This window comes from Patella vulgata, chromosome 3 (assembly GCF_932274485.2).
Source record: "Patella vulgata chromosome 3, xgPatVulg1.2, whole genome shotgun sequence".
Lineage (NCBI taxonomy): Eukaryota > Metazoa > Mollusca > Gastropoda > Patellidae > Patella > Patella vulgata.
Genome location: NC_065881.2, coordinates 39,595,536 through 39,654,882, shown reverse-complemented (window position 1 = coordinate 39,654,882; position 59,347 = coordinate 39,595,536). Strand labels below are relative to the sequence as shown.

The 59,347-nt window shown below is 36.3% G+C and overlaps 1 protein-coding gene and 1 long non-coding RNA gene across 11 annotated transcripts; both read right to left on the bottom strand.

Annotated features, from left to right (window-relative positions):
* Positions 1–741: 741 nt before the first annotated feature.
* LOC126815331 (uncharacterized) lies at positions 742–23,064 on the bottom strand. 10 transcript variants are annotated; one of them, XR_008787451.1, is made up of 8 exons: positions 20,345–20,559; positions 17,930–18,073; positions 6,335–6,541; positions 5,769–5,913; positions 2,764–3,063; positions 2,243–2,299; positions 1,823–1,867; positions 742–1,149 (listed from the first exon to the last, which is right to left on the bottom strand). It is a non-coding gene; the product is annotated as an uncharacterized LOC126815331 (long non-coding RNA). The 10 variants fall into 10 exon arrangements; XR_007677859.2 differs by lacking the exon at positions 20,345–20,559 and adding an exon at positions 3,184–3,246 and having other exon boundaries at positions 17,930–18,925; XR_007677865.2 differs by lacking the exons at positions 17,930–18,073; positions 20,345–20,559 and adding an exon at positions 23,044–23,064.
* Positions 23,065–23,607: 543 nt separating this feature from the next.
* Positions 23,608–59,102, bottom strand: LOC126815322 (uncharacterized). Its single transcript, XM_050540898.2, has 7 exons — positions 59,004–59,102; positions 29,259–29,309; positions 28,392–28,572; positions 27,357–27,458; positions 26,063–26,104; positions 24,894–25,766; positions 23,608–24,181 (listed from the first exon to the last, which is right to left on the bottom strand). The coding sequence occupies exons 2-7, from the start codon at positions 29,305–29,307 to the stop codon at positions 24,049–24,051; spliced, it is 1,380 nt and encodes a 459-aa protein (XP_050396855.1). The 5' UTR covers positions 29,308–29,309; positions 59,004–59,102; the 3' UTR covers positions 23,608–24,048.
* Between the last annotated feature and the right edge of the window lie 245 nt (positions 59,103–59,347).

Genomic DNA, 59,347 nt, shown 5'->3' with positions numbered 1-59,347 from the left:
GGTTTAAACACCGTTTTTGTTGACATTGTCCAATATCATCAGTAACCTATATCTCTAGGATACAGCCTGTTAGGGGTCCCAATTGAAGCTGACCTTACTTTGGTGCGCGTTGGTTTTTTGTTTTGGTTTTTCTGGTGTCGCGTCCCAATCTTCTTTCTGTTCCAAATTCATACCACCTCTTCCATGGCTATCCCCCCCCCCACTTTTTCTTTTATATTTTATTGTCGTTTTTTTTTTAATTTTTATCACTTGTATACAATTAATCTGAATAAATACTGTTTAAATCAAATGAAATTTTGTTCAAAAACATAATCTGAAAATGACAACCGATCGCATAAGCTACAAAATATGCAAAATGCACGGCGCTATTTCTAGAGAAAAAAAACCGAACAAGAGCAAATGCACTCCGCCAAGAGAGACAGAAAAATCAGTCCACTAGACATGGTTACATTTTTTGAGGTTTTACACGGTGTCTCCAGACACTCTCAAACATTTTTTTATATGTCATTTCACGCGGACAGGATATTTCTCGAATTTAAAAGGGTTTAATTTAAATGTTGTCAAGATGGCGCTACTTCTAAAACTTAACGAAATCAAGTCAAATTTGCATATCGAAAATATTTGACAAAAGCGCGTTTTTGTAATTACCAGAATGGATATGTGCATGGCGTACGTGTATAAATATAGTTTATACACACCGCTAACATGTATAATATTTGATTAAGTGTTTATAACCACGTGTTTCAATCGATTGTTCTAATTTTATTAAAACTCTATAAAAACAAAGTGGCTAAATATCGAACTCTGTATTACACCACTGACATACCAATTACACATTGTGTCCCCATTTTATTTATCAACACAAGCCTTAAAACAACATGACTGCTAGTGCTATATGAGGTACAATAATTCTTGTTTTTAGATTGAACGACCTGTCGTCCCATCACAACCACCCCCGCATACAATTTTCTATCACCGTTTACGAACTTTATTATGATACTATGCATAAACTATTCAGTATAGTTACAAAATATTGTACAAATTATTTACTTCAATATATACGAAAGAAAATGTTCAGTCGTTTCATATACAGATTTGCTCATCCATTTTTATACCCGTTCGTTGTGTTCATATATCCATCTCGTAGATCTGAAACAAGTATAATACAATTAAAATTTAATTCACAGTAAAATTACATTAAAATACACAAATGAAAAATCTAAACGATCTCTGACCTGAAGAGCGTACCTAACTAGTCGATTACAGGAGCAACGACCCCAAACTTTGATCTACAAATATTTTCAATCGACATTGATATAATTTTTTCTCTTGTTAGTACGTGGTTTATCGTTCAAGTTTGCAACAAAATAAGGAAAAGTTCATATGGACCACCTGTAGCATAATTATTTAACAATTTTTGCTGGAGTTGATTATAGACAAAATGCCACATCACAAGACTGCCAAAAGGGGAAAACACTTAAAAAAAACCAAAATCTGTTGATTTTTTTTATCATTAGTTCTGCAATTAAATTCCATAACAATGACGTCAATAAATCAGCCGATAACGTATTGGTTATTAGAATCTGCCCGCCAAACATTATGAGGCTATATTTACTATACCCGAGTTACACGTATGTCCACTGTTCCTTCGGCATGACCAGTGTTTGGTGTTCTAATTGTACAGCCTAGCCAAAATTACAGTATTTTAATTTCTCCAGTCCAATTTCAAAAAGCACAACTTGATAAAATCCGGTGAATGTGGCCAGACTTTTCTGGGATAAACATATAATTCAAATATTTATCAAATTACTTTTGTGCTTACCCAGGTCTCCAAAGAAAGGGGTCATGGCCTTGAGCAAGAGCATGCCTGAAATTTAAACATTTACGAGTTATTTCCCTTATTTAACCCGAAAAAAAGACCTTTCTTCTGCCAAGTAATTCGTAACTCGCACATTGGCGATTTTGACTTTTTTGATTTTATGCGAGACGACATTACATACTAATAATTAAAAATTTAATTTATCTATCATGCATTCTTTACAATTTGTTGTTCGACTTGAAAACAAAATATGGCTTTTAATATTCCAGTAAATTACTATTAACCAAGATATCCATACAGCCTTTATTATTATATTTATATCAACCCCTTTATTTATTAAACCTGACATATATTTAATGCTTCATACGCAAAAATCTTCGTTTACCCGTACACATTTTGATATAATAATTATAAATTATTTACCCGTTAAAATAATCCATTCGTTTATAATCATCTCTGTCTTTCCATTCACCTGAATAACTGTAAAGTGTAAATTTAAACTCTGAGCCCTTTACTGTATAAAAGTTTGGTGTCATTTTGATTAAAAAATAATCACGGTCATGTTGTGCAATGTTCCAAAATATTGAAACTATCCTTGTTAGTGAAATATTCCGATTAAAACGGAGACTCCTCTTTGATTACGCGACTGCTCTTAAAGAAGATTGAAATTTAAACCATTCATGGCGTTTAAAGCAGAAACCTTAAACATAAGCGCAGACAGGGCATTGTTATTGAAATCAAGAGTAGTGCCCCTTTTGTAAGTAGAGTTTAGACGCGTTTTACGATGGCTTAACCCAGAAATATCAAACAATATCTGCGTATTGGAAATGAATCAGCGAATCAATGTAAACATATTTTTGTGTGGAATTGTTCTATTGGTCGTCTACTTCGACATGGTAAAGTGATAGTAGACTTAAAATTTAGAAAATTCGTAGATTACAAACCTTGAATTTTGTTTTTTGGCTTTATTGGGTAATGTAGTGGAATACAATCTTTCTAACTCCCTTGCATCAGTGGTGATAGGAACTGCCATGATGACTCCATCGACGGAGCGGGACCTACTTCTAAATTCTGGAAGGCTTTCGCTTATTGTAACTTTTGGACTAAGAGGGCGGGGACCTTGAGTTGTTCTCTGAGATGTACCATTTCGAATGGCGAGTGGTGCATGTGCAGTTTTAATTTTTTCCATTGGTTTGCCATCAGGGAAAAACTCTCGATCTTCATACGCAAATGGCGATATAATACTGAAAATGTGATAAAGCAATAATATGATTTAATGAATAATTTTCTATAAAAACAAACCAGTCACGTTTACAGTTCATTATTAAACATGATGAGTGAATGAAAATGAAAACATGACCTACCCAAATGGACGATAGCCGTCGAAATCTGAATATGCCAGTGTGACGGTAGATGGATGCCTAAAACTGAAAATCATATGAAAATATAAATCTATATGACATCAACATCCAATATAAAAGTGGTAAATTTTAAAAAAGTACGAGAGTAATTACCATGATGTCATCACAGCCATCTTGGTATTGTGGCGTATCAAAAATAGAAATCTGCCAATCGATGAGCAATTATTCAATGAACAAATGTGACATTATTCATGCAAGTCATTAAGGAGAGGAACAGCATTGTCAATAGGATGAGCAGCGCTTGGTGTCCAGTTCCTAGTCCAAAATGTAATATTTACTTTCCAGTAAATCAGCAAATGTGAACGTACTATACTAAAGGTAGGAAAAAAATTTCACGGGGCCTCGAGTCTAAGTCGAGTCCCATGTCGCCGCACATCGAGTCCCGAGTCCAGTTCCAAGTCATTGACTTTAGTACCGAGTCGAGTCCCAAGTTTTCACAAAGCCCGAGTCCCGTTCAAGTCGCCAGTTCATCAAACGAATCAGCAATTCATTTCGAATAAGGTAAGTTAGAGTTATGCCCCCTCATCGCGGCATAAGCGATTTCAAGTAGCAAGTCGTCAAGTCAAGTCGCAAGTTGGGTCATTGATGCAACTTATGTCGGACTCGAACCCGAGTTGCCGGACTCGAGTTCCCATCTCTAGCGGATACCTGTATCAGTACTGTTATACGACTTTGAGGACTCATGGAGTATTTTGATTGTAATGATACCTATATTGATATCTGTAATTAAATTAATGTTCCAGGATGTGGTGAAAGTGTTTTTGGTTTGGGAGGCGGGGGGGGGGGGGGGGGGGGTCACGGTGGCTAAGTGGGTAAGATGCTGGGTCGCTAGCCTGGAGGTCGGGTGTTCGGTCCCTACATTGGCCGAGAAAGTTCATCCAGATTTTCCGACGTGGTTACCCCCCTTGTCAGTGATGCAGTACAGAGGGCCTGACAAAGACAGCTGTCTAGTCATTCGGATGGGACGAAAAAACGAGGGCCCGTGTATACATTGGCGTGCACGGAAAAGATCCCTTGACAGTTGGAATTCGATATAAGAGTAGGCCGAAGTGCCGCTGTCCGGACAAAGCACACTGTATGGCGTATGCCCGTCTTCATTAGCCCAGCTCGGAGCAGAACAGTAGGACGTTAAACCCCATTTCATTTCATTTCGTTTTCGTTTGGTGTGATATACAGGTCATCTTGACTGTACTAGACTAAATTCTAATGTTTAATCAAACCAGCGGTTGCCAGGCAAGATACACCCACAAGCGAAGGATACAGTACAAGCTAAAAAAAAACTCCCGCGATTTTCGTACAATCAGGGGCCATAATCCAAGAAGTTATGATCTGAAATGCGCGAATATCGAAAGGGACTGCGATCTTTGGGATATAAAGATATATCTTAAGTTTGCTCAAAATCGGACAAGAATTGTGACCTAGACTAGAGGGTCCACAATCTTCGTATTACAAATTGCGTACACAGAGCAGCCATTTTGTAGGGCAGTTTCGTTTCAATTTTCCCGAAATTCGAACTCAACCTTCATTATGGTGGAAAGGTGATATATTTAAACATTATGTTCTCTTAGAGGATCCACGAGCTAAAAATGGGATTTTGCGTAAAATCAGGGTCATAATCCAGGGAAGTTATGGTCTGATATGTGCAAATATCTAAAGGAACCGAGATCAAAATCTGACAACTTTTGTATTACATACTTTTACACAATTTGTGTTCAAGGTGCGGCCATTTTGTCGGGCATTTTACGAATTTCGAACTCTATTATCATCTGGGTGTAACGATGATATATTTAAACGATTTTTAAAATCGGATAAAAATTGTGACCTCTAGAGGGACAACAAGCTAAAATCGCGGTTTTTTCCGTACAATCAGGGGATATAATCCAGGAAGTTATGGTCCGTTATACGCGAATATCTACGGGAACCGGGATCTGTGGGATATAAACAAATGTTTTAAGTTTCATCAAAATTGGATAAAAATTGTGACCTCTAACAGGTCCACAACGTTGGTATTACATACTTTTACACAATTTGCGTATAAGGAACGGCCATTTTTTACGAATTCCGAACTCAATTATCATCAGTGTGTACCGGTGATATATTTAAACGGCTTTTTAAAATCAGATACAAATTGTGACCTCTAGAGGGACCACACGCTAAAAACGTAATTTTTCGTTCAATTAGGGGCCATAATTAGGAAGTTATAGTCCGATATCGAAGGGAATTATGATCGTTGGGTTATAAATATATATTATTGCAAGTTTCATCAAAATCGGATAAACATTATGACCTCTAGAGTGCCCACAAGCCAAAAACGTGATTTTTCAGGGGTCATAGTCCATAAAGTTACGATCCGCAATCCGATACATGCCAATATCGAAAGGAACCGGAATCTTTGGGAGATAAACATAAATTTTAAGTTTTGTCAAAATCGGATAAAAAATGTGACCTGTAGAGTGTCCACAAACCAGGGGCGACGACAATATACGTCCACATAAAAATGTGGGCGTATAGAAATATTAATGATATACCTTCTAGCGCGCTGTTTTCGTTTCTTTGATCTGTAGAGTAAAGCACCAATAATGGCCATTAAAACTATTACACACAAGATGGCAGTACCTACTCCAACTCCTAATAATAATTTATGTAAATCTGATAGTTGACCGGTGTGTATTACTGAAATATAATAAACAACTTAGTCATAATTATCACCAGTTTTACAATCTGAAAATTGCAAATATTGCAATGTCATCCTGATAAATGGAACTTCTGTTTGAAACAACTGTTTAAAGTTGGTATTTTAAGAGAAATAGTTAATCGGATCTGATTTATAATATCAGCCATATTGCAATGCAGTGTTAAAATCAGAAACACATAAACGAAACCAAATAGTAACGTGATTTTAATTGGATTGACCACCATTGATCCTAACCTAGCGTGCAGTGACGAAATCGCCAATATCGTGTATAATCAATTTCTACCAATTGTACCGATATGGGTAAGCATACACTGCCCTATCGCTCAACGCCTAACACCTTTTTTCAGACTCTTCAAGCCCGTGGAACATTCAAAAGATGAAATCAGAAATAAAACTTACAATTACAGTAGGGTTTGGTATAGTAATTCCACTCTCCATCCTGGGAACAAACTATCTGATCAGTTCCTATTAGAGTATAATTACCATAACAACTTAATTTGACGACTGTTCCAGGAAGCCTTTTGTAGGTTGATAGCCGAAGTTCTTTGATTGTATCGGCAGTTAATATGGTGGGCTGAACATTGGACGAGGTTAACATGGGACACTCTGAGGAAAAACAATTAAAACGTCCGTTAAAAGCAGTCAGTAAAAGATAACTAAGGAAAACTATCATATAACAAACCGTGTAGCACCTACATTGTTATGCATTCTAAACACATTCCGAACGGGTTCCTAATAATTGTAAACTTGGTCATTGTTCGGACATTTAATAACGCGCGAAGACTGGATAAAGAGACTTTATCGGCCGGTTTCTCGAACTGCACTTTCCTGCATAAATTCCCCAGAAAACTGCTTTGGCACAGTTGCATGATTACTGTAAGGAAAATCACCTTTAAGGGCAATGCAGGCTGCCTATCGAGAGGACACAGTGCCGAAACCGCCCGCTTTAGAATGGTGAATGACAGACACAATGCAAGCTCTTAGAACAGAAATAGTGTGGTTTGGGGATTACTGCAGCATACACTGTCGGGAATCACGGTGTAATGATGGACTCGGACACACATTATTGTTAATGTGAGCAATGCAGCCCCATGAATCAATCCAGAACTGACAAACTGATACACGTGTTTGTGTCATCAAGACTGGACTATTTGTAATGGTCTGTTCTGTGACAGTGATGCATACCAGATCAAAAAGCTTCAACACATTCAGAATGCGACTATTTGTTTCGTAGTATGAAGACAGCTTCCATGCAATCATACAGGAGCTCCAGTAAGATTTGTGTATATTTTTCAAACTAGAAGTACTATTCCCACGCTCTCTATTCGTAGCAAATCCCTCAATCCAAATTGGTACTGAGGTGAAAGCATATAATAGTATTCATTCATCATTTATCCGTCTACGCTGCAAGATACATCGTTTGAAGCCAACCAGCTTTACTTTCTTTTTGAACGTTCATACACATATATAAATTATTAGTTCATTCTCTTAATTGAAACAGCGTAGAAATAGTCAGGTGTAATAACTGGCCGCACCTGTACGTGATATTATGCTATAAGCAAGAAGTTAGGTTAATATAGTAATTAGCACTCTGATGATATCTGACACTGACACATACTGTCATTATCTTCACTAATGTGATTGACACATAATATAACACACAAGCTATCACCTTTAGTCAGATTTACATTACAATGAGTAGCCTATGTTAATTATAATATAAAGCAATATCAATTAATTGGCGTGTAATTCTTAAAAACTAATGTTTTAAATCACAAAATTTAGAGTAGAAACTATTAATATCCAACCAAGCCATCTCCCATTTTCGCCGCAAAGGATATTATACTCTTCAAAAAAAGGGGATATTAAGAAACAATACAAAACTGCGGAAATGCACTGCTTTTTTTTATTACGGGTAACCAGTGTATGTTAATAACAGGCCAATTGCCTACACATGAACATAAACAGTTCATATGGGCGGCTTATCTGACGGCCCCATTTCACTCGCAAAGAGATACATCGTCAAAAGTGAAAATGGACGTTTTTGATTTTTGTCTTAATAATGAGTAATTGCTCCACCAATCCTCAGACATTCAGCAATTCGTCGTGGCATGCTCCTAATCAACCGCCCAATCATGATTTGGGACAATCTGACCCACTCCTCTTGCAGTGCCACGACGTTGAAGTCGACGAACACGTCTCCTGATCAAATTAAACGCAACACACTAAAGCAAAGATACGCTAAACAGTAAACCTTATGCAAGAACCGATTGGAAAGCAAACATGGATAAATAAACAAGCACGCGGCAGTTTTCATCAACTCTTCCTTGAAGTGCCAGATTTGACACTGTGCGTGTCGCATGTGCAGCTCAGTGGTTCTGTTGGGGTGATACGTTCTTCATCTGTGAACATACTCTCAAAGCATGTCAAATGTCCATGACTATTTATCATATCGCAACCTGCATAGGTATTTGCATTTCAATATCCCCTACTTTTTTTGAAGAGTATATATACGAATTTAGAAAATATTTTTCTGGGGTTGGATAAACACCTCCATAAGTAATCGTACATGTACCCACACGTGTTCTAACAAAGGGCTACTTTTAAGAAAGACATATTTAGGTTAAGGCAAAATTTGGAAAATTTTCTGACCTAACAAGGGGAAGGAGTTTGATACTCGCATATTAATTGATTACCGATGACCCACTGAACGAGTCCCAATTAAACAATATAACCAAAGAAATTAATGCTAAACCAACGTTTTGTATAGTTCTATTGTATATATATATTTTAGTTTGCACTTTACCTACAATCGGTGTATGTACAATTACCCTTGTTTTCGCCGCTAAACCCATGTTAGATTAATACGTTTTATTTACCAAACCGTGGCGCTGATAAAATATTCGCACCTCGTCTGTCAATATTTAGCCTCAACTTGATTTGAATGTTTGTTGTACTCGGCTAAATATTGAATTTGTTGGTTATATTAACTTGCCGAACCCTGGACAGTTCTATTGTTTTTTGTTAAAATAAATCCAAGATTAAATTGGTCATTCCGATGTGTATAAATGTCACACCAATAGAATAACCAGAAAATACCATTTCAATGTCAATGGTTTTTATTTAAAATGACATCGGGACTAGGCCAAAAAAAAGGAACAAAAACCCCCCCAAAAACCTGCCCTTGCGGTTAAGATATTACCAAACCCCGAACGCAAATGCACCCGTTGACGTCTCTGTCAAATAGACACTATGACATCACAATTATTTCAGAGAGCTGCTTCAGAATTATTTCCCAAGTTAAATTTTTCAAAAAAGAACATTTGTTTTGGTATGAAATAGCATTGCAAGTTTCATATGTCCATAAAAATTATGCGACAACCACGGTAAACAGAATGTCTTACATGTAAATATACAAATAAGACATTTATCTGAATCACTTACCATATAAATTAGTGTTTGTAAAACTACTGACTGCCATTTCAAACTCTGTTTTAATTAAAAAAAACCAACCTGTCCTCTTTCGTGAAAAATATCTCTCAAACATCAAATAAACGTTTTACATAAAATATTGCAAACCTGCAGGAGCCAAGACTTGAACAACACCTGCCTCCATCATATTCCACAACTATTTCAAGTTGATCAAATATATAAAGACATAAACTATACATAAAGTACGTTGGCTGAACGACAAAAATTAATTTTAAAAAAAGAAAGTCTATGAAAAGAATATGAACATGAATGGCGAATGTACCTTAATGATGTATGAGAGATAATAGGGTGCCTCCATTTGTTATAAGAAGGAAATACACGAGAAGGTTAACTGAAAAGTTCCAGCAATTTCATTCAGATGCAATTCTATATTTAAGTCACGTATATTTGTTATTGTTTAAGATTAAAGAATTCAGAGTTTTTAAGATGTTTTCACAAGTAAACACTATGTAAAATAATTTTTTAAAGGCAAGCGTGTGATGTTAATAGTCTCATGGTAGTCTATATCTAGTACTCTATGTTTGGGGGTACAATTGTTGAAATCGTAATACGTGCTACATACTAATACTTCTTCAAATGCCCTAAACACTAGTATGCAGTCTACAAAAAGGTTATGTTTGGCTATTTATTTTTTAAAAAAAACAAAACAACCCCCCCCCCCCCAAAAACAAACATATTATTAAATGTTATGTTTTGTTGTGAAATATTTGTAGAACTATAGGTTACTAGCTAAGAAATAAACAACTTCTATAAACCACGATTTAGTTACTACTGATACCAGCATCGATATCATCATTTATACGAGGGGGGTTGGATGGCCGAATGGTTAGCACGTGCGTGCTGTATCATAAGGACTGTCATTGAGTCAACTGGTGTGGTTTCGAATCCCCGGTTGTACGTGACAAGGAGTAGGGTCGCCTGTCCAACCTCGTGGGTTTTCTCCGGGTCCCCCGGTTTCCTCCCACTGCTAAAGACCCCTATGCGCAAGCGAATTATTGAAATAAAATTAAACCATATGTTAGTCCCGAAATGACCTAGTTTGTGTCGAGTGGACGTTAAACCCCATTTCTCTCTCTTTCTCTCATTTATACTATAATGCTACTTGAGGATCAGCATTATTGATGAACACCATAGATCCACACACCATCACTGGTTATACCATCATTTTATAACATAGTACTGCCGATTCAAAATCAACGTTAATGTTCATTAACTCATCTGATATCAATACCATCGGTAGTATATCAATAGCCACTTCTGTTGTATCTATGACAGATTAGGTAATTAACAAAAAACGACGGGTTATAGTTTTTCTCAAACTCTTTCCTTGTGCCCCTTATCTATCAAATAATTCACTGTTACCGGTTATGTCCAGTTAAAACAAGCGGTTGCCATGCATAATAACCCCACAAAAATGTATGGAAGAGGTAAAATTCAACAGGGCTCGTCCTCTCATTCAAGATCTTTTGATCCTCAACCTATAAGTTATCAGAATGGGACAACAAATGTAGCCCCTCTGGGGAGCTAAAAATTCATACACATTTCAAAGCTTGCGTAAAAGGCAGGGGCTATAGCCTTACAATGTGAGGTCTGCTGCGTAGCAGAGCTCATCCAAGAACTTTTGATCCTCAACACATGGTTAACATGCATTATGCAAGAGCTAAATCTGCCTATTGCAGGTCTTTCTTTAGGCCTAAAATGTTTTCTAAAGTATTAATTAGACATTAATTAACTGATCCAGGCCTTAATCAACTCTCGATGGCATCAGATTTCTCCGATATTAAATAGATAAGTGATAATTTGATTTAATCAAATATGGAGGACCGAGACTTAGCTTCGATCAACCAATACGGTGGTTGAAATTGTTGCACACGTCTGTCAAACCTTCAAAGGCTAATATCTTCGCTTGCAATAGAGTAATTTGAATGAAATTTTCAAATTATTCATTTTACATCATCTACTTCCGAACTATTATAGGAAGAATGGCTAGTTCTTTATCAAAATCTTACATAATGTATCTTTAAGTTTCATCTCATGAATCGGACAAAAATTATAGCCTCAGGAAGGTCCACAAAATTCAGTCATATTTCACATTTTGCGTAAAAGGCAGGGGGCCAATGCGAACCAAACTTGAACTCACCCAAGAGCTGATACTCGTTTTAAGTTCATCTTAATCAAATAAAACTTCTGACTTCTAGATTGTCCACAACCTTGGTATTACATGCTTTCATACTATTTGCGTAAATAGGAGTGGCCGAAGGTTTCAGTTGGATTTAAATTCGGACACAACCATAATTATGATGTAAAGGTGATATATTTGAACGGTTTTGAAAATAAGATAAAAATGGTGACTAGAGGGTCCACACGCTAAATAAAAACGTGATATTTCGTACAATCAGGGGTCATAATCGAGAAAGCTACGGTCCAATACGTGCCAATATCGACAGGAACCCAGACCTTTGAGATATATCAAAACTGGATGAAAATTCGAACCTCCGGCCCACAACCTGGGTATTACATGCTTTTAAGGGTAGCGGCCATATTGTCGGACAGTTTCGGTCCAATTTTCACGAAATTTGAAAGGTTTTGACAAACTATGAGGTCTAGAGGGTCAACAGGGTAAAGATGTCGAGGTCTTTTGGTTATAAACATACATTGTCATTTTGCATGGTAAGGGATTTAGAAAAGAAATAAAATTTCACTTCATTGCTGAATAGTTTCATTAGCCAGTCTCTCACGATCTAGATTCCCAGGAGTTTCCTGGACCCTCGCCTAAAGTCCTAGACCCTGATAGCTAATGCATATTTCATGCATATATCAATTCTAACAACTGTTAATATAATCATGCCATTCGTTTCACAAAATTTATTCTTCTAATACAACCAACGTTATTGTTAATAATATTGAAGTTTGACAAAGTTTTGTGAAGACACCTTCCAAAATACAATGGCCCTGACATAGGATTAAACATTTTTATTTGTTTTATAAAACAGGCTTAAATCTATCCAACGGGGAGTAGACAAGATAAACGAAATTATAGGCTAACAGTCATAGTTTGTATGTTTGTCTATGTAACAAAGTAACTTGCTTTGTTGCCTGTCAATATGTGTTTTTTAAACATTTAACTGGGGCAAGATTATGATCAATATAGAACAATAGATAGGTATGCTGGCCTTACATTCACACCCCTATAGATATCGTGTGTAACAATCCCTGTACGTGCAGCCAGTACTTGGTTTATGGTGATATGAAGGTGAGGTGTCAAAGATTAGTTCTATGGCTTAGTCAGGTACTAAACTACTAACACTGGCTTTTGGCCTTCGACTTAAACAGTGTCACGTTCTCGGTAAGCGATATCTTCTAAAATATAAGTGATGTTTTGGTGTCATAGACATATACCTGCTTTTCCCCTAGAAAAGATGTAGATGTGTATTGTTCTTATGAAATGTCAAGATTGCCATTGAGGAAAACATATACAAATGAAATGTTTAGGGTTTTATTTACCAACACATATGAACGTTACGCTGTCTGTCTACAATTAGCTCCGCTTGAGAACAAACATAATTTTACTGCATTTTGCACTGCTGTACATGTTCACCCTAGATAATAAATAAGGCATTAACCTTTCAAAATTGGCTAGTTAATAAGTTTATACATTAACCTTTCAAAATTCGGAACCAAGCCCAATGTAGTTCAGTACATAACCTTGGTGTTGACACACATGGACTTGAATAAGTTTACCTCGCATGGATTAAAGTCGATCATTTCTTTGTACTATATATTAAAAAAAAGCAATGTCAAAGTAAAATAATTGCTTTAAATTCTCTATAAATTTAACGGTGGTGGACAATCGTGACTTTAAAAGCCAACATGGATATTAATTAAAGTAGTAGATTTAAGTTTTGTGTGTGGTGTGTCCTTTGTGTTCGAATACATGACATCAGAATGTCGTTTCTGTTATCTTTTAATGCTAGTTAAGTTTAAAAGGTATATTAATATAAAAAAGAGTAAAATTAAATAACTAATAAAATGGAACTCCATTAGTGACCCGAGATTCCTAACACATTGGTCTGGAATTCTTGGTCTTAATACAATCCTGTAGCGATATACCCGCCCCCCCCCCTCCCCCATCCACCACATTGTTATCTACCACTTGGAGCGAGTAAGTCGATTGCACACATTTGAAAGATCACCAAAATAAGGTTTTAAGAGAAGGACCAAACTAACTATGTAGTACCATTATAAGTAATACAAAGCTATATTAAAAAAATGACGTTCTTCCGGTAAAATAAAATTTAAAATATAAAAACCTTCCCTAATAAAGAAACATAACAGATTAAGGACTATTAGTATAACTAAAACACCATACTTGACAATAAATGGATACATTTAGAGACCAAGGGAAAATATCCTGGGCGGTGGAAATGTTTAGCGACAAGAGAAGGGAGTCTGTGTCCAATAGCATTTTTATCTGTATTCTAGGTGGGTAGTTAGAAATCGATTTTCACATTCCAAATGAAAGAGCTGCTATAATCACAGCGCTTGTGGGTCTTCACGTCTCCAATTGTGTGCGATATGTCACGATTGGCTAAGATAGGCAGAATGTCGTATCGCAACCAAAACTGGAGTGTGTGAGGCCAGTTTTAATATATGTGCATAAGGAAATCATCCTAAGAAAATGTAGCATTTGCGGGAAAATGAACAAAAGTAGTAGTTTCAGAAGGATGGTTTTGATTAAATATGGATCCCCACACTACTCCTCGCAACATTTGTTAAAAACAAAGAAATAACAAGCCCAGGATCTTAATCCATAAATGTAGGTGTGTATGTTGCAAACACGTGTCATAGTTTGAATATGCCACAAAACAACACTGGTCTTCTTAACAGTTGGTAGAGCAAATATTATATGTAGATTTAGTCGTAACAATACTATTTACATGACCAACTGTTGGAGGATCTTCATACAACTAGAGACGTAATATCACATTTCCCTTGAAATTTGTATACTTCGAGATAACTAACGACATTATGGACAATTGTCATAAATGGTCACCGTCATCTACTTCCTAAGCCTACCAAATATTTTTCTTTATCTAACCTATCCCTACTGCAATCATAACAGATTTTCAAGAGAATGTAATCCGTAGTGTAAAAATATGAATTTAAACAGCTTATATAGTTTAACCAAGTTTTATATATAACAAGGTAAAATCAAATTCCAACATATACAAAAATACCGAGTGACAAGAGATAAAACCAGCGGCTGCCAGGCAGGATACGCCCACATTTTGCAAGAGATGGATAGAGAATAAGCTAAAAACAAAAACGATTTTTTGTACAATCAGGGGCCATAATGCAGAAAGTTATGGTCTGAAATGCGCAAATATCAAAAGGGGCTGAGATTTTTGGAATATAAAGATATGTTTTAAGTTTCATCAAAATTTGATAAAAAATAATGTGACTCTAGAGGGACCATAACCTTTGTATTACACACTTATACACAATTTGCGTACAAAGAGCGGCCATTTCGTCAGGTAGTTTCATTTTGATATTCCCGAAATTCTAATTCAACCTTCATTATGGTGGAATGGTGATATATCTAAACGTTTTTTTTTAAAATCGGATAAAAATTGTGACCTTTAGAGGGACCATAAGCTCAAAACATATATTTAAAGTGTCATCCAAATCGGATAAAAACTGTGGCCTCTAAAGGGTCCACAACCTTGATATACCATATTTTTACACTATTTGCGTTCAAGGGGCGGCCATTATGTCCGTCAGTTTTTATCCGATTTTCACGAAATTCGAATTCAATCATCAATATTGTATAACTGTATTATATTGTATTATATTCACACGTTTTGTTTTTTTAAATCGGATAAAAATTGTGAACTCTAGAGGGGCCACAAGCTCAAAACGCGATTTTTCGTACAATTAATGGCCATAATTCAGGAAGTTACGATCCGATATGCGCGAATATCGAAAAGAACCAAGATCTTGGGTTATAAACATACATTTCGAGTTTCATCAAAATCGGATCAAAATTGTGATCTCTTGGAGGTCCACAACCTTGATATACCAGACGTTCACACTATTTGCGTGCAAGGGGCGGCCATTTTGTTCAACAGATTTGGTCCAATTTTCACGAAATTCGAACTCCAGCATCATTAGGGTGCAACGGTGATATACTAAAACATTTTTTTTTTAAATCGGATAAAAATTGTGACCTCTAGAGGGACTACAAACTAAAAGCGCGATTTTTCGTACAATTAGGGGCCATAATTCAGGAAGTTACGACCCGATAAGTGCGAATATTGCTAGAAGCCACGATATAAATATGCATTCCACGTTTCATCAAAATCGGATGAAAATTATCACCTCTAGAGGGTCCACAACCTTGATATACCATATTTTACACTATTTGCGTACAACGGCCGGCCATTTTTTTCGGCAGTTTTGGTCCGATTTTCGCGAAATTCGAACTCAACCATCATTAGGGTGTAACGGTGATCTACTTAAACGGTTTTTTAAATTGGATAAAAAGCGTGACCTCTGGAGGGAACACAAGCTACAAACGCGATTTTTCGTACAATCGGGGGTCATAATTCAGGAAGTTACGATCCGATATGCGCGAATATCGAAAGAACCAAGATCTTTGGGTTATAAACATGCATTTCAAGCTTCATCAAAATCGGATCAAAATTGTGACCTCTAGAGTGTGCACAAGCTAAAAACGTGATTTTATCCATGAAGTTATGGTCCGATACATGCCAATATCGAAAGGAACCGAGATATTTGGGAGATAGGCCTATATTTTAAGTTTCGTCAAAATCGGATAATTGTGACCTGTAGAGTGTCCACGAACAAATTGTGGACGGATGGACAGGGGCGACGACAATATACGTCCACATGAATGTGGACGTATAAAAAATCTGAAGACAATGCTCTTTATTGTTTATTCACCATATGTGTAGGCCTAACTGTGAAAAGTCAAAATACTTATTCATTAAAGAGGCAGAAACAGCAGACGAACAATCAAAGCCAGTTTGAATAATAAAATCTCAAAAACACTGATCGGTAGAGTGTTTACAAGTTTTCAGTGGCAGTGGCAATAATTCAACAGCATTAAAGTAGGACTGCAAATTTCGATAAAGTTCCTCGTGATGACTTGCCAAACAGTCCGAGCAAGTAAAAAATCATTCATTTTCAAAACCCTGACCTATAGGGTATTTAACAATCTCTCACAGTTTGGAAACAAAATAGTCCCACTTGTAGACCATTTACAATGTTTCGGTCTCCGACAGGGCATTTATTAGTACAGTTAAGTAGTGGGGCAAATGGCTTGGTCGCCGAAGCAATAAATCTGCAAAAAAACATAATGTGCAACTCTGAATTTCGAAAGGGTCCCTCATAGTGAATAAATTTAATACCCTGTATAATTTTTCAATTTGACATATAACAGCAACCGTTAAAATGGTAAATGAACCATCGTTTTTTCTATATATCCTGTGCAAACGTAACACATACGTTAACTCTGATAATTATTTGTATTCTGCACACTGAAAACGAATGTAAGGATGGAAAATTCCGTATAATTTCACCAATTATCTGTTAATAATAATTGTTTTAATATTTTAGGTGAAGAATAAGCAATAAAAACAGTTGAGTGCGGGGCGAGTCTCTGCTATTCATTTTACACACACACTAAAAATTGCATGCTTTTGATTTGTAAGTACAATTTCCAATTCAGCTGCTACCCGAACGACCACCGTCTCAAAGAGTAAAACTCTATAAATTGTTCTCTGCCATGTACACAATATCCGACAATTCTGTGGTATATAAGTAATATGAATCCACGGAAACATAAGGTGGGGGTGGGGTGGCCTAGTGGTCTAGAGTATCATGCTTTGATCCCTGATGGGAGCGTATGTGGCTTGGTGACAGGGCGCCTTCTCAACCTCGTGAGTTTACTTCGGGTATTCCGGTTTCCTCCCACAGGAAAGACCCCTGCGCTACGATAATAAAATAAGACGTGTCCGCGATATCAGCCTCGGTGGTAGCGGACGTTAAGCATTAATAGAAGAAGAAAGGAAACATAAAAAGGTAAAAGCAGTTATATCATGCCACCAATAGATCTCCGAATAGAATAAACAACCTTTTCTGGAAATATAGGTTTCAGACAATGTGCTGGCTTAAATTGGGAATCAACAAAAGGAAAATCAATTCAACCATCGACAAATTTAGCAATTCACTTTTTTGTCAAGATGAACATTTTCGATTCAATTTTAGCGGAATCTAAAATTATACATTAATAATGGCCCAGGCCTACTTTAAAATAAATAATTATAGTTAAAAAATAAGGATTGGCTAAAACTAGCTCTCTTTCTAGAACCTACGATACAACAAATTAATTCATGAGATTGTTACTGCAATAGTATATAAATGGATATAAAATAAATAAGGTTTCTCACAGATAAAACAATAAATAACTTTAATACTTACGCAGTGAGGCCATCGCATTGGTGTTTCTGATGACGAGTGGTGGATATAACTATGTTTGGTATGTTAAATAATCAAACATTATTTATTTAAAACAAGATGTCCTTGGAATGTCCAAATAAACAATCCAGTTTAGTAATTCCAATGCTATTAAGAAAACATAGACGAATATCTCATTCTCTGATCTTCATTACACTGATATGGGAGAAAACATTAAAAAAAATATTCCATCCAAATAATTTCAAGTTATCAGCCTTTCTTTCAGTTATCGATATTATTTTCTATATTCATACATTTAAATTACAGATGAACTTTTATCCAATTTATTATCCAATCTTTTTGTCAATTTATGACTATAACACTGGGCTAACACAAGGAAGGGTACTTTCTCCCGTTCGATTAATTCTAATTATTAATGTTTTAACGAATTTGATGAATCATGTGACATAATTAATGAAAACTGGTAATTTGTAACCATAATCAGTAATACACTTTTCACCAAGTTTCTCGGTTTTGTAACTTTTCCGGCAGGGCAACTTTTGTATTTTCTCAATTAAACTATTAGTTACAATATCCGTCTTTCAATAGATCTTTGTATAACCTTTAAAAGTCCTTTCAAATCCTAGTCCTTCTTCAAAGACATATTTTCTTTCTTATTATTGTAAAACACATATCACTATATCAACATATCCTTTATAAACTACAGCCAAATTATGTTAATGAACCCCATATACTTTCTTCTTAAAGCTTACACCTAAGAAAATATTTTGTTTTGATACAAAACAAATGTTGAAACAATCATTTCTTTAAGAAATATTTGCAGAATGTTACATAGAACAAAACATCCCTTATATGATCAAAATTGCATGTTTAAGAATTAAATTTTGCACATGGCTTAAACGAAAGTGATGTTGCCACTAAGTAGGTGTTTTGTTAGAAAAATTTAAAATCCCAAGACGGCAAACCATTTGCACGTCTCAGCAGACGCTACTATCACTATACTTAATGAAGAAGACAAAACTAAACTTGTAGCAGTGTGAACAAAAAAAGTCACCAGTCTTTATACTGTGTTGACATTACACCTGAATGAGGGCGGAAACTGAACAACATAAATTAGACCAAAGTTATGTTGATCATGTATCGGATCAGACCACCGCTGCTCGGACCAGATTAGTAACAGCGATAGTTTATTTGCGATATTCACATCTCGTGCGGCCTCGTTTTATTATTAATCCTATTATAACTGAGATCTAAAACGTTTGAATCATTAATAATTATATAAATTTTGATAGTCTTATGGTTTTTATTCAAATCGCCCAATTCTAAATTATGTTATGGCCATTTAAAGTTTAAGTTTATATCTATTCATCTAACATCGCCATCTTTATGTGTTTTAGATAAATAAAGTAATAATAATTATATTTATTTCGTGCAAGCCAATCCATTCATTGTGAATGGAAGCTTATTTTACACTCAGATGTGCTTTAAAATCACTCGCCTGTACAACCTCGTGGGTCCTCCGGTTTCCTCCCACTGCTAAAGACCCCTACGCGCAAGCGAATAATAGAAATAAAAAATTGAACCATGTGTTAGTCCCGAAATAACCTAGTTTGTGTCGAGTGGACGTTAAACCCCATTTCGTTTTAAAATTACAGGATGTGGGGAGGGGTGTGCGAGTGTGGATGGCCGAATGGTTAGCATGTGCGCGCTGTATCATAAGGTCTGTCATTAAGTCAACAGTTGGTTTGCTAAAGACCCCTACGCGCAAGCGAATTATTTAAATAAAATTGAACCATGTGTAGGGGTGTGTGTGTGTGTGTGTGTGGGTGTGTGTGTGTGTGGGTGGGGGGGTATGTGTGTGTGTGTGTGCGTGTGTGTGTGTCTCTCTCTCTCTCTCTAAAATTACTAATTTCTTTACATTAAAATGTTACTATTATATTTTACATTTGGAATATAATATGTGAACGGAACAGGCTTCTGCGTTTAACATAGTATTTCAGTCCATATTTTCTTCTGGAATAGTAAAATTTCTATGAAGGCATGTGTTCAATACCAGTGTCATTTAGCAAATAAGTTAAAGGTGGTGGATTTGTCGAATTCTGAATACAGTAGCCCACACAATGGGTCTTACCTGCAGGGACCCCGAGAACATTTTGGTATCCCTTGGAAAGCCTTCTAAGGGTCCAAATATTTATCATTCTATGGCCGATTTAGGCACTCCAATAGCATTTAGTCGCCTTTGGTGCCCCTGCGGAAACGGATATTTCTATTGATAGCTGGGAACAGAAATGTACATAATGTTAACAGAAAAACTTGTCTGTAAACTATGAATTGCCTATTGGAAATATAATACAAGCAATAGAACATAAGCTATTTATAGAGTAAAATGTGCTAAATTTTAGGCGCTAGCTCACTAACCTGGAGGTCTGGTATACAATTCCGACTTTGGCCCAGAAGGGTCCTTGGTATTTTCTAACCTGGTTTCTCATTGACGAAGGGTATAGGCAAGCAAAAAAACTCTAGACATTCGGGTGGGACAAAACAGCGAGGTCTCATATACCTTTGAACGTAGGAATCTAATAGTAGGCAATTTTAACGTTACCCTTACGTTTAATACGCCATCAAGTTTGCTTGATATAACAAAACGCTTTAACTTAAACCAACTGGTTACAGAGACCCAGCATGAATCACGTGTTACTCTTCAACATTATTAGATGTCGTTTAAGTTAGCTGTCCCGATTTTCTCATTCAACAAATGTTCTTGAAGCAAGTTTGAGTGACCACTTCCCGGTTAGAGTCATTTTTACATTTAATAACCCCCAACCGAAAAGCTACAGCAGAACTATATGGTCATATTTCGAAATTGAAGCATTGAATTGGCAAAGTAATTTGGAGATAGAAACAAAAAAACTTTTCTGATGTCTTAATTAAAGCCATTGGGGATTACACCCCACATAAAAACGTGATTATACGCCCCCAAGACGCGCCATGATGAACGGTCACTTAAGGAAAATCATTCGCAAAAGAATCCGTATACACCCCCACTCCAAACGCCAGAACACCTCCGAATCGCAACTTTGTTATTTTTAAAATCCGCATATCGAGACAATTATACTTTGACAACCTCGACCAAAGAATTTCAGAGAACAGTTTTAATGAGAGTAATTAGTTGGCGACTCGTTAAATCAATTGTCACTAAACAAGGTAACTCAATTATAGAAATACCCCCTTTCAACTTTAATAACACGATATTTTACGATACGAACGAAAATGCAAATATTTTAAATACATAGTGTGCACATCTACCGAAATGCATGATACTTAAACCCCTTTTTGCGTCAAAAAGCCCGTTGGCCTGACAACATCAATATGGATACCCATAACAAAACGTTTCAATTTCCTAATGGACAACGTCACTTTTCTCAAATTAAAAATCAATATCTCTATTATCGACGCTAGAAAATTTTTGAGACATGTATTTTTAAACACATTTTTAAACATAAACATATTTTGACCCCACATTCGACTGTGTTTGGCACAAGGGTCACATAAACTCTATTTGAATCCGGAGAAAATTGGCAAGATTACTTGAAAATTACTTACAAAACCGCCAACAGTCTGTTATAATCCGTAGTCGAAGCTCAAGATACATTCTGGAGTACCACAAGGCCCGGTTCTGGGACCTCTCCTATTTATGATTTATGTAAAATGATATTACACGTGGGATAAATGCAAATATCTGTCTTTTTGCGGACGATACGTCGCTATAAATGGTAACCGAGGATCAAATAGGATGCTAATCCCTTCTAAATGAAGACTTAAAAAAACCTTAGTAACTGGTCAAAAATTTGGAAGATTAACTTTAATCAATACAAAACAAAGACTATTATCTTCTCAAGAAAACAACGCCCTACTCTTGTTAATCTTTACTTTGATGGAACAGCACTAACTGATAGCAAAGATCATAAGCAGCTAAGAGTTTATTTAAGTAGTAATTGTAATTGGGCTGCTCATATTAATTATACCGTTATTAAAGTTAGTAAACTTAGTTACTTGTCTATTCTAGTTCCTCTCAAATCCTTGGATATAAATCATTAACAGACGCGGAATTCAAAGTACAGAAATATTCCCACAACTACTACTTTTATAAAGATAGGTTGCCAGGCAACGAAACATACGCCCACAGCAGCTAAATCGTCCGGGCAGTCATCAAGTGTAGTGTTGTCGCATATTTTTACTTTTTTTGGTAATGAAACATTTATAATACACTAAAATCTGATTAAGAGTAACAACCCATGAAGTAATTAACAATCTGAAGTCAATCGGATGATAACTTTAGCCTCTAGAGCATCACAGGATTTTTCAAAGTGATCAAGGGCCATAACTTTGGCAGTATTTACCAGATATCGTTAAAAATGAATAAGCTTCTTCGTCTCATGACCTTAAACACTGTGTATAAATTTAAAGTCAATCGGATATTAACTTTAGCCTCTAGAGCGTCCACAAGATTTTTCAAAGTGATCAAGGGCCATAACTCTGGCAGTATTTATTGGAAATCGCTGAAAATCAATAGGCTTCTTCGTCTCATGACCTTAAACACTGTATAAATTTAAAGTCAATCGGATATTTACTTTGACCTCTAGAGCGTCCACACGATTTTTTGAAGTGATCAAGGGCCATAACTCTGGTAGTTATCGAAAATCGTTGAAAATCAATAGGCTTCTTCGTCTTATGACCGTAAACACTGTGTATAAATTAAAGTCAATCGAATATTGACTTTGACCTCTAGAGCGTCCACAAGATTTTTTGAAGTGATCAAGGGCCATAACTTTGGCAGTAATTATCAGAAATCGGTGAAAATCAATAGGCTTCTTCGTCTCATGACCTTAAACACTGTGCATAAATTTAAAGTCAATCGGATATTAACTTTAGCCTCTAGAGCGTCCACAAGCAATTGTGGACACCGGACCGACGGACGGACGGACGGGGGCGACAACAATATAAGAACACATTTCAATGTGGGCGTATAAAACTCCTTTTCATCGTTCGTAATAAACGATTGGAATAATTTACCTGAAAATATAAAATCGTCTTCTACTACAAAAATCTGTTACTACCTAAATATTTTAACACCAGAAAGCAGACTAGACTGCATGGCGTATGCTCGTCTTCATTAGCCCGGTTAACCCCCATTTCATTTCATTTCATTGCGTTTTCTAGATCCATAAAGGGTGCTTCTACTGATAGCTATAGCAAAACTTGTTCACACTCGAACCCGCTTAGGGGCTTGCATCGTTTCTCGGAACCTGGCTGGCTTACTCGCTATTTTCCTGCGACATCTACTAAATATCTTGTCCTTTGTGGCGAACGTCCGAAAATGCCAATGTGATAAAAGGTAATCAAGGACATAGAGTTCATAAATAGAAAGTTTATACCATAAAGTAAATGGTAATCTGGTCTGGTCAATACGACAAAAGGAACCGAACAAGGAATGGAATAGTTTCTAACAATCCACGATGCTGGATATTAATGGCATCTATTTGTGTGGGATACAATCCGTCATAAGATCAATTTAGACAACCCAACAATGAGAGACGAACGCATGTGACAACAATATACGTTTATAACAGTGACAAATCAAAACAGAAACAGTGGCTTATTTCTATTTGTGTTGCTGCTTTTATTCCAAATAACAATATGCATACAATTGGCCCAATGTGCAGATTATGAACGGTTATGCAATTTTGCATTTATAAACACACGGGGTTCCACTTTTTTAAATTATAAAAGTCTTATAAGATTGCTATAAACAAAATCTTACAGAAAAGCTAATTGTTCATTTTAAAGTAATTTTTATTTAACTAAACTGTTATCCTGACTGAGCTTTTCAAATGTCTTTCGGGCACAAAAGGTAGGATTTCTTTAATCTCTTTGAAATGCAAAGTATTTTCATAGGTGCCTTTTCATAAACGTACACGAACATATCCGTCTTTATTTGAACTTATAAGAATAGTTTGACAAAAGCAATGTTGGAGCACTAAGGGTCTAATTATTTATATAACCCATATTGAAAGCTAAGAAAGGGTAAATATTTGTAACCGTTGTTTTCATTGGTCAACACCTTATAAAGAAACGTTGTCTTTGTCTTGGATGTTTTGACTGGCTGTTACTGACGTTGTACCGTTATTAGATCTAGCTCTCTGGTAGGAATGATACAGTTTCATTACGTTGTCTCTTGTCAAACACTTCACGTCCCTGTATAATAGAATAGATATGTTTTCAAAAATAAGACGAAAATAAAAGAAAATGTTGAAAGAATGAAAAAGGAAGACAAGAAGCTTAGCTTGTTTTTCACGTCACACCCAAATGTAATGAAGCACCTGGTTATAAAGAGTATAATGCGTAGAGGTTGAAATGTTAACTTAAACTGATCGTTATGTTTGTCTTTTAATCATGGTTAACATTTAATTGTAGAAGTAATCTATCATAATATGCCGATCTTCACATATTTATATTGCAATGTGAAGTGGTGCACAGTCTACTGTCAGGGATGGTGTCAACATGATTAAACTGCCAAAGAAAAGGAAAATGTTAAGTGGTATCACATGATCCGAAAATAGAGAGAGATCGTTTATCACTTGCAGATTTCACAATAGGAAATTAGAAGGTTAATATGAAGTTAACGATAAAGATTTATACCGGTCCTGTACTATTAAAGATGACTAGGAGGTTTATACGAAGATCACTTGATAGGTTTATACCGGCACAGTACCAATAAAGTTAAATAGGGGGTTTATACGAAGATCACTTGAAAGGTTTATACCGGCACAGTGTCACTAAATACCAAAAGAATACTTGTTAGTCGACAAGGCAAAAAAATTCCTGTTCCAGACATTTGTACAATAAATATGACTCGACGGACACCAAAAGAGGGTGATTAATGGCGGTATTATGTTAAAATACTTACTTTGAAATGTCATCTTGGGTCACAAATTCAACATCACCGTTCTTAACTCGTCTAAATGTACCATTCTTAGATATAACTCCCAGAACTTTAGCACCATCACCATTTTTGGTTTCTGAATGTGTTTTCGATACGTTACCGCTTTCGTCCGTGACTGTTCGAGTTTCTCTGGTAGCCTCGTATATAACCTTAGATGACATAGGCCCACTCCTGGAAATGGTGCCATCTTTGGTTAGTGTATTATAACCAGATGACATACTCATTTCGGATATAGCATTCATACCAGAGTTGTTAGTGGCTGTTACTTCTGACTGTTGTTGTACATTCTGCTGGTGTTGCTGTTGTTGCTGTTGTTGTGGTTCTGATGTAGTGGTTGTGGTACTTGTACGGATTTCTTCATCTCTTGTGTAACCATAGTTATAGACGCCACCACTGGTATTATTGGTAGCAGGTCGAGGCTCTTGAGCATTCTTCACTAAAGTGGTTGTAGATCGGTCTAATTCAGCCTCGCTCTCTCCTCTCAGATCACTTCCGTACTTAGCACTGATAACCGAGCCGTATTCGTATTCACGCTTTTTCTCAGCCCGATCTCCAGCAGACGCCGTTCCCACGTTGTGTCTGGTGCCGAAGACCTCTTCTGAGGTCAAGTAAGCGCTGCCCATTCGAGTGTGTCCCTTTTTGTGACCGGTGTGAGAGGCGTCCACTTCATCAACGCCATAATTATCCCTATACCCCGTGCCATATCCGCCTCCCTTCAACAGAGTAGACATACTGTTAGCATCATCACCAAACCAACTACCATATCCATCGTTAAGCCCATACCAACCGGATGCTTCTAGTGATTTTAATTTGGCATCAAAATCTTCGATTGGTACACTGAAAAATTAAATTTTGTAGGAAAATACAAGAAGCGGTTACTGGTGTAAATACCCTTATACCTAAGAATCGACATGATATAAAGAGATGAATCCAAGCATATGACAGATTAATATACCTCTAATTGAAACACCCGTGACATTTTTGTAAAATGAACTAATTATCATCTCTTCTAATATATTACAGACAATAATTACAGTAATTACACTGACCTACTGAAATAATAGAAAATGTTATCCATGTACAAATGACGTTATTAGCCTAGTTTAATGACAGATGATTTTAATTGTACATACCCACGAAAGCTTTCAACCCAGGCTCGCGGCAATTTGATGTCACTGAAATACGAAATCAAACAGAGTTATATTGGTTGAACCGGTTTCACAACTTCTAACTGAACCAGTTTCAGTAGGATCAAAACGATTACTAAGACGAGGATAAGTCATATCCTTAACTGAATACTTTGGTTATATAATGCTTTTTATGGTAATGCATACTCACTCCTATCTAAAAAAGTAATTAATCGTGTCCGTCTTTACTAATATCATTGTCCTTGCGAAATCGAGGACAAACGGCCAATCAGCTTTCTGTAAACTTGTACCAAGTTACAGGAATTCGAGTTACACCCACAAACGATTAGAAATCAAGTACATGCAGCCCATTTGCATGCGCGACGAGCGCGTGTTGTGCCTCCATTAACTCGCCAGAACATGAGAAACAGGCGTCAATGGTGTAGGCAGCGTAGAAATTGGGTAATCGTCGATGGGCGCGTGTAATGTTCTCAGATGAGTCCAGATTTACTCTGGATTTCACCGATAGGCGTGCTCGCGTTTGGAGGCGTGTAAATGAGCGTCATGCTACCGTTAACGTCAGACAGCATGGCAGATTTGGGCGTGAGTCTGTTGTGGTATGGGGAGGAATCACCATGACTATCAGAACGAACTTGCATATTGTTCAAGGAAGTGTCACTGGAGTGTATTACCGTGATCACATCCTGCCACCGATAGTTCTGCCCTTTGCTCAACGTGCAGGTCGACGTTTCATCTTTCAAGATGATAATGCCCGTGCCCACCGCGCTCGTGTCGTTAATGACTACCTCCAGCGTCACCATATTGTCCATTATGCCTTGGTCAGCCATGAGTCCAGACTTTTCCCCTATAGAGCATGTCTGGGAAATGAACGGGAGACGTGTTGGTCGACTTCAACGTCAACCGACAACACTGCAAGAATTGGCCGTGGCACTGCAAGAGGAGTGGGTCAGATTGCCCCAAATCGTGATTGGACGGTTGATTAGGAGCATGCCACCACGAATTGCTGGATGTCTGAGGATTGGTGGAGCAATTACCCATTATTAAGACAAAAATCAAAAACGTCCATTTTCACTTTTGACAGTGTATCTCTTTGCGAGTAAAATGGGGCCGTCAGATAAGCCACCCATATGAACTGTTTATGTTTATGTGTAGGCAATTGGCCTGTTATTAACATACACTGGTTACCTCTAATAAAAACAGCGGTGCATTTCCGCAGTTTTGTATTGTTTCTGAATATATAATAATTACTATACGTAAAAACTACTAAATCTGAGCTTACACTTCATGAAGTCTTCCAGCACTATCACCACCGGCCCCGGCAGCTGCCGCACTACTAGCACCACCTGCTGCAGCAGCTGTTTTGGACGAGGCAGCAGCTCCTCTGTAATAAATGTAATTTTAAACATACATTATGGAAGAGCTAAATCTGCCTATTGCAGGTCTGATATGTTATCTAAATTATTAATTAGACATTACTTAACTTATCCAGACAATAATCAACTCTCGATGTCATCGCTAGCCTGCAATATTTATTGGATTAGGATTGGATTTGCTACTCGACTTTCATTCATGATTTAATCATGAAATAGATAATCGAGACTATTTTTTTATCCTACCTACTTTAGTAATGATGATCGAGGCTAGGCGGAAAATTCAATCGCTAAAATCTCGGTTCAGAGTGGATCAATTTGACTGAAATTTTCAGCAAATTGCCTTTACATCATCTAGTTTTTAACTATTATAGTGAGAACTGTCAGCTTTTTATCTAATCTCCCATAACGTATCTTTAATTATTTATATGATTAAACGGGTTATTTATAGGACATAAGGCTAATATCCATCACCTACTGTTAAGCCATTCTTATAGGGTTCAATGATCTCAGATCTGGTTTAATTTACCCAATTTTCTAAAAGGGTACGTGGAATGAAATGGGTTTAACGTCTTACTTTTCTGCATTAACCGGGAAAGTAAAGACGGGCATACGCCATTCACTGGGCAATGAATTTCAACTGTCATGGTTTTTGTACGTGTACATCTACGAGAAGATCTTTCTCTGCCAAAACTGGGATAGAATCCAGGATTTCCTGGGTTGTAAGCAACCATGGCCCCAATTAGTTTTGTATCATGTGTTGTTCACCATATTGGTGATCCTTTTGAATATCACTACAAATGCCATGCGAGTCGTACATTTTAACTAAAACTGCCTCGATCGACGTATGCATCTCAAACGCCCATAGTCTACTTAACTGCTAAATAAAATCGAAAATTATGTTTTTGTCAGACAAAGTTAGAAGAGCCCTTTACATGACTTACCCACAACATGGCCAACAAAATCCTGGTGGACAAAGACAACACAGAATACACAGCAACAAACTAAGTAAGGTAGCTAAACCAATGAGTGCCCCAGCTAAAATAGCTGTATCTTCATTAGATAAACCAGGTATTACAGCTACTCCTGTTCCTACTGGAACGCTTCGAATACCATCTACAGTTCCTTTCAATATAAAAAACGGTTGTAGAATCAAATTTATAATTATGTAATGATAATTTTAAAGTGAGGGTCTTTTGTGGTTTTGACTTACAAGTTAATTCCATGCGTCCTTTGTAATCCTCAAGTATTTAAGTGTTCACAGTAATATAATAAATTTAAAAATAAAATGAAATGAAGTGGGGTTTTATGGCCTACTTTAAAATTAAAAATGGAGGAGGGTGTGTCTTTATGGTGTGTTTTTATTTTTGTTTTAGAGCTTAACAATTTGCTTTTTATGTGGAACTTTGTGGTTCCTAGTATCTAACGATTAACATTAATAACAATTTGATTTTAAATTTTGTTTTAATGTTTTATTCTTTGCACACATTCCTTTTTGTGTTGAAAAAACAAAAATATTTTATGGAACATTATTCACAGTCTAGCCGGCTACATTCATTCAGATTTTGTAAAAATTCATATTCTGAGTTCTTTAAAGCTCAAAAATTCATTTTTGTCCTCACGGCAAATCGCCGACATTTATTGTAGACAGCTGACTTGTCTGGTAATAACCCTTTTAAAGACCAAGTGATATCACTTGGACGCTGCATGGATGTCAATAGTACAGCAAAGATAAACAATAAGGGTCTACAATTTAGCAAGTCAGTGTCTTATTTGCTTTCTAAAATAAAATAAAAATCTATAAGACTTACCCCATTCCAGATCTCTACAGTAACAATAAGGTTCGGTGTTCCAATACATTCCTGTAAAAATTCATTAATTCAATAAATAAAACGTTATGTATATATGCCTACACCTAGCAGCTGTATTTTGGAAACATAAAAAAGTTGAATTGGATTTGTGAGCTTAACATAATATTCCTAAAAACTGACAGCAGTGTCTACGTGACAAGAGCGATGCATCAGTAAAATGGAATTTCAGTTTCTGTCTTCTTTGTGACTTCCCGAATTATAATATCGGGTACAATTGACGCGCAGTTCTGGATTTGGATATGATCCTTTGTTATGGCTAGTCTAAAATCTCAGCAATTTTGAAATGATTTTTCAACGCCTTTACCGCGTTTTCAATGCAAAAGGATAGCGACGCTATCAGTGAGCACTGATCTTAGACTAGCCGAACGCTCCAAGCAAATTTCAAACCAAATCTCAAAAACTTTTAGAGAGGTTTACTTGAATTAGGGACGGATGGATGAACGTACAAGGATCAGAAACACAAAATAAAACGCGGGTATGTAATAAATAAACGTATTAAAGAAAAATAACCATAATAGAAAGGTGAACTTAAATTTCTAATTTTTGAAAACAATACAAAATATTCATATTTATTTTTCAATTTATTTCATCGTGAATATCTTTATAACTGGTTCAAGTAAATTTCATATGTTATAATAAAATAAAAACTGTAAGTTGTTTACCTTTCATGATGGCTTTTATGGTGGTATAATCACTAGACAATCAAAATTCGAAAAAGTAAGTCCTTCGGGGTTCGAAAGAGTAGCACAGTGTTGTTAGTACGCGTATAAAAGACTTGCCAATAACTAAATCTTAGCGAGAATTTCCTTTGCTAATATACATCTTGTTAAACATGCCTCACCCTTACTAATATCCCAACAAATTAATCAAATCTACTAATTACTTATTTTAATTCGACTAAAAGGTACAAGATAAACGAGTTTTACGTTTGTTGTTGATATCCCCTTCATTGGGAACAGACGTGGACCCTTGTATCTGTCAATCAAAAACTAACTCTAAAGACGTCTGATGCCCAGGGGCACGTCATGTTAGTTTCGTATCTACAAGCAGAAACTGGTAAGTACACAATTACATGACTAATTCTTGTAAAACAACATGGTAATTAATGTATTTCTGTCATTAGCTATATATTAATTGGATATATCCATATGCGAGTTGGTATCAGGTGTCACCGTTTAGGATATGCATGGGCATAATTGTTAACATCGTCCGAGTTTGGCCGTGCTGAAAACGCTAACCGTTAATCTATAAGATATAGATTTTACCTTTGAACGGCTGTCAACAAAATTGGTAACTAGTAAGTATCGACAAACGGTGAATCAAAGGGAAAGGAAACAACAGAACCATGCAATGCTTATTTAGTAGGTAATATATTGTATATAATATAAGGAAGGGTACCCCGTGCAGCGAAATTTTCCCTACAGAAAGTTGATCTCGACACGGCGAATGTGCACGCTTCAGTTCCTTGTCTCGAAGTTATTTCTGGCTAATCACGCAGTGCGATAACATAGTCTACGAGTCTATAAATAGCCATCGCACGTGAAATTCTCTACATATCTATCAACTATTACAGCCGTAAAAAATTTATTGTTGACTATTTAGCTTTTTGGTTATTACAGCAGCTTTAGAAATTACGTTCGTTTTATTTTTTTAAATTGCTTTATCATTAACTATGCCGTTAGGAGCGGCATCTTTTGGTTTAGTACAGAAAATATCTCTGAAACACCCGGGTTAGGCAAGAAGATGATACTTGCATTAGTTTCATTTTACTTTTACAAGGTTCTTAAAACAATTGTTGAGTTGCCTAACGTGCGTGTTTCTAAATTCCATTTCTTGTTCCAGTAGTCTTGATTATCCCGACCTGTCAATCATAGATATAATGGTCGGTAGACTGGTTAAGCGAGATAGGTTCAAAACAAGGGCACGTAACCTATTTTTTACTCAAAACTGCCCGGATGTTATGGCCGACACTCGTAACCATTTTTCAGTCTATTATTTATGGATGGTTAAACATACATTATGCAAGAGCTACATCTGATTATTGCAAGTCTTTATTTAGGCTTCTGATGTCATAGAAATTATAAATTAGATCTTTATTTACACAACAAGCACAAAATCAACTCTTGCATAAGATTTACTGTTTAGCGTATCTTTGCTTTAGTGTGTTACGTTTAATTTGATCGGGAGACGTGTTCGTGGACATGGCACTGCAAGAGGGGTGTGTCAGATTGCCCAAATCGTGATTGGCCGGTTGATTAGGAGCATGCCACGACGAATTGCTGAATGTCTGAGGATTGGTGGAGCAATTACTCATTATTAAGACAAAAATCAAAAACGCCCATTTTCACTTTTGACGGTTTATCTCTTTGCGAGTGAAATGGGGCCGTCAGATAAGCCGCCCATATGAACTGTTTATGTTCATGTGTAGGCAATTGGCCTGTTATTAACATACACTGGTTACCTCTAATAAAAACAGCAGTGCATTTCCGCAGTTTTGTATTGTTTCTGAATATCCCTTATTTTTTATTTTTTGAAGAGTATAAATGTTGTGGTGTAATTGTCGAGATATTTGGAGATATTTATTTATGGTGGAGCGCCCTATATCGTATTCACACGAATCGCACAGACCCCCGCTCATATTTTATTTTCTATCTTTTGTTATTTTATATGATTTTTCAAATAATTCTAAGTAAAGGCTACGACTTTTTTTTCATTAATTTTTTCATTTTAGGTATTTTGTTGAGTGGGTGTATGTAAATTTACAAGTCAAATAATGTCATGGGCTTAACACAATTTTTGCAAATATGTAATATATTAGCTTACATATAATACGATCCATGAGAGAATTTACAATTTTCGCAGTATTTTAAACTTTGTTATCTCTGTCACGAAATTATTATTGGCGTTTAAGCAATCTTCGAAATTATTACAATATTCTTTGATGGAGCGTCGACAATTATAATATTATGTAGACTTAAAAGGGTAAAATCATCTTGGAACATGACAGTATAGGCAGTAACTTGCATAATACGTCACATCCGGCGTGCTATTCTGTTACTTAAAGATAGGCTATGTAAGATTTAGATAAAGAGCTTGCTATAATAATTCAAAAATAGATGATGCAAAAAGAATATATTGAAAATTTCATTCAAATTACTTTATTCTTGTACTGTTTGTAGTTCTGACAAGATGTGTGCATCTTTTGTTTAATATCGTAATCACGGTACTGGTATATATTCGAGTCTTGGCCTCGCTTCTCCATTTTTAAATTAAATCATTAATGTAATCTAACATTAACCGTTCTAATCTAGTTAAACTATCGAGCATCCGATAGCATCGAGAGTTAATTATCTTCTTGTCATGTTAATAAATGTGTAATTAATAAGGCCTTAAGGAGGGCTGCAATGGGTAAACTTAGCTCTTGAATAATTTATCTTTAAACAATTGACACTTTTGGTCATTCATAGTTGAAACTATTCAAACACAATGTAAACAACTGCAAAGACATCGGCGTGAGACAAAAATAAATTGTCATGGGTGAATGTGAGCTGTGTCTCAACATTTAACACAACATTATTGTGTGTTTTCTCAATATGTAAAACTAATTTTTCAACCGATGACATATACAATAAACATGTTAAACCCCATTTCATTTCATTTCATTTATCTTTAGTGATGATAAAACGGCGGACACATTTAGTACATAGCGATCCTAGTCGATTTTATTTGAAACCAAGGTTTGCTCGGTATTTGCTACTCTATTTTCTCTCACAATTTATATTATCTGTCTGCAGTACTTGATCTCACTTTTACTTTTTAGGTATAATAAAATCAATATAACCGTTAAAAGAGTTATACCTATTTGTTAGTGATGCAGCAATACTTTTCGAATACCAATTTTAGCTTTGGCTTATTTTGTCGACGGCGAAACATATTTCAACACTGACATTATATTGTCATTCCACTAAACTAATCAACTTAAACGAAATGAAATGGCTTTTAACCTAATAAATATGGTTTTTATTTCTGTATCAACCAGGCTGGTGAAGACGGCAAATCAACAAATTTAAAGGACAATATTGGTGTCAGCCATTATTAAACACGTTCCAAATATAATTTTAACACAGAGATCACTGCTACGATAGATGCGTAACGAAGATTTGAAGAAACGGAAGTGACGCAAAAAGTGGAAAACGAGTAGAAAAGGTCCATGCAGTATCATATAACAACTTTTCGTCTTCGAAGGAATTATCAATGAGCAGATATTCGACCGTGTATCTGTTATCGATCGTTACTTTAGTCGGTTATCTAGAAGGATAACTCTTGTTTTCCATTTTTTGCGTCACTTCATTTCCTTCAAATCTTCGTTAGGCATCTACCGTAGTAATAATCTGTGTGTTAAAATTATATTTGGAATGTGTTTAACCATTTTTATCATGTGAGAATGTACTTTAAACATACATTATGCAAGAGCTAAATCTGCCTATTGCAAGTCTTTATTTAGGCTTCAGTCAGATGTTATAGAAATTATTAATTAGACCTTTATTTACACGACAAGCTCAAAATCAACCCCGTAGACTCTCGGATGGCTTGGATACAGCTTGGATTTAAACAGTCGTCCATTTAAAATTAAATCAAGAAATGGCCGACCAAGCTGGCGTTTACTGGTAGTCACTGACGTCAATACCGAAACTGGTGATGAAAGGCCTACCAAGCGAGGGTACAGTATTCATTGAGAATGTTACTTGATAATCGATAATATGTGGGTGGGGTTATCGTCTGCCAATCAAACGATTGGCAATTCTCGTAGACGGTGCGGACACAGTTGACACTCCAAACTTCCAACAATGACAACTCCGTTCAGAATAAAGTAATTTAACTGAAATTTTCAATATTTTCTTTTTTATCATCTATTTGTTAATTATTATAGCAAGAATGGCCAACTCTTTATTAAACTCTTAACTAATGTATCTTTAAATAAGTAATAGAAACGATTTTTGTCTCATTGATAAGAATGTGAGGATCCTGTATTATAAACAGAATAAAATCTTAGTTTTGGTAAATACATGTATTGATCACTTTAAACATACATTACCCCGTCATGTGCAGTTAGTCAATATATAAAGGGAAATAACTCCCTTAATCATCTTAGCAAAAATAGTTAAATATTTCGTTTTAAATGAATGATGAAAATCTCATTTATTAATGCAACGGTGGTTTAAACAATATTGGTGCCAGTCATTATCACATATGTGATAGAGCTGGTTAAACACATTTCAAATATAATTTTAACACAGAGATCATTGCTACGATAGCTGAGTAATACAGGTTTCCTGAATCGGAAGTGACGAACGCCAAAGGAAAACACGAGTCATCTCTCTATATAACTGACTGATGTGACGAGTGATAACAGATACACGGCCGAATTTCTGCTCACTGATAATTCCTTCGAAGACCAAAAGTTGTTATATGGGACTGTAAAAGGATACCTGACAATTCAATAAAGTAATTGAATGTCATTAGATAAGAGAACACGAGAAAAATAGAAATAGTCCGTACATTCCCTTGTTGATATTCATTCTATACCTTATAAAAACATGGTAATGCACGGACTTTTTCTGTTTTTCTTTCGTGTTCACTTATCTAGTGGCAGTCAATTCTTTTTATGAACTGTCAGATATTCTCTCACAGTCACACACACCAACTTTTGTTCTTCGAAGGAATTATTAGTGAGCAGAAATTCCCCCGTATATCCGTTATCACTCGTCACATCAGACAGTTATATAGAGAGATGACTCGTGTTTTCCTTTGGCGTTCGTCACTTCCGATTCAGAAAACCTGTATTACTCAGCTATCGTAGCAATGATCTCTGTGTTAAAATTATATTTGGAATGTGTTTAACCAGCTCTATTACATATGTGATAATGACTGGCACCAATATTGTCCTTTAACGTCTTACGTTTCTGAATCAACCAGGCTAATCAATACGCCATGCATTGTGCACCTACCTACAAGACCCTCTGTCCTGCACCATTGACGCGGGTAAACCACGCTGGAAAATCCGGAGGACTTTTCTCGTCTATCATCGGGATCTATCGTTAACAAAGCAAGCTTTTAACCTTTAATTAAAATGGTATTTTAAAGGCAAGGTGTTATTTTATTTTATTGAAAAAGGGAAAAAAATGTCCACGCAAAAACTCGAACCATATCGAAATCGTTGAAAATGATATGAATTGGTGGGTTTAACGTCCAACTATTCTACACCAGCCAAGCTAATGAAGAAGGTATACGCCCTACAGTGTGCTATGACGACGTTTGGCCGGGACAGTGGCGTTTACAACACTGTCAAGGGGAACCACGCTTTCTCGGCCAACACCGATATCGAGCCCGGGTCCTCCGATAGGTATAGATAATATGAGTCGGCCATATTTTATTTCAAGCATAAAAGAGTCATATCCTATTCATTCAACAACAACGGATATACAGAGATATGTGGCCATTTTTGAAAAGGTGACCCGGCCAAATCTTCCCCAGGGCTACGCAATGTTCCGTCTCTGGATGTTCTATTAATACAAGGAGGAGTTCGAGTTGAAAATATACCTCATCCTATTTCAAGAAATTCGAATTTGCTTCACTTTTGATGGTAGATTGTTTCCCCATTAATAAATCTGTATATTCTGCTATTAATATACTGACGATGTACATGTGTCTAGATTTACAGACAAGTAATAAAGTAAGCAGGAAGGATGTGTTTATAGAAATGCGAGTCGATTGTTGTTTATTGGGTCAGTTTCCAGGTGTTATAATAGAAACCATCTATCTATATATACCTACCAAATGTAAACAACTATATTTATTTACCCTTTGACCTCTCTTGTAAAAAGGTTTATAGTCGACCTGTGTACGTTTCTTGGTGTCGACGGTTTGCACGTTATGCTGCATGGGAGTATTAAAATAAGTACAATGTCACCGGGATGGGTTATTTACAATTTGTCGGGTTTCTTTACATTCCTATACATAGGTTATAGGTATATAGATTAAAGCAGATCAAAAACAAGTACTTCTATGTTTACGGTAGATAAATGCATAAAAAAACCCTACAAATACGTCCAGTTAAAAACTTGAACCACTTTTACTCATTCTGATATATATTAAATTATAAGCTTGCTGTCTGGCCTTACTAGATATATATAAACGTATATACTAGACAACGCTGCATCAAATCTTTGGGGTTTTATTCAATATTCTAACATCAAATTACGGAAAAGAAAGAAAGGAATATACATGTACTAAAAATGGCAAATCAACACAAATGATTTTATGCTATATCACCCGATCCAATATTATTACGGGCTAGAAGGGGATAATGATGACGAATAAATCGGCCCATAAGGAGGTAAATGGCAACCCGTTTTTACCGCCACGCGCACGGAAGCTTTAAATCCAGGGGCAGTCAAGATAACTGCACAAAAAGAAAACATTCTTTCAAGATGTTATGTATAACCGAGCCTAAAACATACGCATCATACACATATTCTGGAAAGATGGAGGTCATAAATTTATCGAACGGTAAAAGCGGGTTACTGTTTACCTACTTAAAGACCGATTTATTTCGTTATTATTATCCACTTCTAGACGGTAATAATATTGGAACGGGTGGCTAAATCTCCCAAGATATGGGCAACCAGTAGTCGAGGCGCTCTGTTCCGTTTCTTTTATTTTACCCCCTTCTCGTTGTACACTGTTAGATCCCTCCGCTGTTTAGTTTTTTTTTACGATCCAAACGTACGACGAATGCAGCCAAGGTGGACGTACAATTTTTATTTTAATTATGTAAGGAAATGATTCTGAAAATAACCAAAGAGATGCGTTCATTTCGCCCTGTCCACGACACTTATGATCTTCAGAACTGAGTATATAGTCAGTTTGCTATATAAATTAATACTAAGTGGTTTTCTTGTTTGTTTTCTTTTGGTTTTACAGTGTCAGTAACTATTTCAAAAGTATTAGAAAAGTCAAATTAATACTTTTATACCCTTTCACCCTTTCTGCACCGCCACCACCAATACGCCACCACTTTTTTTTTATTGACCATGTGAATAATCAAAATAGAAAATAATCAAATGCACCATCAAGTGAAATATAATATATCATAAAAAAAATAACATCATCAAATTCTACGTATCTGTTCTTTATGCTATCAATTTAAGTCGCTTAAAATCTTAAGACGGTTATATTTTCGTCAATAAATGACAGTGTATGTGTGGAAACACAGAGTTAACTGGTACCAATGATTTGTCCATTATATTAGTTACTCATTTGATTGATTTTACTTCATTATTAAACTACTTTACTTGGTCTACTTAAGCTTGTGTTATCAATATGAATAAACAACAAGGTTCCTAAAACGAGTCCTTGGTGAACTCCAGATCGAAGTTGGCGGAATAGAATTACGGTTATCTTTTACAAGTGAAGTAGATTCTTGAAGATTTAAACAACCTGGTCTAATTCCATAATTCTACAAATCTAATATGAAAATGTAAAGTAAGATCTTTCAAATTAAATAACCCACGCTTAAAGGACGGTTATCTGATATAACAACGGCTACATGTCATCAAATTTATAATGTTGATGCTGTTAATATATATTTCTCTGGGTTATAAGATGAATTTACATAGGTAAGCAATAATAATAAGATAAACACATAACTATCTGTCATATTTCAAAATTATCACCCTCTTCAATGTCTGGGCTATGATTAAAACCGCGCTTTGGTGAGTTTCTCAACTTCGAAATGTATTTAATGTGAGTCTGGCAATGTAATTAATCTACATCGGTAGAGATCCTTGAAATAAAAGAGAAAATATCTTTAACTGACAACCCCTCAAATAATAAGCTACTCACAAGTCCATCTATTGTAGATTCAATTCTCATATATTGATGTATTTAACAACTTTATAACACAAATAAATCTAACGTGTTCAATTAAAATAATATTGAAGTTATCTTATATATCTTTTAAATGGTTTCTTTTTTAAACGTTATCATCGACAATTGAAGAAACATATACCACACGAATAACTATTTCTTTCAACAACCAATGATTTCATTCTCGACATTTTTGTGAAAAGAAATGAAACGTCCTACTGTTCTGTTCCGACTGGGCTAATGATAAGACGGCGACATTTTTGTACTTGAATTATTCTTAGCATGGGCTGTTTAATTAGTTAAAAAAAATATATAGTGTTACCTTTTCAAGTGATATGGTTTCTTTTTTTAAAAATGTATCCATAATTGAAGAAACATATACCACAAGAAAAGCTCTAAATTTCTTTCGTGTAACAACCAATGATTTAAATCCGCATGGGCTGTTGTATTACTTAATATAATGGTATAGTTTTAGTATTTTTATTTATAGATTGTAGTTTTTGTGTGGTCTGGATTATCAAAAGAAGTAGGTGTGTATGATTAAGACGGGTATATGTTAAAAGAAAACTTTATCTGGGTACTTTTACTATCATGACATAAGGATATTTGGATTGCCAAGTGTCTTGACCTCGGAATCTTACTTATGTGTATTGTAAAAACTTAACCTATTAGACGTTTTACCGTAACCTTTTCCAACAGCAGCTTTAACATTTACCGCTGATATGTATTAAGACATAAATCTTCTATATTCTATGGAATCCTATACTCTGTAGGGAGTATTGGCTATGGAATATTTTCAACATTCATATCGCTTAACTCTATGATTGATGTCAAGGTATTATCTATTTCCGTATTTTTATATGAGCATTGAGAATTGCATTTCTCAAAGCTGAAAAATGCAGTAAACAGGATAAGAGAAGTGTTTAAAATATTTATATTTTTTGACAAACATTAGTGGACTAAAAAAGTACTCGGACGACATTTTAATCGGCAATCTATTATCAGAAATAATACAGTGTAGTGTGACTATAATTAAGGGCGGATGTCCGGTTTAGGGGTTCGTTATAAATGAATCGTAGGCTTAAATAATTACCTTCCCAGTTATTTATACCAAATAGTTTTACAATTCAAATATTGGGTTTGTGTTCAAAACAATATCACTTCTCGACATCGCATTTAAGTGGTGGGACCATTGTTCTGTTGTTGTGTGCACAACTTTGGATAGGCAAGTCTTAAGCACTGTTTAGACGATCTTAAATTTGTTAAAACCATGACCATCATGCAAATGCCTATCAAAGTGTATGGACTTTCTCAGAGGTTATTCATCTAATAGCTTTACATGAGACAAACCACAGCATCACACAATGAGTCTTGTCATCAACATTTTCCCTCGAATCTTTGTTTGTTTTGCTTCAAACTTCATCATGCAAATGTGGACGGAAATCTACAATGAATCTGGGCATCATTAAACAAATAAAGTATGATGGTATTTTGGAAAAATGTATGATGGTTCGAATAGTGTAAAAATACATGGTTTGGCAGTGTCAGATTCGTTGTATACAATCTCAAAAGAACACTCCCTTATCGTTATGACTTTCTTGGAGTCAATTTTCACAACATCCATAAAAAAAATCTAGGGAAAGGGTCAGACACTTTCGACTACATATAGTGTAAATTAGACTTAAATTTGAAAAATAAATGACCATTGGATTATTTAGTACGTGGTTGTTGCAAATACACAATATCAACAATAATTGTACTGTTTTCTTTTTAAATTGTTAACTTAACCGGGTAATGTATTTAACAGTAAAGCTTGATTTATTATAATCTCAATTTAATTTGTTTTTAAGTAAATTTACAGACAACTTTACACCACATACATTATCTGTTGGTTTTTTTTCTAGTGTTGAAGTTAATTGAGACTGATAATTTTCTTCTTCGCTCCACTTCAAATACCTTCTACGTAAACAGATAAGTTTGTTTAAATGTTTTAAGTAGAGTAATATAAACATATTTTATTGGCGATCCTCGAACGATAAACATCAGAAATATTTAAAATAAGTATTTAACAACAAATGTAAATTTAATTTATCATTTTTATATTTCATTTACAAAACCACAAACCTGCATTTTATAGTCCCTTTGAGAGAAGGGTATTGACGGGTTGGGTGTCGTGCACGATGTGGAGTAGTCACCCTGTTATAATTTATCATGTTTATGTTTCATCTACGAACTCTCAGCCCAGTATTTTATAGCCCCGTTGTGATGAGTATGGACACAGATCACTAAAGATTTCCCCATTGACTCCAATGTTAATTCTCGTATCTTAGACCGGCTCTAACTTTTTCCCAAATTTTCGTTGGGTAGAACGCTTTCTACCACAGATGGAGCAACATGTGGCAACCACTTGCCCAAAAGCACGTATGAGGTTCTTCATGAAAAACTTGAGATACACAAGCTGGAAGTAGAGACAAGTAAACATGCAATTGCAGGCCCTACATTTCAACGTAACTAACCTCTCAACTCTTGTATCCTTCCGCATCAAAATTATGAATATTCACCAAAACCTGGCAGAAAATGTATTTTCAAACCCTTTTCCTCAATTCTACACCAAAAAGTCAACAAAAATCGCCACGCAAAAGGGGGAAAAAGGAAAAGGGAGAGGAAGACTAAAAATAGCTTTGGCCCTTGTTTGGTGATCTGTGTCCGTATGGAAGGCTTGGATGTGGAGTAGTCGCCCTTTTTTTTCTTTCCATAGAATTTATATAATAAAATACAATCTCACAGAGATGGATACAGGTCCGTCCGTCGATCCGCTATAACCATTGCTCTTGGACAATCTATTTATACATAAGGGATATGCTGACAATTTATAACACTTTAATTGTTATCAACTAAGTTATACTGACAATTTATAACACTTTAATTGTTATCAACTAAGTAGTAAGAAAATTGCATATTTATTGTGTCCAAACAGATCGAGCAAAGGTATTTCTATTTTGTTTGCCATTTCTGATCACGTGGCAGTAATTTTTTATACGCCCACATTTTCATGTGGACGTATTATGCCGTCGCCCCTGTCCGTCCGGACGTCTGGACGTCCGTCCGTCCGTCCACAATTTGTTTTTGGACACTCTAGAGGTCACAATTCTTATCCGATTTTGACGAAACTTGAAATATAGGTTTATCTCCAAAAGATCTCGGCTGCTTTCGATATTGGCATGTATCGGATCGAAACTTCATTGATTATGGCCCCTGTTTGTACGAAAAATCACGTTTTTAGCTTGTGGACCCTAAAGAGGTCACAATTTTTATCCGATTTTGTTGAAACTTGAAAGGTAAGTTTATAACCCAAAGATCTCGGGTCCTTTCGATATTCGCGCATATCGGATCATAACTTCCTGAATTATGGCCCCTGATTGTACTCAAAATCGCGTTTTAGCTTGTGGACCCTATAGAAGTCATAAATTTAATCCGATTTAAAAACCCGTATTATTATATCACCGTTACACCCTAAGGGTGAATGAGTTCGAATTTCGTGAAAATCGGCCCGAAATTGACAGACAAAATGGCCGCCGTTCGTTCTCAAATAGCGTAAAAATATGGTATATCAAGATTATGGACCCTATAGACGTCACAATTTTTATCCGATTTTGTTGAAACTTGAAATTTAAGTTTATAACCCAAAGATCTCGGTTCCTTGCGATATTTGCGCATATCGGTTGGTAACTTCCTGAATTATGGCCCCTGATTGTACGAAAAATCGCGTTTTTAGCTTGTGGACCCTATAGAGGTCATAATTTTTTTCGATTTAAAAAACTGTATTATTATATCACTGTTACACCCAAAGGACGACTGAATTCGAATTTCGTGAAAATCAACCCAAAATTGACAGACAAAATGGCCGCCATTCGTTCTCATATAGCGTAAAAATATGGTATATCAAGGTTGTGGACCCTATAGAGGTCACAATTTTTATCCGATTTTGTTAAAACTTGAAATGTAAGTTTATAACACAACGATCTCAGTTCCTTTCGATATTCGCGCATATTGAATTTTAATTTCCTGAATTATGGCCCTTGATATTAGGAAAAATCACTTTCTTGTTATCTTGTTCTCTATCCATCTCTCGAAAATGTGGGCGTATCCTGCCTGGTAGCCGCTGGTTTTAACGAATAATTGGTTTTGAAGTGATATCCCCTTACACACTGATATAACAACTCCTGAAAATCGTCAGTGTAGCTGTTACCGCAATCTAATTCAGCCGCAACAACATATGATTTCCTTTTATTGCGCGTTTCCGGATTCTTCAAATTTTTGTTACGGAACAACAAAACAAATATATCTGTATTGATAAAATATATTTGGAATGTTTTTAACCAGTGAACACATTGGCCTTTGCGGAAAATAAGCCTTGAGATTTCGAATCCAATTAATATTAATGTACTTTTTTCAATGTTTCGACACATTTTGCCCGAAAATCAAACTTTTATGTCCTGTGGTCGAAGAAAATCTACTCGTTCTGTTTATTCTGGACGAACGTACCGCGAAGCTAACGCCAACTTAATAACTGTCTTGAGGCGTCTACAAGAAGCTGGCCTGAAACAAAACTATAAGAAATGTAAATTTCTACAGCCTACATGTGAAGGTTTAGGTCACAAACTGGACAAAGATCGCATTCACCCAACGAATGAAAAGGTCACCGCTAATCAAAATGCACCATTGCCTACATCGGTGACAGAGTTAAAGTGTTATCTCGGATTGATTAACTACTACCACAAGTTCATGGATAATTAAGTTCGGTACTTGCACCACTGTACAAGTTACTACGTAACGACAAACCTTGGCATTGGGGGAAAGAACAGCAAAATGCGTTCGACAGGTCAAAGGGGCTTTTGCAGTCTTCAAGTGTTCTTGTACACTACAACCCTGACCTACAACTGATACTTAGTTGCGATGCCTCCCCATACGGAGTTGGCGCTGTTATCTCTCACCAAATGATAGATGGACCCGATAAACCAGTTGCATACGCATTTAGATTACCCGCGCCTGCCGAGAAAAACTATGCCCATATTGACCGAGAGGGCCTGGCTATCATGTTTGGATTAAAAAATTTCATTATACAGACTGACCATAAGGCACTGCTAGGACTTCTGATAGAAGATCGTTTGATTTCACCAATGGTTAGTGCAAGGATACAGCGTCGAACTACCAATACCATTTGAGCTATAAACGTGGCGATAGTAATGCTAATGCAGATGGATTAAGCAGACTTCCGGTACCTACACCATTTCGTCAATCCATAGTGACTGGAGACAACATTGCTAATACACCTGAATTCAGTTCATACAACAATACAACAACCGACAACATTGACTGAGTGTAGAACAAGGAGTGTTGTTGTGGGGAACTCAGGCCGTCCTCCCACCACAAGCCCGTGATCGCTTACTCAACGAGTTACATGAATGTCATCCAGGAATGGTCCGCATGAAAGGACTTGCCCGCAGTTACATCTGGTGGCCTGGGATGGATGGAGAAAAGGGTGAAAGAGTGTGAATTATGCCAAGTACACGCAAGCACATCCCCAGTCGCACCCTTACATCCACGGGAGTGGCCAGGACAGCCATGGATCGTATTAACAATGATACTCGTCATTGCGCTCACAGCAAGTACATTGGCGCTCATGTTGTATCGTCTTCGATGACAGACATCACACTAACACAGTTGCGCCAAACGTTTGCAACGTTAGGACTGCCAAGTACAATAGTGTCCGACGATGGTACCTGTTTCACCAGTAGCCAGTTTGAAGAGTTTTGTAAAATAAACGATATCGAACACATAACCAGCTCGCCCTACCATCCTGCAGATGACGGTGTAGCAGAACGGGCTGTACAGACCATTAAAGATGGACTTAAAAAGTCGACTGGTAATCTGGAAGATCGAATCTATCGCCTGTTGCTGACGTATCGGGTGACGCCACAAACAACAACTTAAGCTTGTGTTATCAATATGAATAAACAACAAGGTTCCTAAAACGAGTCCTTGGTGAACTCCAGATCGAAGTTGGCGGAATAGAATTACGGTTATCTTTTACAAGTGAAGTAGATTCTTGAAGATTTAAACAACCTGGTCTAATTCCATAATTCTACAAATCTAATATGAAAATGTAAAGTAAGATCTTTCAAATTAAATAACCCACGCTTAAAGGACGGTTATCTGATATAACAACGGCTACATGTCATCAAATTTATAATGTTGATGCTGTTAATATATATTTCTCTGGGTTATAAGATGAATTTACATAGGTAAGCAATAATAATAAGATAAACACATAACTATCTGTCATATTTCAAAATTATCACCCTCTTCAATGTCTGGGCTATGATTAAAACCGCGCTTTGGTGAGTTTCTCAACTTCGAAATGTATTTAATGTGAGTCTGGCAATGTAATTAATCTACATCGGTAGAGATCCTTGAAATAAAAGAGAAAATATCTTTAACTGACAACCCCTCAAATAATAAGCTACTCACAAGTCCATCTATTGTAGATTCAATTCTCATATATTGATGTATTTAACAACTTTATAACACAAATAAATCTAACGTGTTCAATTAAAATAATATTGAAGTTATCTTATATATCTTTTAAATGGTTTCTTTTTTAAACGTTATCATCGACAATTGAAGAAACATATACCACACGAATAACTATTTCTTTCAACAACCAATGATTTCATTCTCGACATTTTTGTGAAAAGAAATGAAACGTCCTACTGTTCTGTTCCGACTGGGCTAATGATAAGACGGCGACATTTTTGTACTTGAATTATTCTTAGCATGGGCTGTTTAATTAGTTAAAAAAAATATATAGTGTTACCTTTTCAAGTGATATGGTTTCTTTTTTTAAAAATGTATCCATAATTGAAGAAACATATACCACAAGAAAAGCTCTAAATTTCTTTCGTGTAACAACCAATGATTTAAATCCGCATGGGCTGTTGTATTACTTAATATAATGGTATAGTTTTAGTATTTTTATTTATAGATTGTAGTTTTTGTGTGGTCTGGATTATCAAAAGAAGTAGGTGTGTATGATTAAGACGGGTATATGTTAAAAGAAAACTTTATCTGGGTACTTTTACTATCATGACATAAGGATATTTGGATTGCCAAGTGTCTTGACCTCGGAATCTTACTTATGTGTATTGTAAAAACTTAACCTATTAGACGTTTTACCGTAACCTTTTCCAACAGCAGCTTTAACATTTACCGCTGATATGTATTAAGACATAAATCTTCTATATTCTATGGAATCCTATACTCTGTAGGGAGTATTGGCTATGGAATATTTTCAACATTCATATCGCTTAACTCTATGATTGATGTCAAGGTATTATCTATTTCCGTATTTTTATATGAGCATTGAGAATTGCATTTCTCAAAGCTGAAAAATGCAGTAAACAGGATAAGAGAAGTGTTTAAAATATTTATATTTTTTGACAAACATTAGTGGACTAAAAAAGTACTCGGACGACATTTTAATCGGCAATCTATTATCAGAAATAATACAGTGTAGTGTGACTATAATTAAGGGCGGATGTCCGGTTTAGGGGTTCGTTATAAATGAATCGTAGGCTTAAATAATTACCTTCCCAGTTATTTATACCAAATAGTTTTACAATTCAAATATTGGGTTTGTGTTCAAAACAATATCACTTCTCGACATCGCATTTAAGTGGTGGGACCATTGTTCTGTTGTTGTGTGCACAACTTTGGATAGGCAAGTCTTAAGCACTGTTTAGACGATCTTAAATTTGTTAAAACCATGACCATCATGCAAATGCCTATCAAAGTGTATGGACTTTCTCAGAGGTTATTCATCTAATAGCTTTACATGAGACAAACCACAGCATCACACAATGAGTCTTGTCATCAACATTTTCCCTCGAATCTTTGTTTGTTTTGCTTCAAACTTCATCATGCAAATGTGGACGGAAATCTACAATGAATCTGGGCATCATTAAACAAATAAAGTATGATGGTATTTTGGAAAAATGTATGATGGTTCGAATAGTGTAAAAATACATGGTTTGGCAGTGTCAGATTCGTTGTATACAATCTCAAAAGAACACTCCCTTATCGTTATGACTTTCTTGGAGTCAATTTTCACAACATCCATAAAAAAAATCTAGGGAAAGGGTCAGACACTTTCGACTACATATAGTGTAAATTAGACTTAAATTTGAAAAATAAATGACCATTGGATTATTTAGTACGTGGTTGTTGCAAATACACAATATCAACAATAATTGTACTGTTTTCTTTTTAAATTGTTAACTTAACCGGGTAATGTATTTAACAGTAAAGCTTGATTTATTATAATCTCAATTTAATTTGTTTTTAAGTAAATTTACAGACAACTTTACACCACATACATTATCTGTTGGTTTTTTTTCTAGTGTTGAAGTTAATTGAGACTGATAATTTTCTTCTTCGCTCCACTTCAAATACCTTCTACGTAAACAGATAAGTTTGTTTAAATGTTTTAAGTAGAGTAATATAAACATATTTTATTGGCGATCCTCGAACGATAAACATCAGAAATATTTAAAATAAGTATTTAACAACAAATGTAAATTTAATTTATCATTTTTATATTTCATTTACAAAACCACAAACCTGCATTTTATAGTCCCTTTGAGAGAAGGGTATTGACGGGTTGGGTGTCGTGCACGATGTGGAGTAGTCACCCTGTTATAATTTATCATGTTTATGTTTCATCTACGAACTCTCAGCCCAGTATTTTATAGCCCCGTTGTGATGAGTATGGACACAGATCACTAAAGATTTCCCCATTGACTCCAATGTTAATTCTCGTATCTTAGACCGGCTCTAACTTTTTCCCAAATTTTCGTTGGGTAGAACGCTTTCTACCACAGATGGAGCAACATGTGGCAACCACTTGCCCAAAAGCACGTATGAGGTTCTTCATGAAAAACTTGAGATACACAAGCTGGAAGTAGAGACAAGTAAACATGCAATTGCAGGCCCTACATTTCAACGTAACTAACCTCTCAACTCTTGTATCCTTCCGCATCAAAATTATGAATATTCACCAAAACCTGGCAGAAAATGTATTTTCAAACCCTTTTCCTCAATTCTACACCAAAAAGTCAACAAAAATCGCCACGCAAAAGGGGGAAAAAGGAAAAGGGAGAGGAAGACTAAAAATAGCTTTGGCCCTTGTTTGGTGATCTGTGTCCGTATGGAAGGCTTGGATGTGGAGTAGTCGCCCTTTTTTTTCTTTCCATAGAATTTATATAATAAAATACAATCTCACAGAGATGGATACAGGTCCGTCCGTCGATCCGCTATAACCATTGCTCTTGGACAATCTATTTATACATAAGGGATATGCTGACAATTTATAACACTTTAATTGTTATCAACTAAGTTATACTGACAATTTATAACACTTTAATTGTTATCAACTAAGTAGTAAGAAAATTGCATATTTATTGTGTCCAAACAGATCGAGCAAAGGTATTTCTATTTTGTTTGCCATTTCTGATCACGTGGCAGTAATTTTTTATACGCCCACATTTTCATGTGGACGTATTATGCCGTCGCCCCTGTCCGTCCGGACGTCTGGACGTCCGTCCGTCCGTCCACAATTTGTTTTTGGACACTCTAGAGGTCACAATTCTTATCCGATTTTGACGAAACTTGAAATATAGGTTTATCTCCAAAAGATCTCGGCTGCTTTCGATATTGGCATGTATCGGATCGAAACTTCATTGATTATGGCCCCTGTTTGTACGAAAAATCACGTTTTTAGCTTGTGGACCCTAAAGAGGTCACAATTTTTATCCGATTTTGTTGAAACTTGAAAGGTAAGTTTATAACCCAAAGATCTCGGGTCCTTTCGATATTCGCGCATATCGGATCATAACTTCCTGAATTATGGCCCCTGATTGTACTCAAAATCGCGTTTTAGCTTGTGGACCCTATAGAAGTCATAAATTTAATCCGATTTAAAAACCCGTATTATTATATCACCGTTACACCCTAAGGGTGAATGAGTTCGAATTTCGTGAAAATCGGCCCGAAATTGACAGACAAAATGGCCGCCGTTCGTTCTCAAATAGCGTAAAAATATGGTATATCAAGATTATGGACCCTATAGACGTCACAATTTTTATCCGATTTTGTTGAAACTTGAAATTTAAGTTTATAACCCAAAGATCTCGGTTCCTTGCGATATTTGCGCATATCGGTTGGTAACTTCCTGAATTATGGCCCCTGATTGTACGAAAAATCGCGTTTTTAGCTTGTGGACCCTATAGAGGTCATAATTTTTTTCGATTTAAAAAACTGTATTATTATATCACTGTTACACCCAAAGGACGACTGAATTCGAATTTCGTGAAAATCAACCCAAAATTGACAGACAAAATGGCCGCCATTCGTTCTCATATAGCGTAAAAATATGGTATATCAAGGTTGTGGACCCTATAGAGGTCACAATTTTTATCCGATTTTGTTAAAACTTGAAATGTAAGTTTATAACACAACGATCTCAGTTCCTTTCGATATTCGCGCATATTGAATTTTAATTTCCTGAATTATGGCCCTTGATATTAGGAAAAATCACTTTCTTGTTATCTTGTTCTCTATCCATCTCTCGAAAATGTGGGCGTATCCTGCCTGGTAGCCGCTGGTTTTAACGAATAATTGGTTTTGAAGTGATATCCCCTTACACACTGATATAACAACTCCTGAAAATCGTCAGTGTAGCTGTTACCGCAATCTAATTCAGCCGCAACAACATATGATTTCCTTTTATTGCGCGTTTCCGGATTCTTCAAATTTTTGTTACGGAACAACAAAACAAATATATCTGTATTGATAAAATATATTTGGAATGTTTTTAACCAGTGAACACATTGGCCTTTGCGGAAAATAAGCCTTGAGATTTCGAATCCAATTAATATTAATGTACTTTTTTCAATGTTTCGACACATTTTGCCCGAAAATCAAACTTTTATGTCCTGTGGTCGAAGAAAATCTACTCGTTCTGTTTATTCTGGACGAACGTACCGCGAAGCTAACGCCAACTTAATAACTGTCTTGAGGCGTCTACAAGAAGCTGGCCTGAAACAAAACTATAAGAAATGTAAATTTCTACAGCCTACATGTGAAGGTTTAGGTCACAAACTGGACAAAGATCGCATTCACCCAACGAATGAAAAGGTCACCGCTAATCAAAATGCACCATTGCCTACATCGGTGACAGAGTTAAAGTGTTATCTCGGATTGATTAACTACTACCACAAGTTCATGGATAATTAAGTTCGGTACTTGCACCACTGTACAAGTTACTACGTAACGACAAACCTTGGCATTGGGGGAAAGAACAGCAAAATGCGTTCGACAGGTCAAAGGGGCTTTTGCAGTCTTCAAGTGTTCTTGTACACTACAACCCTGACCTACAACTGATACTTAGTTGCGATGCCTCCCCATACGGAGTTGGCGCTGTTATCTCTCACCAAATGATAGATGGACCCGATAAACCAGTTGCATACGCATTTAGATTACCCGCGCCTGCCGAGAAAAACTATGCCCATATTGACCGAGAGGGCCTGGCTATCATGTTTGGATTAAAAAATTTCATTATACAGACTGACCATAAGGCACTGCTAGGACTTCTGATAGAAGATCGTTTGATTTCACCAATGGTTAGTGCAAGGATACAGCGTCGAACTACCAATACCATTTGAGCTATAAACGTGGCGATAGTAATGCTAATGCAGATGGATTAAGCAGACTTCCGGTACCTACACCATTTCGTCAATCCATAGTGACTGGAGACAACATTGCTAATACACCTGAATTCAGTTCATACAACAATACAACAACCGACAACATTGACTGAGTGTAGAACAAGGAGTGTTGTTGTGGGGAACTCAGGCCGTCCTCCCACCACAAGCCCGTGATCGCTTACTCAACGAGTTACATGAATGTCATCCAGGAATGGTCCGCATGAAAGGACTTGCCCGCAGTTACATCTGGTGGCCTGGGATGGATGGAGAAAAGGGTGAAAGAGTGTGAATTATGCCAAGTACACGCAAGCACATCCCCAGTCGCACCCTTACATCCACGGGAGTGGCCAGGACAGCCATGGATCGTATTAACAATGATACTCGTCATTGCGCTCACAGCAAGTACATTGGCGCTCATGTTGTATCGTCTTCGATGACAGACATCACACTAACACAGTTGCGCCAAACGTTTGCAACGTTAGGACTGCCAAGTACAATAGTGTCCGACGATGGTACCTGTTTCACCAGTAGCCAGTTTGAAGAGTTTTGTAAAATAAACGATATCGAACACATAACCAGCTCGCCCTACCATCCTGCAGATGACGGTGTAGCAGAACGGGCTGTACAGACCATTAAAGATGGACTTAAAAAGTCGACTGGTAATCTGGAAGATCGAATCTATCGCCTGTTGCTGACGTATCGGGTGACGCCACAAACAACAACTGGAAAACCACCAGCTGAACTACTATTTAAAATAAAACCGAAGACACGACTTGCTCTTGTTTTGCTGTCAATGCAAAATCGTGTCCTCACAAAGCAAGAATATGACGTACAGCATCACAACTTGCACGCCATGGATCGTGTATTTTATGCTGGAGACACTGTGTGGACTCTAATTTTCAAGGGAAGCCAAAATGGTTACCTGGTCTTATTGAACAAAAGTTAGGTCCAGTAACATTCAGCGTAAAGTTGGTTGATGGTCGAATTTTTCGTCGACACCAGGGTCACCTTCGTAAGCATTATCCTGACGAAGAAAGATCGCCAAAGCCAGAACTTTAAACTCCTGTGCCGCCATTCTTACCCATTCCACCATGGCCACTCACTGCCTGGCAACACTAGTAAACCATCAGCTCTACTTGAACCGTCCATAGAAAGTCCCGAGATTAATTCTCACATTGCCAGAACAACTGCTAGTTCCACCTGAGCCTGAAGCCCGAACTACTCCGAATCCTGAGATTGTGCGTCGTTCTAACCGTATAATAAAAAAAAACCCTGCCAGATTGGACTTATAAAATAATTTTAAAATTATAAATATTTTAAAAAGGAACTTTTTCAAATTCAAAGTTTGATACTCTAGACATTGTTTCAACTTAAGGGGGGAGGGATGTTATGTTTGAGTTGATAATCTAAATCCTTGTCTATATTTTATACTATGTATGTTTGCTGCGCATGCTCTATATGCCCTCTTCCGTTCTAAGAATAAGCATGTGCTTGTTGGCCTAGGTTCATTTTATGAGTGTCTGAAAAGCCCGGTTAATCCCTTTACGGTTCAATATACGACACTACCTTTGGACAAAGAGCTTTTGCTGTTGCTGCCGCTGAAAGATGGAATACACTCCCAGTTGAACTCCGTTTTGTGACTCCTTTATCAATCTTCAAATCTCGACTAAAAACTCATCTTTTCGGTTCAATATACGACACTACCTTTGGTCAAAGAGCGTTTGCTGTTGCTGCCGCTGAAAGATGCAATGCACTCCGAGTTGAACTCCGTTTTGTGACTTCTTTGTCAATCTTCAAATCTCGATTAAAAGGTCGTCTTTTCAAAATTCACTGCAGAAATTGACAAAAAATTCAAAAAAACTTAGAGCCAAAAGACTTTTGTATAGTTGTATGCGCTATGAGCACGATTTGTGGATTTGGCGCTATATATACTCTTTATTAGAGGTAACCAGTGTATGTTAATAACAAGCCAATTGCCTACACGTGAACATAAACAGTTCATATGGGCGGCTTATCTGACGGCCCCATTTCACTCGCAAAGAGATACACTGTCAAAAGTGAAAATGGACGTTTTTGATTTTTGTCTTAATAATGAGTAATTGCTCCACCAATCCTCAGACATTCAGCAATTCGTCGTGGCATGCTTCTAAGTTCTAATTAACCGTCCAATCACGATTTGGGGCAATCTGACCAACTCCTCTTGCAGTGCCAATTCTTGCAGTGTTGTCGGTTGACGTTGACGTCGACGAACACGTCCCCCGATCATGTCCCAGACATGGTCTATAGGGGAAAGGTCAGGACTTGTGGCTGGCCAAGGCATATGGACAATATGGTGACTCTGGAGGTAGTCATTCACGACACGAGCGCGGTGGGCACGGGAATTATCATTTTGAAAGATGAAACGTCGACCTGCACGTTGAGCAAAGGGCAGAACTATCGGTGCCAGGATGTGGCCACGGTAGTACACACCAGTCATCCTTCCTGAACAGTATGCAAGTCCGTTCTGTGATTCCTCCCCACACCATAACAGACCCACGCCCGAATCTGCCATGCTGTCTGGCGTTTACCTTAGCACGACGCGAGCACGCCTATCGGTGAAATCCAGAGTAAATCTGGGCTCATCTGAGAACATTACACCCGCCCATCGACGATTACCCCAATTTCTACGCTGCCTACACCAGTGACGCCTGTTTGCCATGTGCTGGCGAGTTAAAGGAGGCACAACACGCGGTCGTCGCGCATGCAAATGGGCTGCCTGTAGCCGATTTCTAATCGTTTGGGGTGTAACTCGAATTCCTGTAACTTGGTACAAGTTTACAGAAAGCTGATTGACTGTTTGTCCTCGACTTCGCAGGACCTGCGTAGGAATGTATCGATCCTGGGCTTGTGTAGTGGCTCTAGGACGACCTGAACGAGGTCTATCATCAGCATTGTGTGTTTGCTGGTACCGGTTCCAGTCTGCTGATCACAGACTGTGACACATTAAGCATGTTGGCTACTGCTTGCTGTGTAGAACCCATTTGAAGCATGCCAATAGCACGTTCATCATGTTGAAGACGTCTCACTGCAAATTAAACGTAACACACTAAAGCAAAGATACGCTAAACAGTAAATCTTAGGCAAGAACCGATAGGAAAGCAAACATGGATAGGATAAACCAGCACGCAGAAGTTTTCATCAACCCTTCCTTGAAGTGTCAAATTTGACAATGAACCCCTCCCACGTAGGTGTATGGCGCTATTGCGTGTCGCACGGGCAGCTCAGTGGTTCTTTTGGGAGATAAGTTCTTCATCTGTGAACATACTCTCAAAGCATGTCAAGTGTCCATGACTATTGATCATCACAACCTACATAGGTGTTTGCATTTCAATATCCCCTACGAAGAGTATAAATAGACATATTATTATTATTATTGTAAACATTTCATTTTGTTCGGGTCTGTAGAAAATACTACTTTTGATACTAGGTTAATCTTGAACTGAGTAATCCTGTACTTGTCTTCTTTCATCTGTGTAGTAGAACTACTGTATGTTTGAACCCAGCTCTATCTATTATGTAAAACTATTTCAACTATGTAGTACTTACATTACAATCAATTTACCACATCTTATATTAATTATTGTTATGTAGTCATCGTTTTTAATTGGTTGTAAACAGCATGTTATTTCTGTACATTCATTTATTTTATTACTCTTTTATCATAAAACATGCTAGTCAAATCTAATTTAAACTATAGTGCTTTAAACTAAACAACAACTACTAGTCTAATAGCACAATTATCTTATAGCACATAAACTGCGTCTATTACGGAAAGTCAGCTTTCTTTTAAATTATTACACAGTTATATAATTATATGAATCATCAATGCATTAATTAAGCACTCTACACATGTTAACGAAAGATTAACTTTGGTGACGTAACTTTATTACGGAGGATGGTGAGGGGCACAAATCCAGGGGCAAATAATTCGTCTGAAATCGATTCTCTATCAATAGATATTATATCAGGTAAGGAACGCAGTGTCAAAGAAAGGTGGGATGAAAGTCCATGACATTACATTCCGCCAACCAGTCGAAATACTCACTAGTTAGACAATCAAGTTTGATTTATTTGCCCTGAATTTGGTAATCTCGTTTACGAACATGAAGATAATAGGGTTTAGAAATATTAGGCCTAATTAGCGTAGGTTTCATGCTATTTTTCGTGTTAGAGACGTCTTTTGAGGGGGCGGGGAAGGGCATTACACTTTAATATAATACATTATTTAGAAAAAAAATGGGCGTCTAATTCAGAAGCTGTAAACAATATAGATAGACTATTAGCAATCTGATTAAAATACAGATCTATATTCGTTTCTTTTTTTTATATATTTTTGATGGCCTACACTACATGAAGATCCGAAAAGTTGTACTGGAAGGTCGTGTCATAGGTCGTACGAGCGGCTTTTGACCCTATGACGTCAGACATTGATTAATTAATCAATCAGCGTTGACGTTTCTAGTGGTTTACCCACAGTTCCGTACATGGTGCGCCAAGAACTCGCCGTAACAAACCGTTTCATTGGCTAATTCCTCACTGCAACCAAAACGCCGGTATTATAACAACTCTTCCGGATCCTAGCGTAGTAAAGAAAAGTAAAACGAAATTTTGAACTATAAAAACGAAACGAAATAGGATCTGTGTTTTAATCAGACTGGACTATTAGATACCTGCAGCTGAGAATTCAGCCTGCATTGTATTATCTACATGTACTTGTTAGTAAAAGTTCAATTCTATTTCTTCTTATCTACAATCTGCTTTCCATTTATATTTATCTTTGCCTTCTTAATTCACACAGAAATAAGTTCACAAGTATTCTAGTGGAATAATACGATATATACGTATTTGATATTTTTTCCAACTTACTAATTATAAAGTTCATGTAGTCATTTCATTAAATGAGTTATTAGGCTTACTATAATTATTTATCTTATTTATATTATTGAATACCCTAACTTCACTGAAGTAGCTCTTTAAAGCGGTAATACGCTTTAGTTGGAAGTTGGTGAGTAGAAGAAACGCTACTGTTCATGTAATATTTACCCCCTCCTCTCGGTACTGTAAAATTTACCATAGAATTAAAATGAATATGTGTTAGTCTCAAATTACTAAAGCATTAAATTGACAAGATGTTAACCCAATGCTTTCCTTTAGATAGGATGCTCTTCGTTCTACAGAATCGCACAGAGCAATTTATTTGAACCCGACACCACAGTGCTGCCGACTGTCTGGTAGCTTCGGCTTTTGAAGTTACCACCCTAGTTCGTTATAAATAGTGACATTAGATACACACTTTTCATCTTAGAAAAGTTTATAACGAACATATTTGTCTTACAGTTGTGTATTCGAAACACTCTGCATATTATCCGGCGTCTTTAATTTCACTAACTTTTACGTGAACAAATCGCAAGCATCTCCACATGCGAACTTTACAACAAAATGTATGCTAGTCCTGGTAACCCACACGAGGTGTTATTTCTGTAGACAGATAACATTGTTATTGTTATTCATAGAAAGGTATTATTTCAATAACCGGTGCATCTATTTGCAGAACGTGTTATGTGTATTTATATTTCTTTTATTTATACACCGACTCAACTTGGACTGCAACAATAATATCTTCTCATACATTATTACATAAGCATGAAGTGTGTTCAATCTAAAACATGGGTGTTCCTGTAAATAGTCGATTGATTAACCAAAACTATGGCTTAATATAATACAAACCCAAGTGTTCAATATCCCCTACAAGATGCACGACTAGATAACAACTGGTGAAAGAATATTTTATTGCAATATTTTTATTTCAGTTATGGTAACCTGGTGTACTAGATTAGATGAGCTAACGTTGTTCTAATGAACGGGTAAAAAATGATACATTGAAGCACTGTACATGGGTTGTTATAGGTGAAATATAACGGGTATTCTGATTTGTCAACCCCAAGTAGTCAAACGTTTGACCAAAGATTGAACAAGTTGGAAGCCTTCATCAGAAATAGCCTATATACTTACATATCAGACAGATTGGAAATGATCGCCATCAAAATTTATACAGTATACGACTCTTTTAGAGAGCTGGCATCGGTGCGAGCTAATTAAATTCTATTTTTTTTTTTGGAAGTATTAGCAATATAGGTGTTTGAAGTATATCTGGATAAAAAAATATCCCCTGTTTAGTGTAAATGGGTATATAAAATGAGTAAAAAGCATTATTATGTAAACAATGCATGCGCCCTCCAGCCAATGATTCAAGCCGCGTGATATGATGTAACTAGGGCCGGATTAACAACGGTGCATGGTGTGGCCCAGATGCCCCCCACACAAATCTCAGTTACAGAAAAAAGGATATAAGTGGCAGTGATGGGATCCTCCGAGGCCCGCCATCAAGGGCAAGGTAAAGTGACACCTTTTTGTCACAATACCTGAAAAGATTAAAAAATTATTTCAAAAACCAGAACAATGGCCCTTGGATACAAAAGTCTAATATAAAAAAAAATTACTCACAGACCATTTTTTTTATATTACCACTGGCCCTTTAAACTCATCTTGTGATCACCGAGGCGTAAATGTATGGTGAAAATATCGCAAAATGTCCAACAAACGCGGTTACATCTACAAGAATTATTTGAACTTTCTGACGTTACTTATCACACGCAACTATTGTCCCATGGTGTGTACAACAACCGTCAAGACTCGCTTTTTCAATTAACCTCTCTCTATTAATGTAATACGTATTTCGTTATGTTAGGTACATACTCGCATGTGCTTTAGCCGTTTTGGTATTTCGTCTCCATCTTCTTCTCCAGTGACCATCTGTTGACATATCACTGAAGCACGAATAATCGCCAGGTTGATCGAACCTCCCGACGGAATACAAATCGAGGGAAATCAATTATTTACATACCTATATATTTTTAAAAGCCCTAACCATTGCATTTTCTTTCTGATCACCCATTAAATACAATCCGTACTTCCGAAGACAGCGCAAATGACATTCACAGGCATTACTCCGCGTTCAGTGAGTTTTTTACTCAAGTTTATAATTTGCTTTAATATGTGTCATATTAAGTGGCATACTGTTTGACACAATTTTTGTCACTTTACCTTGTCCTTAAGTAAATTGGGTGGCCGAAAAGTTAACGCGTGCACATTTGATCAAAAGGTTCTCTCACTGCTAAAGACCCTTACGCGCTAGCGAATTATCGAAATAAATTTGAACCATGTGTTAGTCCCGAAATGACCAATTTTGTATCCAGAGGACATCAAACCTATTATTGTAATTCGATGACACATCAGCAATATGAAGGCTATTTGTGAACAATGTAGCACACAATGTTAAATGCAGTCACATTCATAACTTCGTGTACCTCATCATAGGGGCAATATGGTGTCATATTATCTTACCCTTATGCTAGAAAATATGCATACTCTGTCCAGATGGCAAGTGGTCTTTAATACCGATTACATAATCATCCAGTAGATCTATTCTTATTTATCTCAAGTGATGACTAAAATTTACCAGTTATCAACATGCAGGCATTGACATTATCTCTAACAGCTTGTTAAGACTTATCTACATGATAATATTATTACTCAACCAAATTTCACGATAAGACATTATCACGTCGTATAAGGTTTATTTACGCTTTCCCATATGATAACTCTTCTTATTTTCTTGGCCAGTCTCAAAGTGCAACAAGTTAAGGAATCGGTAAGTTTAGATATAGTGAAAATGTCAATTCGACTATAGGTTAAAAGTTGAGATAACAAAATAACCACTTACATGCACGTGTAAAATTGTACTAGTTGTACGTGTGCATGTCAAATGATAGTATAAATGTGGAGAGTAGAAGCTTTACATGCCCTTATCGCTCTCTTCTTAAAGAATTCAGTTATTATATACAGGACCCTATGTATGAAGCACTTAAAAAGAATACCCCCAACACCCCTAAATAAAAAGATTGGTTACCAGACAACGAAAAATATGCCCACAGCAGCTAAGTCGCCCAATAGTCCACAATGTTTGTCGCTACGGGAGCATTTTATCAGAAATAATTAAAATTCCTTACGGTGCAAAATATCTATATGTATGACGATAAATATTTTCTTTATGAACATAATATAAAAATCCGGAAACATTACAAAAAGTAGTACCAATGATAATCGTAGGATCTACTCCCTTCATTTATACTCACAGGAGTCAATTAGTTTGGTAACAGCCATATAGCTAAAATATATTTTCTGATGTGTTCTAGCAAGTCACGCTGCTTTTAGTTTTTTATGCTTGAAATTTGTTTTAGGTTTTGCGAAAGGAAGCAACATTTAACGGCAAGATAACATATGTTAGTACAATATAAATGTATATACAGAGACGGTTTAATGTTATTAAATTGAATAACTGTTCTAAACACTATTATACAATAATATGTTTCCAATTAATTGTCTTATATATTGGTAATTTTTCTAAACAATAGTTCTATAAAACAAACAATAGAGAGAAAAAATATAATTCTGTTTCACTTCAAACTGGCCACAAGGTAGCTAAAGTTTGAGCCGATTACTGAGTTAGCAATTGTCTATGTTTAAGGCGGATTGTGTGTATCAATGCACCCTTTGTTATGGTTAGATTTCTCAAATTACTGATATTACAACTTTCATCTCTCATATATTATTAGCGAAATGTTCTCAGAACTTGGTAAGACATCAAAACGGAGTGGGTTTGTGGGTGTAAAATACTATATTAGTTATAACGATCAGAATCACAGACAAGCAAATAAAAAATAATATATGATAGTTCTGGTACATAACAATCAGATCAAAATAATAATTTCTTACTAGTACGTGACGTATTTAAAGGTTATCGTCTGACCTTTGCCAATACTATAAATAATATTACCCGCGATGTAAGTAGGCGTTACAATCCTCTTCAAACCCTCTTCTAAAATTCAAGCCCAAACCATGGATCCAGTTAGCTTTAAGTACTAGTAGTGACAGATTATGGTTACCTTTTCTAGAACACTTGGTATAATATGTGCCAATACTAATATGAATAAACAAATACATGTATTAGTATTTTAATATTACAATTTTCCTGTTATATAAAGCAAATCTAAAACAAATTATCGTCATTCATATCACCACGTTTTGGCAAAGAGTCTGGATTTCTAGAATGTTTTCTTTCATGTTTATATGCATGTAGGTTTGACATGGCAGTTCGTTAAACTTGTTTATGAACCGATG

Coding starts and splice junctions, on each gene's coding strand:
- LOC126815322 (XM_050540898.2), bottom strand. CDS start 29,307: ATGTATTGGAACACCGAACCTTATTGTTACTGTAGAGATCTGGAATGG. Junction 27,459..28,391: donor TTTTGTTGGCCATGTTGTGG/GTAAGTCATGTA, acceptor CATTTATTACAG/AGGAGCTGCTGCCTCGTCCA. Junction 24,182..24,893: donor ACCCAAGATGACATTTCAAA/GTAAGTATTTTA, acceptor TCTATTATACAG/GGACGTGAAGTGTTTGACAA.